Raw genomic sequence first — 72,089 nt, forward strand, 5'->3', positions numbered from 1 at the left:
GGGCCTGTGTTAGAAATTGACGTGGACACAATCAATGAGGAAAAGGTGAAAGTGAAGTGTGGGGTGAGAGATGTGGGGAAGATACCTTCCAAGGTGGAAATCACTTCTCCAGCTTTGCTAATGTTCAGAATTGGGGCAGAGCTGGATAAGGTGACTGAGATGGGCTGGTATAAGGAGGAGAAAAGAAAATCTGAAGCTGTGTCTGAAATGGAAGTTGGGGATGGAGAGGAGGAAAATAGGAAAAGGGCAAACATGAATGGAGCTGACAGAAGAGGGATGGCTTTGGGCAGTTTATCTTTGAAACAAATTGAAGAGATTGATAGAAATAATGAAATGATGAAAAACTCAATAGAGGAAATCATTGGGCACTTGGACAAGAGTATGGCTGCTGAGAGAGGGAAAATGTAAAAAAGAAATGGATATTATGCTCAGGAAAATTCAGAACATAGAGGAAGAAAAAGCTAGACAAAATAATTTGTGGAATAAGGCCGATAAGAGGATAAAAGACTTGGAGAACACACAGAAAAGTCTGGAGAGCATGATTGAAAAACAAAAAGAAGATATATTGAAGTTGGAACAGGAGGCTGCAAACAGAGAGCAATATGAGATGGAGCTGGCTAATCTAGAGGTGGAAGACTTTGAAAAAGAAACTCAAGTTAAGAAAGAGGAAACTGGATCTGGAAAGTATAATGAACCTACTGATTACAATGCAAGTCAATAATCAGTAGGAACTTTGGGAGAAAGATTGGCAGAGTTGCATGGGATGGAGGTGATAGAGAAGAATGATGAAGACAAAGAAATTGAACTGAAGAGAAGTCTGAGGAATAGGGGAAAAGAAGATCAGAAAGTGGAGGAAATGGCAAAGATGAGGGCTGAGGAAAGAGATAATTATGGTAAAGGTCCTGACTTAAACTGTGCAAATTCTTCATTATTACACATTAGTTCTCTGGTTGGAATCGATTTGGGATGCTCCATTGATATGATAGATAAAAACTTAGAGATCATTTGAAAAACGGAGATAGCAAGAAGAGAGATGTATTTTCAAAACCTGATAGAGAGTAAGAAAGAGCAGGAAAAAAGAAGTAACATGGAACAGGAAAAAAACAACACACCAGTGTATATACACACTAGAGATGTAGATTTAGATGATCTATGCTAAGACTTAGAACATTCTGATGCTGACTTAGAAGAGCAACAATTTGTGAAACTGAGAAATATGTTCACAGGAAAAAAGGGAAGAAAAAGAATGGCTCACCAGCATCAAGCTGTGTGAAGCAATCTATTGGGATTGGTGTGCTTAGAAGAAAAAAAGAGAGTAAAGGATTAAAATATAGGAGGGAGAAGGATAGAATTATAAAAAGGACAAATGCGAGGAATTTTTTGGAATGTGAGAGGTTTGGGGCAGGATCATAAAAAAGATATGTTAGAGAACTGATTGTGGATCATCGACTAGACTTCATAGCAATTTCTGAAACTATTAAGCAAAAGTTTTCGAATAGTGAATTACATAATCTTTGTGGGGGAGAAATTTTGAATGGTGCTAGAATGAGCCTAGGGGGTTGTCAGGAGGGATACTGGTGAGGGTTAATCAGGACAGGTTTAATGTAGAACACATTGAGAAGGGGGTCTACTTTGTAAGGATGATGCTATATGACAAAATTATCAAAATGTACTGGAATTCAATTACTATGTATGGAGATGCACAGATTGAGGGGAAAGCATGCTTCCTGGCAGAATTAGCCAGAGTTTATCATGACAATCCATTACCTTGTTTGGTAGGGGGGATTTTAATATTATTAGAAATGAAAAGGAAAAGAACAAACCTATGCATAATGAACTATGGACATTTATGTTCAATGCAATTACTGAGCAGGCTGGGTTAAGAGAGCTTCCCTTAAATGGAAGACAATTTACTTGGGCTAATAATCTGGCTGATCCAACCTATGAGAAATTAGATAGGGTTTTAGTATGCCCAGTGTGGGAAGAGAAATATCCTCTAGCTATTCTTCAAGTTTTTGCTAGGGAAGTATCTGATCATACACCTCTTTATTTGAACACAGGAGATGAACACCAAAAAAATACATATTTAGATATGAGAATGCTTGGGCCTTGAGAGAGGGGTTTAAGGAATTGATACAGAAAACTTAAAATGAAAAATACTATGGAGATATATTAGAAATGTGGCAGCTCGGGATGAGAAATTTGAGGAAGAGGGCAAAAGGATGGAATAGAAATGTAGATGCTTGGTATAGGAAGATAAAAATTGATATTGTCAAAAGATTAGATGAAATAGATAAAAATACTGAAATCAGGGGGATCACTGTAGCTGACAGAAAAGAGCAAAAAGAATTGAGAGAACAATTGAAAAGGGTGATGATGTAGGAAGAGATTAAAATAATACAAAGATATAAGGACAAAGATATCATAGAGGGAGATGGAAATACAAGATATTACCATGCCAAGGTAAATGGGAGGAGAAGAAAAAATAGAATAATATCCCTAGAACAAGAAGAAGGAGTGATAGAGAGAGAGGAGGAACTGATGAAATATATTACTAACTTCTACAAAAAATTGTTTGGACACCCTGAAGAAGCCCAGATCTCAATGAGAGACATGGAAACCAACAAGATTAGTGATGAAGATAAAGAAAGGCTAATGAGCCCCTTCACTTTAGAAGAAATTAAGAAAGTAGTGTTTGGAATGAAGAAAAACAAAAGCCCCGGACCAGATGGGTTCCTTGCTGATTTCTACCAGGAATTTTGGGATCTGGTAAAGTGGGATATCAAAGCTCTGATAGAAGAATTTGCTAGAGGGAAAATTAACATTGCCAGGTTGAATTATGGCATCATCACATTAGTACTGAAAACTACAGATGCCAAACAAATTCAAAAATTTATACCTATTTGCTTGTTGAATGTTAGCTTCAAAATCATTACAAAAGTGCTGATGAATAGGTTAACAATGTGGCTGTCTCCTGTTATTTCCAAAACCCAAACAACATTCATTAAGGGGAGATACATCATGGAAGGGGTGGTGATCCTGCATGAAGCTCTGAACACTTTTCACAGCAAAAAACAGGATGCATTGATTTTTAAGGTAGACTTTGAAAAAGCATATGACAAAATCAAGTGGCCCTTTGTAATTCAGATGTTAAGGGCCAAAGGTTTCCCTGATAAGTGGTGTGACTGGTAATGGAAACTATGAGAGGAGGACATGTTGGGGTGAAAGTGAGTGACGTAATTGGCCCTTACTTTAAAACTTTCAAAGGACTTAGGCAAGGAGATGCTATGTCTCCCTTGCTATTTGATCTTGTTGCTGATGCGTTGGCCATATTAATGAATAATGCTTTAGAAAATGATTTGATTAAATGAGTTCTTGGCAATGGATAAAACAAAGGAGTGAATATGCTTCAATATGCAAATGACACAATCTTCTCGATTAAAGATGAAGTGGAAAGTGTGCAAAATCTGAAATTTGTATTGGGGGCATTTGAACAAATGTCTGGACTCAAAATTAATTTTCACAAAAGTGAATTAATGCTGTTTGGAAAAGCAAAAGAAAAACAAAAATTATATCAAGAGATTTTGACATGCAAAATGGGGACAATTCGTATGAAATATCTAGGACTACCAGTTGCTGATTCCAGACTCAGAAATGTTCATTGGAATTGTGTGACTGAGAAGGTAGAGAAAAGATGTGGATGTTGGGAAGGGAAATTGCTAGGATCTACAGCTGGGAGAATTACTTTAGTTCAGGCTTGTCTGACTAATATACCTCTCTTTATGATGCCATTTTATCCTATCCCTAAAGGGGTGGTTAAAAAAGTAGATTTTTATAGAGCTAGACTAGTATGGCAAGAAGATGAAGATATTAAGAAATATCACCTGGTTAAGTGGGAAACCTGTTGTTTGCCCAAGGATGTAGGTGGTCTAGGGATTCTAAATTTAGATATGATGAATATAGCTTTGCTTGCTAAATGGTTATGGAAAATGGAGAAAGAAGAGGGATTGTGGCAAGATGTAATAAAAAGAAAATATGGGGGAGATAAATGCCTATCCAGGAGTACAAAAAAACCTAGAGATTCTCAGTTTTGGTCTAGTCTGATGAAAATCAAAGAAACCTTTTATAAATTTGTTAAGAAAAAATTGGGAAATGGGGAAAGCAGTAGATTTTGGGAAGATATATGGGTAGATGATAAAAGCCTTAAAGAAGCCTATCCTAGGATTTATGAATTATGTTTTGATCATAATATTACAGTAGCTGAAGCCATCCGAAAAGGATGGAGGGAGTTTAGGTTCAGAAGGACTCTATATGGGGAAACTCTAGATCTTTGGAACAATTTAAAAAGTAGATGTGATGTGATTGAAATGAAGGGTGGTAATGATAAAATCAAATGGTCTCTTAGCGCTGATGATGAATTTACAGTTAAATCAATGTATAGGAAACTGGTGGCTGATGGACTTAGATTCCCACAGAAATTCTTGTGGAGAATCAAAGTTCCAGCCAAGATTAAGGTTTTTCTTTGGCTAAGCATAAAGAAAAGCATTCTTACGAGGGATTCGTTACTGAAGAGGGGATGGAAAGGGGGGAAACTGTGTATTTTGTGGGAAGGATGAATCAGTTGATCATTTGTTTTTCACCTGTTCGGCTGCCTCCCTGATTTGGAGTCTAATCAAATGCACATTTGGTTTGAGGAAAACTCCCTTGTCAATGCAAGAGTGCTTTGGATCTTGGCTAGTTTCTTTCAGGAAAGATGATTAAAAAACTTGTTTTGGTTGGGGTTTCAACTATATGTTGGGTGTTATGGAAAACCAGAAATGGGGTTGTTTTTTTAGAACAAAAAAATCTCTGACCTATGACTATAATTAGAACAATGACACATTGGATGGTGGATTGGTCTATTTTGCAGATAAGGGAGCAGCAAAAAAGGTGTTGGAGCTGGGGGCAAGATTGCTACAACAGGTAGCAAGTGAAGTCTATGCAGCCTCTCAGGGGTGGAGAATAAATGTGGCGCGGCTGGAATGAAAAAGATCTCTTCCTGGAGGACGACTGGACTGCTTGTTCTACTTGTTTCTTTGTTTCCGTTTGCCCTGTCTTTTGCTTAGTTTAAGGCCTTTAGCCTGGATGAATGTAATAACTTGGTATGCTTGGTTGTTAGGGCTGGAGACTTTGCTGGTGGCACGGCAGAGGGGGGGGGGGGTCAGTTGCGCGGTGCTTCCCTGCCTTTCCTTTTGGTCATTTTAGTTTGTGTCCTGTAGTTCTGTGGTTTTCGTTAATGAAAATCGGAAGGGTGAGAGCCGTTCTTTTCTTTAAAAAAAGACAGTTACTTCATCAACAAACTATCGTATGTGCGCCATGATCTAATCAAGACTATTTATGATTGTCGTTGCATGTGCGATGTTGTTCATGATGTTTGGTGCATCTAGTATGTTGGACTTATGGGAGGCACTAGAAGAATAGCCCCCGCGTCGTCCGCGTCTCGGGCGACTCGGGCGGCAGCACGATCCACTTTTCTCGGCCCCTTCCCCACGCGCCCTCCTCTCGCCGCCGCCGAGCGACGCCGCCGGGCTTGCTCGCCCGGCTGCCGGCGGCGGCGGGGCTCCGTCCCTGTGGCCGATTGGACGCGGATGGCGATGTTCCGACGGTGACTCAAGGCAGTGGATGCGGCGGCCTCTATGCAGCAGGCTTCTCCCTGGTAGCGTTGGCATGATGCGGCTTCACCAAGCAGTGGAAGCAACAGCTGCACCAACCAGATGCAGAGGAGTACAAGCAGCAGGACCGGCGGCCACCATGATCCAGGTCCCCAATCTGAAGAGCCACCTTCCAGGGCCGGCGTTGCTCTTGTGGCACATCTTCCGCATGAGGGTGTGAAGGGATGTGGTGGTGGCCTTGCGGTAGATGTTGCGACCGCCACCCTCGCAGCCGGCAGGTGGCTCGTTGATGCGACATTGGCTGGACGCATTCATCGGAGGGCTAGAGGCGATGGACGGCGGCGATTGTGTCCTCCCCTCAGGATGATCTGCTGCCAAAGGCAAAGACGGCGGAGCTAGTGGCGGCACGTGATGGCGTCGTCTCGTGTAGATCGGCCATCAGATGCCACTTGTGAGGATGGTTCGAGACTGTCGAAGTGTCCCAAACTCAGGATTTTGGCGGTTCTCGTGATCCTCCTCTCTCGTCAAAGAATTTGTCACGTGTGCGACGACGAGCTTTCGCTGTTTAGTGCCTTTTTGTGCCGTCCAGGACCGTGCGTGTAAGCTGCCACTGTGCCACTGAGACCGTGGCAAGCGGAGGAGATGACATAAGATGACTTCGATTGAGTGGTGCTACTTCAGCACCTAGTCTCGAGCTCCGGGGTGAAAACCCTAGGTATGACCCTAGTTGGTTGTACCCGACAATGACGGTGTTTTTTGCGCCATTACCTATTGAGGCATTGTTCGGAGGTTGCTCGGACTAAATCTTCAGGGTGAAAACCCATGATCCGGCGGTGGTTGGATCCGGCGATGACGGCGTTTGCACGCCGTTCCCTTCCTGGAGGCATTGCTTTTGAAGAACTTTTCTGATAGTCCTTATGTTGTCAAGGGATTGTTTGTGTTGATGGTCGTCGTTGTATATCGTTGATCGTTGTTTTGATCGCTTTAGGTTTTTTTCTTTTTCTCCCTCCACATGGCATAGCTTTGGTCTTCTATGACTTTGCTTTTTGCCCGTGGAGTTTTTTGTGTGTGTGCGTTGTTGTTGGCTGTGTGCATCCTAATTATGCAGAGGCCGGGTGTGCTCATTATGTGTGTATCCCCTTGATGCTTCATTATGAATCAATAAAAGACACCCTTTATCGAAAAAAGTATGTTGGACAAATGCATTTTAATTGTTGTTCTAATCATGATTTATATTTCGAAATTAATCATTAATAAGTTGCCTAATTTTCCAAAGTTCGGTTGGCAGCTAGATTTGGTACCGACAACTGCGGAGGCACCGGTCGCACTCTGTGGCGTTGGGGCGCTCGGACCGTGTGGAATCGCCACGACAGAGGCCTGGGGGAGGGCGTTCAGGAGCACGAGGACTGCTGTTGGTGGTGTTGGACGTCGGTTGCGGTGCTGCCGGGGAGGAAGAAACAGATCGAGTTGCCGCAGCGCAGCTTACCCATGCGTAGGAGGAAAGAAGCACGGCCGCCGTGGCGTTCGTGTCATGAAGGAAAACCTATACACAGATCAAGGGACGCGTACATACAATACGTTCACACCAGGGACAACTGAAACGAGACTCACTGTACCATTACCATGCCTCCACAACGCACACATGCACGTACGTACGCCTGCCTGCCTAGGGCCGGGCCACGGGTGCTTATTACACAACCAACCAGATTGGAACTTAGTAGGAGCAGCTAGGAATACACAGTGCACACACAAGAACACATGCCAGCAGCAGCATTACCATGTCTTGTTCACAATGATTCGCAGCCCCTTCTCTGGATGCAATCCCGCTCACACTTATTGTTCTCCTCCGATGGCGGGCCGTCACACTCACAGTTCTGGCATGCGCAAACGAATATACAAGTCTGACACGATTCACTGCACTGAAGCCAGCCCTGACGCAGCCTCTGGGCCAGATCGTCCAGCGCCGCCGACGCGGGCATCACAAGCCGCAGCAGGGCCGTGCCGACGTCGTCCTCACCGCCATGGGCTGGGCCGCGGCCATGCACAGCCGTGAGCTGTGTTCCGGCGCAGAGGATCACCAGCATGGAGATGGCGGCCACCTTCACCGTAGATGGAGCGCAGGCCATCGCAAAAGCAGCTACTTTGTGTGGTGAAGAGTAGTGGGTAATAGAGAGATGTGATGCCAAATGTGCTGCCTAGCTCGTCTCTATTTATAGATGGAAAAGTTGGAGTTGTCTCATTATCTTTCTTTTTTCTAGCGTGGAGTTCCAGATTATCTTCACGCCTATGAATTCATAGGCAAAGGGACGGGACAGTCGAGCCGTATCTATCTCGAACTTACGTGCATCACGTGCCGCAACTAGTACCATATGGACCATTGAGACTTTGAGAGACACTGCCCAGTAGACACGTCCAGTCCTCCATTAAATGGGGTGCTGGCCATCCACCTAACGGAAATGATCTGTCTATCAAAAGGACGGTGCGTGCCCACCAGGGTTCAAGTCCTGGTGCTCGCATTTATTCTAAATTTATTTCAGGAATTCCGGTGACATGCTTTCAGTGGAAGGAGACGTTTCCATCGACTACGAGGCGCCTATGGTGATTTCGTAAAATCTCAAGATGATATGCCGGCTCAGTCTCTCGGTGGTGCTCATAGGGATAGGGCGTGCGTGTGTGCGTTTATAGGGATGAGTGTATGCGCGTTTATATGAGCGCTTGCGTCTGTACTGTGTTTAAAAAAAGGACGGTGCGTGCCCAAGGGCCAATAGGGACTCACAAAAAGAAGAAGGAAATTGATTCACCCATCTCATATAAACTTCCATACCTGTGTTCGGCAGCTCTCCATCGCCGCCAACTCCTCAACGCTCACTTCCATAGCTAGCTACAGTAACCCCGAAACAACAAGACCATACGTGAGAAATGAGCCTAATTCGGATGATTATGTTCTTTGTGGTGGAACCAATCCATCTGGGTTCAAGTCCTGGACTTGAACTAGGACGTGTTTGACAGACGTAGCAGCTGGGGCTAGCTTAGCTTAGCCTTGCTCAAGAGAGCCCGGGTGAGGAAATGCAGGCCGAAAACTAATATCTGCACATTCTTTGGTTGCCCGCATCTAGTCCTCTCGTATTAGGGGTGCAATTTTGGCATAGCATTTGGTTGTCTGCATTGGCTCGGCTCACGCAACTATATGATGTTTGGCTGTATACGCGAGATATGATTAAGAGCTAACACGTACACTTAACACACACTGTGCCTCGCAATTGCAGTGGACGGTGACCGTGGCGCCGCGTCCGACACGACGAGCACGGAGTCCCGGGCGAGCATTCTTGCCAGCGCCGCGGTGAACTAGTTGCTAGCGTCGCCGTCGCAGATGAAGTTCGTGCGGAGGAGCACTGAGGCTGAGGAACAGGGAGGAGAAATGCAATGCATGTCGGACCATGGCGACTGTGGTGGACGGTGGTCGTGGCTCCGTGTCCGACACGACGAGCACGGAGTCGTGCGCGAGCGACCCTGTCGGCGGCGTGGCGAACTAGCTGCTAGCCTCGTCGGCGCAGAGAAAGTCCGCACGAAGATAGTGCACAAAGGAGGAGAAATGAAGTGCTCACGCCATGGCAGCGGCAGTGCGGTAGGACGAGAGAGAGGAGGCCAAGATGACCGGCACCGGAAACGATTCCAGTGTAGTAGGATGCGGGCAAGGAGGTCAAGAGGAACGGTGTCGGCGTCAAAAGGGACGAACAGGAGGGCTCTGAGACAGTGATTAGAGGAGAAGAAATACAGTGTGCGCATACTTGCGACGTTAGTGAGGTAGGATCGTCGAAACAGAAAACTTGCAACACGAATGTCGTGTGAAACTGTGTGATTAAGCTGCCGGTCAAAGGAAATTTCAAACGGTCGACCGGAAGCGACAAATTTGACAAAGTTCGTCCAAAATAGCTTCGAACAAGAACACAAAATTGAGCATTTACGGTTGGAAACCACGAACCGGTCGCAAAAATGGAACCGTAACATCGATGTGCATCTTTTTCGTGTAGAATTTACCTCTCATCGAAGCACCGTTGTGTACATTAGAGATGAGAAGGAAGAAAGGAGATTAGGGAGGAGCTTACTGGAGGTAGAAGAAGAAGCACGTGCATAGCTCGCATCTCTCCAGACTCCTCTCATGCAACGGGACCACCCATGTGTGCTCGGTGTGCATCGATCGGACCTGGCTCCGAAGAAACTGCCGACTCGAGCGTAGCTCGCGGGCCTGGCTCGAAGGTGCTTTAAAGTTCATGTGATGCAGCCTGGACAATGTATACATGCCAACCAAACAGCCCAGTTTCTTCCCACACAGGCCTGATTGGGCCTTATGTGGGCAACCAAACGCGCCCCTAGTGTTTGCATTTTTTGGTTTTATTTTAGTTTTTTCGGCAATTTTCGCTCGGTGAAAAAAGACGTTGTCGTCGACTACGGAGATAGCTGTGATGACTTCGTGTATCTCAAGATGATGTGCCGGCTCAGTCTCTTAGAGCGTGTTTGGTTACCTGCATCATTTTTTGCCACTTTGCATACTTGTCCCAGTTGGTCCTGGCTGAGCATATGCAGGCAAAAAACCAACATCTGCATGTTGACTGGTTGACTACATTGCATCAAGGCCCAGCTGGGTGCATGTTGTTTGGTTGCCTGTGTTTGTGCTTCAGGTGTGAGTAGATGCAAAGCACAACTATTTGGTTGTGTGCAAGTTACTTGATCTTCTCACTCCTTTCAAATATGGTGGACTTACCACCCATTTGTTAGCACCTAACACACAAAACTCCCCCAACACACACTGATCATCAGCAGCAAGAACAAAGCAAGAACACAACAAGAACGCAGTAAGAACAAACCCAGAACAGGCAGTAATAAGTACTACTAGGCATACGTTTTAAAACAGCAGGGCATCCCATGCCGCTGCTGGAACCCAGGGTGTTGCTCCCTCGGTAAAATATAGACAAGTTCACAGCAAAATAGACGACTGGGCTTCAGTTCAAACCTACACTACTTCAGCTCAGACTATGAGGAACAATCTATATAGCCTGAGAGATGTCGCCGATGCAGCTGTGCCTAGAGCACTGGACCGTGCGGATGTTGGAGCTACTGGTGTTGAAGATCTGCACCTTCAGCCCCAGGCCGGAGAGCTTGAAGACTACAAGGTCGTCGGGGACGATCTTGTGCCGGCAGTAGAAGTACTCCCGGCCGCACCCCAGCACCATGCGCCCCTTGAACATATGCACCTGGACCCAGAACTCGAACCGCGGAGAGGCTGACGAGGCGAGGAGGGCCGTTGACCAGCCATTGCTTCATCACCGACCTGAATTTGGGCGGGATGATGAGCATGGCGATGTCCTGGTCACTGATCTGCCCGTAGAACCTGATAGGTTCCCGTGTACCCTCCTCGTGGCTGGTCCTTGGCCTCATGCCAGCGCCCAACGGCATCCTCATGTAGTCCACCCTGCCAGGGAGCACCACCTTCTTCAGCCACCGGTTGGTGGGGATGAGGTCCTCCGCCCCCTCTGCGCCGGCGACGACCTGCGCACCACCGCCGGCTCTGTCCCACTCTGTCTTTATTATCTTGTCAGCAAGATGGACATCAGTTAGCAACATATGACACATGATGAAAGCCAACAAATAGGACATCATCTATGCTCACTGAACACATCTTACAATGATCAATACTAACACATGATCAGTGCTACTCTGATCAGTGCTTACGGCTATCAGTGCTTACAGTTATCAGTGCTAACATTGATCAGATCAAGCCACCACTCACATGTCCTACTATGATCATGTATGTCCTACTTGCACCTAGTATTTTTGGCATTCAGGTATGTCCTACTTGCATGCCACACGCACTCATGTACCCTATCAACAAGAGCACTAAGAACTAACAACAGCAGCAAGAACAGTAGCATAAACACTAGTAACAACACTAAGAACTAACAATGTGGCAGTAAGAACTAGCAATGTGGTAGTACAAAGTAACAATTGCCACTACAAACTAACAATGTGGCAGTACAAAGTAACAATGTGGCACTAAAATGATACAAACTAACAATGTGCCACTACAAACTAACAATGTGCATGCGTACTTCAGTTCATCCCCAAACTAGTGGATTACGATCAAATCCGGTCGAATCCAGTCGAATCATATTGAATCGGGTCGAATGTACTGTCCACAATTTAATCCAACACACTTAGTACTACCCTAAGAACACTAAGTACGAAGCAAAGGGAGATTTGAGATCTTACGGTGGGGGTTGCCGGTGTAGTGTACGCCGGCCGTGGTGAAAAACCCGGCGGGAGGAGGGGTGCTGGCGCCGCCGATGAAGAGGACCTAGCCATTTCGAGGGCCGCGGCTGTGGACATCGTCCTGCACCCTCAAAGATGACGTCGGCATCCTGGAGCTCCCCTCCCCTTGCACTGGACGCAAAGGAGAAAACCCTCGTATGGGGGTAAAAATACCCCCATAAGAGGGTCCTACAAAAGACGGCGCCGGCGGGTATTGGATCCCCGCCAGGTTTGAGCCGAATGAGTAGACCACCGGCTCCGGTGGCGGAGCCGGAGTGACAGGCGCCGGCACTGCATTGGCCCGGGGCAGCGGCATGGTGCAGAAAGGGGAGGGAGCTCGCAGTGCCACCGCCAAACCTACTCTGGCTGCAGAGAGGCCGGCAATCCACCTCTCTTGGATGAGATTGCTGCCGGCGATGACCGGAGTGGGTGAGGCATGGCGAGATGGTGGTGTTGCCATCGGAGAAATCGAACACGCGGTGAGGTGAGAGAGAGGGAGTGGTGTGAACTAGTGAGAGAGCACTACTAGGAAAAACGTTATACACAGAACTTTAGCAGTAGCGCTTGTTAAAAACGCCCGCTACGGCTAGACAGCAGTAGCGAGTGCAAAATAAGCGCGCTGCAGATGCATATATATCAGTAGCGCTTCTCGGCGGAAACTCGCTACTACTAAAATTCCAACCACTAAGCCGATGGGCTACACATAGTAGTAGCGATCTTTGGAAAACAGCGCTACCGCTAATATTCTTATAGCAGCGTGTTTATGTGTAAAGCGCTACTGCTAACGAAAATAAAATAAAATGCAAAACAAATAGAAAAGTAAATGAAAATGAAAGAAATAGAAAAAGGAGAGAGGAAAAATATAAAATGTAAAAAAAATAAACGAAAAAGGGAAAAAAGGATGAAGGTATAGCAGTAGCGCGTTTGCTAAAACGCGCTATAGCTAACTTAGCTATAGCACATTTTCCCTAACGCGCTACCGTTATCTTTGACTTAACGCAAAAACGGGTTCCCCCGGGCCACCACTTCTCCCCCAAACGCCCTGCCACTTCGCCGCCGTCTCCCCCACTTCGCCGTCGCCCCCACTTCGCGGCCGTCTCCTGCCGGCGTCGACGCCGCGCTCATCCTCACCAGCACCTGGAGCTGCACCTGCTCCGGCACCGGATGTGCTCGGCGGTGCTTCGTCTTTGGCTGAGCTCGACGCCCTCACGGTATCTGTCACACCGGCCCCCTTCAATAAATGTATAATCTCCCGTTTTCATTGCCTTTCGGATGTCTCACGTCGCAGACTTTTCTTTGCAGGCCGATGAAACCCCGTGCATCATATTGTACACCATCGGCGACCAGAAGGTGGACGTGGGGAAGGCGACGATAATGGAGCCGAAGGAACCATTGTTCCACAGCCGGCCGATCCCCCGAACGTCTTCAAGGTTTCCGTGGCCAGTGTCAAACAGGGCCACGAGAATTTGCCTCCTCTGGTACTAGTGGGGGATGACGACGAGACCCCGTGGCGGCTTGGTGATTGTTGCAATGGGTGGGTCCTGTTGTGGCCAAAGAGTCTGCTTCGTCTGGAGGCGGCCGGGAGCACACCCACGAGCACGCAGCCTCAGCAAGGTATGAACATCAACACCCCGCCTACCCAATTAGCGTCGGGTGTCGGGTTGGGTGATAGCGGACGGGGGAAGGAAGAGGCTCCATTAGTCGCTGATGACGTCGCCATGGATGAGGATGAGGATGACGATGGCACTCAACAGTATGTCTATACTGGCACCTACTCAGGGTTTGAGCGTCATGAGTCGGTGCCTGAATTGCCGCCTCCGGAGGCTCAACGTATTATAGACGACCTTCCGGCAAAGAAGCTAGGAAGAGACCGAGGAAAGGCAAGAAAGCTGATTCTATGATCCAGCCGCCTCAGCAGCCTCGGGTTCAAGACCGTATAGATATCCCCGATGCGGATAAATGGCATATCCCCGGTCAACCAATCCTACCTGCAACAGCGCTAGGGGCCAGATTCGGCGATCTAAGGAGACTTCATGACGATGTGCTGCGGATAGAGAAAGGCCTCATCGCCTCGAAAGATCCAGGATACCCACTCTACGTGGTTAACGTTCCGCGGAAAATTTCGTACGTCGACTTCTTCCCCGCGGATAAGTTCTTCCTTTGATTCGATTACATATTCGACATGTTTCACGTGAAGAAGATGGATTTTACGTTTGTCCGCCTTTATGCCTTGCACATGAACTACATCATCGGGGTTAAGCAGATACCTCATATCTGTGTCGCTGACCCGTACTTCATGCACGAGGGCTTCTTGGGAGTCTGCGCAAAGCACCGTGAATACGCGAGGGAATACATCGTCAATTTCATGCTCGCCAATAAGGACAAGGAGGCGATTCTCGTGCCTTATCATCACCTGTAAGTCATCCGCGCGGTTATCCTTCCTTCGATTTCAATCATTCATTTGCACGGTGGAGACTAATTAATTTGAGGTGTACTTATTTTGCGCAGCGGCGGGCGCGCTGTCCTCATCATCCTCTACCCCCCGATACTCCCACGCTCTTTACTTGGACTCGTCGAAGAACATTAACAAAAGGGATTGCACCCACATCAAGGATGTTCTCGACAGTGCTATGTTTTACTACAACGCACGGGGTGGAGAGGTCAAGGACAAAAAGAGAAGGGGTGGCAGGCCCGACTTCTGCTGCATCCAGCAACCGAGTGATTCTCTTAATGATGGATTCTATGTCCTACATCACATGCTGGAGTACAGACGGGATCACCAGAACCTTCGCATGTCACCTACATCCGGCGATGCCCATATTCTGCAATGGGCAAAGAACGTAGGAGATATCGAGGATCATCGACTTCGAGCTGAGTCCTATCACATCCAGCGCGAACTTGCCCAAATCATCATGAAGGAGGTCGTCGGAAAAACAGGGATGTTCTACGAAGAAGGAGAAATGTCACGGGAAGACGTCCGAACATGGGTAGCCTCTCAGCGTCTCGACCAGAAGCCTTTCACTAGGCTCGGGGACTATCTCCCTGACTTGGATGGATGGCACGACATGTTGGAGTGATTGTCGATATATGACAATGTGTCCGTTTAGTCCATACTTTCTGTATGACGAAACTTTGAGTTATGCACGACGAAACTTTATTTGTGATGTAATTAAACTGTCCTCCTCGACTAGCGACGATCCCTCTAGTTAGGGCATTTTGGGTACGATCAACTTTGTTATTTATGCTTATGATATGTTGCTTCTATTTTTGCCAAGTCTGTCTCTTTCTGTTGCTCAACTATATATGTTGCATATCATCGACTCATGTGACGATGCAGGTGCATAGATCATCGATGGGGAAGAAGTGCTACGCCAGGAGTATATATACGACGAGTGGCCGGAGTGTCAGGCCCAGGTGTACCGGTTTCCGGTTTCCGAGCGGCAGGCAGTAGTTAGTTTAGGTTCACGCTAATGCGAGAAAGGGATACGAACTCATGTACTGCATAGTTCCGCTCTCACTCAAAGTGATAGCTCTTCTCGCGTATATCATTGTTTAGATATGGATGACGATATAGTTGCAAGTAATCGAGACTTGTATCACTATTTTCGAGATGATGATGAGAGACCACTTTGGGTTGGATGCTGATTATGATGATGACATGATTTGATGAGACTAGTTGTATGTATATGCTATGATTACATTTGTATGTGTATGATATGCTAAAGATTATTGTATAAAGCCTATTCAAATACAAAACAAATATGCAGAAAATAAAAACTAATAAAACTAGCAGTAGCGAGTGGAACAAAGTTAGCAGTAGCGCTGCCTTACCAGTAGCGCTTCCTTCCAAAAAGTGCTGCAGATAACCAAAGTGCGCTACTGCTATCCATGTATAGCAGTAGCGAGGGACGACAGGTGCTACTGCTACACGTTAGCTGTAGCGCCTTATCAGTAGCGCATCGTCCCGCGCTACTGATAGGCAAGATAACCCGCGCTACTGCTAGGGTTTTCCCTAGTAATGGAGGTGACGGGAGGGGCGTGGGGAGTTATGAGCCGTCGCGTCGTCTCCCGCGCTTCCCGGGGTGTGCAGGCGATGGCCACGCGTCGCTCGAGCAAGCCCGGCTCGCAAAAATGACCGTATCAGCCGTTCCTCCAGAGTCGGGCCCATGCCTATGAGATTCGTGGAGGCCACGAATCGCATGCGAGCCAAGCAACCAAATGGGTCAAATTCTGCCGGCACGGGCCTGGCCCGACCTAATCCAGCCTATCAAACGCCTCCTTAGAGGTGCACCTAAGATAGGTTATACGTGTGTGCATGCATTCATACAGATGGGCATATGTGTGTATGTATGAGTGTTTTTTCTGCATATGTACCGTGTGTTAAAAAAGAACAAGTGGGTCTTCTTATAGATGTGATCCTTGTTTACGCGCAGAAAACCCAAGAAACAACCATGTTAAATTCAAGTTACATGTGATGACATACACATATATTGTGGCACACCAAAATGGAGAGCATTTTTAATGGGTATAAGGGCATCTTGCGGCCCGTAAATTTCCTCTTGCATCCGTTCGCGGATAAGGGAGGCCAGTTCGCAGACACGGATGCGAGAGACCACCATCCAACGTTGTTCGCATATATTTTAAGAACTTTATGAACCAACGAGACGAAATTCGTATAAACACGGCGGATTTCATATAAATCGGACGCCATTCATGCAAATACGACGGATTTTCATTACATTCGAAACATTTAGAACAAAAAACTACTGCGGCCGCCGGCAACCAAGCCCTTGTTGTACCCTTCCTGGGACCGCCTCGTCCATCCGCTGCCTCCATGAGGACCGACAATAAGGCTGATGAAGTGAAGTTGTGGTCTCTGCGAGGAAGAGTATAACACAGGAGGCGGACTGGCCCACATGGGACACAAGACCCTGCCGCCCGACATGCTCTACTCATCCTCAGAGGAGTCCGCACCTTGTCTATCACCGATGGACGTGAGGTCCACGATGGAAATGCTGGCGCCCACGCTGTCGTCGTCCCACTGGGCCGCCTGATAGTTCGTCGGCGGTGCTTAGGAGGCTGGCGTTGTTCCCCTCCACAATCGCCTGGAGCTGCGCCTCCGCGACGGCCGCTTCCTAGCGAGCGGCGGCTTGAGAGCGGGCGTCCTTGTAGCTCGCACCCTGCACCATGATGAAGTTGGGCTTTTCGCGGCCACAGCCGCCACGGCCTCCTCGCTCGCGCGCTCGTTGTAGATCTGGCCCTCTGCCAGCCGGTGTTGTTCTAGGAGGAACATGTTGTACCGATGTTCCTCCTACGCCTGCTAGAACACCGACATAGGCGCCCCCGTAGGCTGCACCTCCGTCATGGTGGCGTGGTAGTGTGCATGCACCTGCTCCATGGTGAAGCCGAAGTGTACAGGCGCGGGCTCCGGTGCGGTGTTGTTGGAGCCCGTCTCCGTCGTGGGGTCATCCTCGTCGTCGGAGACCTCGGGCGAGCAGGCCGGCAAGTTGACCTCGATCCGCCTGGCACGGCGACTCTGCCAGGTGGCCGCCCTTTCATCTCCGTGGAAAGGCTCTCCCATAAAGCTTCACCACATGCGGTCATGTCGGATGCAGTGCAAGGGGGGAGGATGTGGAGCATCTTGTGTTGTGGTGTGGAGTTAGCCAGGTGTGGCCGCCTTTAAATAGGGGATTCCAGTGAGGCCAGGCTTCTGGATTCGTCCATGCGCGGCACCTTAATGGATTTCTCGGGTGGCGAGCCTGCTTATTAGTGGCATACAGACGAACGGGGGATTGAATGGGTGTGGTAGATATATGTTTCGTCCCATCAAGTAATGCGTCTCCAGCATTGAACAGACGTGGACACCGGGGATGCGCCGCGGTCGGTGCCCTTGCCTGGCATGCCACTTCAATGGGGGAGGCAGTAAGAAGTCGCGTCCGCTCTGGAGCCGGCTCCAATGTGGAGCAGGCAGCTGGCGCCGGGTGGGAACTCGCGCGGGCAAGGGAGGAGGTGGTTTGGGTGGGCTAGGGTGGTCAGAAGCAGGCATGGGTGTTGTCCGGACGCCCGCAAAGCCGCCCACGTTTGTCTCTGATTTGCGAGAGAAAGTGCTTTTGGACCGCCCTGCAGACCAATACAGGACCGCGTTGGATGGCACAATACGTCCGGACCACGTGGTCCAGACGTATGCAGATGGTTTAAGAGTCGGCGTTGGAGATGCTCTAACGATTCTTTATTGAAGCAACTTCAACGGAAACATTACAATGTCATGTGGTTGAAGGAACCATACATGTCTTCCTACACCTAGAGACAAAGCAAATTTAGCTGTACAATCAGCCTCAAAGTTTTGAGACCTTCTCTCATACATAAAATCACAGTCCAAAAATTCTAGTTTACTAGCACAAATCTCCTGGATGATAGCTGCATGCCTCTCACCTTGGTTTGCCTCAATATCTTTTATCACCATGGAGCAATCCACAGAGATAATGACCCACGAGATGTTCAAATCATTGGCCAATGCCAAATCCTCACGGCATGCTAGCGCTTTCAAGGTTGGCACGTCGGTAATGCCCATGAAATTGAACGTCGATGAACCCATATAATTATCCAGATGATCACGACAAATAACAGTCGCATCACCTCTATCACCATGTCTCTTATTACACCATCAACATTGATCTTCGTATAACCATTTGGTGGCCTAATCCATGGCTGCCGAGCTGGCACTTCTCTGGGCGGGCCAGATCAACAAATACCTTTGAAATTTTGTTCTCAGGCCCAAATTTAGCACTACTCTTCACCTTTTTTTTGGGGGGGGGGGGGGGGGGGGGGGGGGCTTTTCATGAAAGGCAGATTCTCCATCGACACAAAGAAACTGCCTATAATGTTGTGCATGTTAGCAAGGCTCACATTGTTCTGCCTCAAATTCTTCACCAAATCCCTACTGAACACGTTGATATGCTTGTGCAATGGTTAGCGTATCGTCTGCCCATACGCGGGTGACAGTGAATGGTTCTGCTGCTCACGGTGTTCTGCAGTGTACCAACCATTGTCTTTAGACTGCAGCAGCCTTATCAGAGTAGGGTACTAACACCGGCAAGACCTAGTATTATCCACAATAGGTTTCCACTGCAACCACAATTTAACAACAAATGAGACGATGAACATGTTTGTGAAACAACCAGCTCATAAAGAAAGAACTGAAACCAGATTCACATACCGCACCGACACACCATTTTCTGCAATGCATTTTGTCCTCCCGACATTCAGACGGCTTTTACCATATCGAATGCCAAATCCTTTCTTCCATAAATACAGATTGTAAAAATCGTATGCTTCACCCAATGTATCGAAGATTGTTCCGAGCTTCGGCACAATGGCGTTGTATCCAATATCTTAAGCAAATCCACGTATTGCCCTCTCCATGGCAGTAGTTCGATTAAGACATTGGGGTCCTACCAGGGGCGACAACACAAATCCTCACTCTGCTTGCACAAAACAGATTTTATATCCTCAGTGCAGCTGATACTATATACAGTAATATCATATACAGTATTGATTATTTAAGCACATAAAACCATATGGCCAAAGCTGCTAACAAGTTCCATCGAAGGATTAATCAACATTGCCAGTACTATCCGTACAAGACCCATAAGCCATACCTATCCGAACCAATTCAAAAATGACTGGCCATTATGTTGTCTGTAATATCCTGTGTGTACAAAATAAGTCTCCCAATTATTCAGCTGGTGTCCTATGAATTACTGGGGAGCCTCCCCTTCTGGGTTTGCTGTTGAACGAAACCAAAAAAAAATCAGAACTAGCACGACGAAACCATACCTTTGTCCAGCCAGGAGCCTTCGGGTCGATCTGCTCAATAGACTGCTCAGAAGCTTGTGGCGCCGCTTCACTTCAACCATCTGCCACCCTCACCACCGCACAGATTTGACCCACGCCGTTGTCTGCTGCCATAGGCAGCAACTCCTTGTTTGGATACTGCGAAGGCATTTCGGCTGCAGGCGGGACAGCTGGATCTGCTCAAAGAAATCGAGGCCGAATCCCCAGGATTAGATCTTGTGGTTATGATCCCACAAATTAGGTACCTCTTAATCGGCTGCATCAGGATATAGAATGCACGATTAACCATAACTGCATAACAGGTCAGGGCACAAACCTATTATTATCATTTGCATCGTACTGTCTACTGAACCTAATATTTTTAATTCGATCCAAAGACTTCTCTCAATACTTACTGCATAGCATATTGCACATAACTAGTTTTTGTTTCCTGCATTGCCTAAATCCTGCTTTCAACACGAACTTTGACTATGAAAATGAACGCAAATTATGCTTCATTTCAAATGGAATTTTTCCCTACCTTTGTATCCAGCCTGTTTTTTTTGGGTCCAATTGCTCTATGGACTGCTCCGAACACTGAGCCTTCTCTGTACTTCCACCCTCTGCAGCTCCTCTTCACGCTAGATCTGGCCGTCCGCACTTGAAGCCGCCGGTACCGGACTCTCCACATCTGCCGGGGCGGTGACTTGGACACGCACATGATCCATCGTGTTATTGTTATCGTTCACCTCCTCCAGTAGTGCTCTATTCAATCCAAACAAGATTTCAGGCAACAGAATCGGAGTCAGCGCCAAAAAACAGACCCAAACCATGGGAGAGAAGATTTCACAGAGCAGATCCTAACCTGTTTATTGGCTGCATCATGGCCGCCGGAGCACCTTGGAGCTCATTGGACCGCGCAATCGCCGTCGCCGCAGTAGATCACCCAACCTTCTCGCCGCTGTGGAAGAATGGCAACTCCAACTTCACTGGCTTACCACCCAGCGGCCAGTCTATCTCATTTACTGCGTGTACTGCCGGAGCTACCGGAAACCCCCGATTCTGATCCACGGATCAGGACGCCGGCGACGTCTCGAGCCAGGGCTCGGCCTTCCTCTGTCGACGTCGTGCAAACTTCCATCCTCCCATGGCCCAGCTGTCTGGTCGTACAGCGGCGTATTCCAATTTCCCCCCGTTCCAAGTGGACCCGCATACCGAATCTTACAGCTATTCTGGACGGGTGTGATTCCGAGCTCCGTGAGCGCGCGATCACATACTCCGCGTCCGGGCATACCCCTCAACTCACAAATACTTGTTTTTGCATGAGGGGCGTCATTCGCCCCCCAACCCCAACCCAAGCTCTTTTATTCACAAATGGGCCATGTTTATCCAGATATATGTTAGTTAGGAGAACATGAGCTCTCTCAGAGTTTAGCGACTCTCGGCCGTCGGATCGTTTACTTGATGCGTTTTGGACCGTCGGATCGAGCTCCCGGATCACCTGCGCCGTCGGATCGACCCGGAGCTACTGCTACAATGAACAGTTACTCCCGTTCGTGCCACCGCGCGTAATTCCAGCGCCCCCACAAGGGCATTTTCGTCATTTCGCCTGCAGGTGTATAAAATGCGACGGCTCGCGTGGAGATGACCTAGCCGCTCCCCACCCCGCACTCGCGCCCCCTCCCTCGTCCTCCCGCGTCCCAGCCCCCGCTCGCCTCGCCCTCTCCCCTCCCTCTCCCTCCCTCAGACCTCGCCGTCCCGCCCACATCGCCGCTGCCCCGCTCACACCCCCGCCGCCCACTTCCCCGGCGTCTTCGCCGTCATCCACCACCACCGCCACCGCGCCCCCACCCTCTCCGCCTCCTCCCATTCCCTAACCCTAGCTGCTCCCCAATCGGCTTCCTCTCCTCCCTGCCGCGTCCACCCAAACCCTAACCCTAACTGCTCCACGCCGTCTCCATCGCCCAGCCTGCCGGATCCCCGCCGTCCCTCGTCCTCTCCCGTCGCTGCTGCTACCCCTTGCGCCGCCCCCAGCCTCCTCACCCGGACACGGCGACCATGAGCGCCAGCGAGAGCAGGAAGGCTGGCGACTGGGCGCTGCCGTACAAGGGCCTGGCGGCCACCTCTACGAGTGGGACGACTTGCGCGCGTGCCATCGCCGGGAGGAGCTTCGGCTGCCAAGAACACGGCGGCAATAGGAGGTGACAGGAAGATGGCATGTGGAGCATGGTGTTAGAATTAATGGGCTAGGCCCATAGCAATTTCTGAAATCTCAAAGCCCATGTGTAAAATGGCAAGTGGTGGTGCTAAGTTTAGTCCCACCTTGGAAGTTGAAGAAGAGTTGGACCTCTTTATATAGTGGGTTCTCTCCACCACTCTAAGTGGTGTGTGAGAAGAGAAAGGGAAAACCACACGCGCGCGCTCGCTCGCCTCGCCTCGCCTGGCCTGGCCGGGCCGGGCCGGGCCGGGCCGGGCCGGGCCGGGCCGTGGCGAGGCGGCGCGTACATGCGACATGCGCGTGAATGGTCCGCCGAAATCCGGTCTGTCTCCTTGCAGGAGCGCAGCTTCCTTTTGCCGTTTTATTTTTATGTCTTGGCAGACAAGTTTTTGATTTCTTGTCCGGTAAGTATACGAATTAGAAACCAAGTCGGTTTGGGATTGTGGTCGCGACACAATACCGCCTCTGGTCCTAATATATATACAGCTACCGGCTGCGGCCAGAGACACACCGAAAAACACCTAGGGTTTTGCCTCATCTCACAACTTGCGCCGCCATCGTAGTCTACTCCATCCCAAACGCCGGCGTGCATCGGCGCGTGGGAGAGCAGGTCTCCGGAACCGTTCGTCTTTGCGATCCTGCACCGGGAGAAGACGAATTAGGTTTTTGGGAAGCCCTGTGCGCGACTGCTCAAATTCGTCATCACGGGTCGTCTTCCGTCCAAGTCGGGCGGTGCTACTCATCGTCGTATTCATCGCCGTCAGCAGCAGATCGTCGCCAACATCGTCATCAACACTGTCGCACCCATAATAGCTAACGATCAGTACGTCCAACATCCTCTGTTCATGTCTGTTTCTACAGCTATTGTTACGTGTTTGCTGCTGTTATGCATGTCTTGCTGTTCTTCTAGTTTGCTAGATTATTGCATGCTAGTATCTCTTCTAGTCATGAATTATTTACTGGAATTAATCATGAACTTGCCTAATATTCCAACAATCCAAAAACCTAATTATAGGCAATTTCCTGAGTTAACTATGGCTGGATTTGCTGATGCACTGAGGCCGGATAAGTTTACCGGTGTGCACTTTAAGAGGTGGCAGGTGAAGACCACGCTCTGGCTTACTGCTCTGAAAGTTTTCCATGCTAGTGTTGGTGCTCCAGAGGGAATGACCGACGAAGATCGGAGAAAATTCCAGGAAGCCAATACTATGTTTGTGGGATGCATTCTGAGTGTTCTTGCTGACCGTCTGTGTGATGTGTACATGCACATAAATGACGGAAAAATTCTGTGGGATGCACTGAATGCAAAATTCGGTGCAACAGATGCAGGCAGTGAACTGTACATCATGGAGAGTTTTCATGACTACAAGATGGTGAATAACCGTTCTGTGGTTGAACAAGCTCATGAGATACAGTGCATTGTGAAGGAACTTGAACTCCTTAAAGGTGTTCTACCCGACAAATTCGTGGCTGGGTGCATGATTGCAAAGTTGCCTCCATGGAGGAATTTCGCCACAACTCTGAAGCATAAGAGACAGGAGATATCAGTTGAAAATCTGATTGCATCTCTTGATGTTGAAGAAAAAGCTCGGGCTAAAGATACCACTGAAAAAGGAGGTGAGGTTCAGCCTACTGCTAACATGGTGCAGAGGTACCCACAGAACAAGAACAAAGGGAAGAACAAACCTGTTTTCAACAAGCCTACCAAGACTACTACCTTCAAGAAGAAGAAGTTCAACAAGGCTGAGCTAGAGTGCTACGCATGTGGGAAGCCTGGACACTTTTCCAAGGAATGCCCTAAACGTGCAGACCGCAGAGGGAAAACAAGCTCCAAGACTGTCAACATGGTGACCGCTAGCAATACTGATGGGTATGGTAATTTACCTATTGTGCTTTCAGTATTTCAATCATCTTCGTGGTGGATTGATTCGGGTGCTAACGTTCATGTGTGTGCTGACATCTCCCTGTTTACTTCTTATCAGATCGCAAGGGATTCTTCCGTCCTAATGGGGAATGGGTCACATGCTTCTGTTCGTGGCATTGGCACGGTGGATCTGAAGTTTACTTCGGGAAAGATCGTGCAACTAAGGAACGTGCAGCATGTCCCTACTATGAACAAGAATCTAGTTAGCGGCTCCCTTCTATGTCGAGATGGATTTAAGGTAGTTTTAGAGTCCAATAAAGTAATCGTGTCAAGATTTGGACAATTTATAGGAAAAGGCTATGAGTGCGCAGGCTTGTTCCGCTTTTCTCTTTCAGATTTTTGCAATAAGTCAATAAACCAAATTTGTGCTAGTGTTAATGATGATGCAAGTATTTGGCACTCTCGTTTATGTCATATTAATTTTGGTTTAATGTCTCGGCTATCCAGCATGAGTTTAATTCCGAACTTCACAGTTGCCAAAGGTTCTAAGTGCCATAGTTGTGTGCAATCTAAGCAACCTCGAAAGCCTCATAAGGCTGCCGAGGAGAGAAACTTGGCACCTCTAGAACTCATACATTCTGATCTTTGTGAGATGAATGGTGTGTTGACAAAAGGTGGAAAGAGATATTTCATGACTTTGATTGATGATGCGACTAGATTTTGCTATGTTTATTTGTTGCAAACTAAAGATGAAGCATTAGACTACTTTAAAATCTATAAAGCTGAAGTTGAAAATCAACTAGAGAGAAAGATCAAGCGTCTTAGGTCCGATCGTGGTGGAGAGTATTTTCCAAAAGTTTTTGATGAATTTTGTGAGGAACATGGTATTATTCATGAGAGGACGCCTCCCTATTCACCTCAATCAAATGGAGTGGCCGAGAGGAAAAACCGCACATTGACTGACTTGGTGAATGCCATGTTAGACACCGCTGGTTTATCTAAGGCATGGTGGGGGAGGCTCTATTGACTTCATGTCATGTCCTGAATAGAGTTCCCAACAATAATAAAGAGAAAACCCCTTATGAGGAGTGGGTTGGGAGAAAACCATCACTTTCTTATTTGCGCACTTGGGGATGTTTGGCAAAGGTCAATATTCCTATTCCTAGGAAACGCAAACTTGGACCAAAAACAGTGGATTGTGTCTTTCTAGGGTATGCTCAACGGAGCATTGCTTATAGGTTTTTAGTGGTAAAATCTGAAGTACCTGATATGCATGTTGATACTATAATGGAATCTCGTGATGCAACATTTTTTGAGAACATATTTCCTATGAAAGATATGCATAGCATCGCTAGATTTTCTTCTGAGATAATTCCTGAATCTAGTACAACTGATGAATATTTCGAACAATCACATGAGGAAGTCCTTGAGAAGGATAACAATGAAGTTCCTAGAAGGAACAAGAGACAAAGGATTGCAAAATCCTTTGGTGATGATTTCATTGTATACCTTGTGGACGACACACCCAAGACGATTGCAGAAGCATATGCATCTCCGGATGTAGATGATTGGAAAGAAGCTGTTCATAATGAGATGGACTCAATTCTTTCTAATGGAACTTGGGAACTAACTGATAGACCATATGGTTGTAAACCTGTGGGCTGTAAGTGGGTGTTCAAAAAGAAGCTGAAGCCTGATGGTACTATTCATAAGTACAAGGCGCGGCTAGTGGCCAAGGGCTACACTCAGAAAGAAGGCGAAAATTACTTTGACACCTATTCACCCGTTGCTAGAATGACCACCATTCGAGTGTTACTTTCCTTGGCTGCCTCTTATGGTCTTATCATTCATCAAATGGATGTAAAGACAGCTTTTCTCAATGGAGAGTTGGAAGAGGAGATCTATATGGATCAGCCTGACGGGTTCGTGGTAAAGGGTGAAGAGAGAAAGGTGTGCAAGTTGTTAAAATATTTGTATGGTCTGAAACAGGCACCTAAGCAATGGCATGAGAAGTTTGAAAGAACTCTGACTTCTGCAGGATTTGTCATTAACGAGGCTGATAGATGTGTTTACTATCGCCATGGTGGGGGCAATAGTGTCATATTATGTTTGTATGTGGACGACATACTGATCTTTGGTACAAACATTAATGCAATTAATGAGGTCAAGTCTTTTCTATCAAAAAGTTTTGACATGAAAGATCTGGGAGAAGCCGATGTAATTCTAAACATCAAACTTATTAAGGGTGAGAGTGGGATTACATTAACGCAATCTCACTATGTTGAGAAGGTCTTGAACCGATTCGGTTTTATGGATAGCAAGCCTTCTCCAACACCTTATGATCCCAGCGTCACACTCAGAAAGAACAAGAAAGAAACGAGAGATCAATTAAGATACTCTCAAATTGTCGGTTCACTCATGTACTTAGCTAGCGCTACAAGACCAGATATCTCTTTTGCTGTGAGCAAACTGAGTAGGTTCATGTCCAACCCGGGTGATGATCATTGGCATGCACTAGAAAGGGTCTTGCGCTATCTGAGAGGTACTATGAGTTACGGAATTACTTATTCAGGGCATCCTGCTGTGCTAGAAGGATATAGTGATTCAAATTGGATCTCCGATGTTGATGTACTTTACGCAACAAGTGGGTATGTATTTACTCATGGTGGTGGCGCGGTGTCATGGAGGTCTTGCAAGGAAACCATATTGACGAGGTCAACTATGGAAGCAGAATTAACTGCTTTGGACACAGCTACTGTTGAGGCAGAATGGCTGCGTGAGCTCTTGATGGACTTGCCGGTTGTTGAAAAACCTGTACCGGCTATTCTTATGAATTGTGATAACCAAACGGTTATCGCTAAAGTGAACAATTCTAAAGATAATGCAAAGTCATCAAGACACGTGAAAAGACGTTTGAAGTCTGTCAGGAAGTTGAGAAACTCCGGAGTAATAACTGTTACGTATATACAAACAGACAAAAACCTGGCAGATCCCTTTACAAAGGGACTATCACGAAATGTGATAGATATTGCATCGAGGGAGATGGGTATGAGACCCATAGATGTTACACCATAGTAGTAACCCAACCTTTGTGATCGGAGATCCCGTGAATTAGGATCTGGGAAGAACAAGCTATTGGTTAACTGAGGAGAGTAATAACTTATGATCGTCTCCAAGTGAAGATGCAAAACTCTCAGAGCTGTAAGGCTCAGATCTGTAAGGCAGGTTGGCAACATGCCTTAATGTGGTTCTATTGGCTATAATTAGCAAAGATGTTGTCCTACAGAGCAGTCTTGAAAGAACACACCTATATGAGTTCTGACTGTAAACGTCGCAGTCTATGAGATTTGGGTGATCTCTAGTAAGCTCACGAAGAGACCAGGGAGTATGACGTATAAGCTCCAAACCGCGGGGTAGCCTACTGGCGGTCAGGTACTGGTTAAGACTTTGAGTGAAACCTGTTCACACAAAACTAGCAATTCAAGGCATAGTCCATTGTCAAGTTGTGAATGGATGTAGCTTAAAGTTCTAGGCAGAAGTTCAACTTAACAGTCTCTGCTGAAACACCGATATATTAAACAAGTGGTGAGAGAAGGCAAATCTCTAAATGGGTATTTGAGATCTGGTGGGGGGTTGTTAGAATTAATGGGCTAGGCCCATAGCAATTTCTGAAATCTCAAAGCCCATGTGTAAAATGGCAAGTGGTGGTGCTAAGTTTAGTCCCACCTTGGAAGTTGAAGAAGAGTTGGACCTCTTTATATAGTGGGTTCTCTCCACCACTGTGACGCCCCCGATTTGACCGTACACTAATCATGCACGCAAATGTGTACGATCAAGATCAGGGACTCACGGGAAGATATCACAACACAACTCTAAAACATAAATAAGTCATACAAGCATTATAATACAAGCCAGGGGCCTCGAGGGCTCGAATACAAGTGCTCGATCATAGACGAGTCAGCGGAAGCAACAATATCTGAGTACAGACATAAGTTAAACAGATTTGCCTTAAGAAGGCTAGCACAAAAGTAGCAACGATCGAAAAGGCAAGGCCTCCTGCCTGGGACCTCCTAACTACTCCTCGAAGCCGAACTCCATGTAGCATCATCCTCGGGATCTCTAGCTCCTGGACTCCAGCATCTGGTTGCGACAATCCGGTATAGAAAGGGGAAAAGAGGGAGAAAAGCAACCGTGAGTACTCATCCAAAGTACTCGCAAGCAAGGAGCTACACTACATATGCATGGGTATATGTGTAAAGGGCCATATCAGTGGACTGAACTGCAGAATGCCAGAATAAAAGGGGGATAGCTAGTCCTGTCGAAGACTACGCTTCTGGCCATCTCCATCTGGCAGCATGTAGAAGAGAGTAGATTGAAGTCCTCCAAGTAGCATCGCATAGCATAATCCTACCCGGCGATCCCCTCCTCGTCGCCCTGTTAGAGAGCGATCACCGGGTTGTATCTGGCACTTGGAAGGGTGTATTTTATTCAGTATCCAGTTCTAGTTGTCATAAGGTCAAGGTACAACTCCGGGTCGTCCTTTTACCGAGGGACACGGCTATTCGAATAGATAAACTTCCCTGCAGGGGTGCACCACATAACCCAACACGCTCGATCCCATTTGGCTGGACACACTTTTCTGGGTCATGCCCGGCCTCGTAAGATCAACGCGTCGCAGCCCCACCTAAGCACAACAGAGCGGTCAGCGCGCCGGTCTAATCCTAAGCGCGCAGGGGGCTGGGCCCATCGCCCTATGCACACCTGCACGTTGCGAACGCGGCCGCGAGCAGACCTAGCAACCCACACGATCACGGCGGTTACGTCAAAGCGGTCCAACACGGCGCGCGCCACTCAGTCGCTGACGTCACGAAGGCTTCGGCTGATACCACGACACCAGGATACCCATAACTACTCCCGCGTAGATGGTTAGTGCGTATAGACCAAATGGCCAGACTCGGATCAAATACCAAGATCTCGTTAAGCGTGTTAAGTATCCGCGAACGCCGACCAGGGCCAGGCCCACCTCTCTCCCGGGTGGTCTCAACCTGCCCTGTCGCTCCACCACAAAGCAACAGTCGGGGGCCGTCAGGAACCCAGGCCCACCTCTACCGGGGTGGAGCCACCTGTCCTTTCAGCCCCCTCATCAGAATCACTTGCGGGTACTCCTCGAGCCGACCCGACTTTAGTCACCACATGTGTCATGTATATAGTATATAAGTATATACCCGTGATCACCTCCCGAAGTGATCACGGCCCAGTAGTATAGCATGGCAGACGGACAAGAGTGTAGGGCCACTGATGGAACACTAGCATCCTATACTAAGCAGTAGGATAGCAGGTAAGGGTAACAATTGTAGTAATAAAGACAGGCTATGCATCAGGATAGGATTAACGGAAAGCAGTAACATGCTACACTACTCTAATGCAAGCAGTATAGAGAAGAATAGGCGATATCTGGTGATCAAGGGGGGGGCTTGCCTGGTTGCTCTGGCAAGTAGGAGGGGTCGTCAACTCCGTAGTCGAACTGGGCAGCAGCAGTGTCGGTCTCGTGGTCTACCGGAGAGAAGAGGGGGAAGAAACAGTAAATTCACGGCAATAATGCAAACATAAGCATGACGATGCGTGACATGACAATGAACAGTGCGAGGTGTGTCCTAACGCGACAGTAGGTGGTACCGGCGAAGGGGGGAACATCCGGGAAAGTATTCCCGATGTTTCGCGTTTTCGGATAGACGGACCGGAGGGGGAAAGTTGCGAGTTCGATAGGTTAGGGAGGTGTGGTGGACGAACGGACTGCGTACACGGATTCGTCTCGTCGTTCTGAGCAACTTTCATGTTGAAAATATTTTAATCCGAGTTACGGATTAAAAGATATGATTTTCTAAAGATTTTATTAATTTCTGGAATTTAACTAATTATTTAAATTAATTCGAAAATGGATTTATGACATCAGCATGATGTCATGCTGACATCAGCAGTCAACAGGGGTTGACTGGGTCAAACTATCGTGTGGGTCCAGTGGGACCCACGTGTCATACTCTGTTAGGTTAATTAGGGTTTAATTAAACTAATTATGTTTAATTAAACTAACAGGTTAATTAGATTAATTCATTAGGATTAATTAACTTTAATTAATTAATATTAACATGATTAAATAAGTTAATTAATTATCTTAATTAATTAATTCTTTATTTATTTATTCTTATTTATATATTTATTAATGTTTATTAATTAATTTATTATTTTATTATTATTATCTTTTATTTTTATTTTATTTTATTTTTTTAATCATTTTCATCATTTTTTAATGTTCCAGGGGCTGGGCCCCACATGTCATGGGGCCAGGGGGGAAGTGGGTTCGGCGTTAGCGGGCGCCCGGGTGTGGTGCGCGTGCCCGAGGCCGTAGCCTGCCCCGGCGACGGGGGGGGGGCGAGCAGAGGCGCGGGCGAGCGTGGGGAGCGGCAGCAGCGGCGGCCGGCGTGGAGCTCCGGCGGGAGGCAGAGGCGAGCGAGGTGGGCACCAATGGGGGAAGCGGGCGAGCAGGGGGCGGACTCGCCCGAACGGGCACAAGGCGATGGCGACGGTGCGGCCGGCAGCGGCGACCAGCACCGCGGCACGGCGGCCGGAGGCGAGCGCCGGAAGGGGGGAAGAGGCATCGCGGGGAGAGGGACGGGGGCCGAGGCGAGCGCGGAGTGGGGAGGGAGCCGCAACCGCACGACAGCAGGGCCGCGCGGCCGTGGGCGCGTGTGGAGGCGCGCCGGGCGAGGCGAGGATGCGGTGAGCGCAGTCAGCGCTCGTACGAGGCGATGGTCCGAGGCGTGCGCCGGCGCGGTGAGCACGTTCGGGGCCCGATCGGCGAGTGTGCACGGCGACGGAGGGGAAGAGGAGGGAAGGCGGAGGCCGATGGCCTCACCGGCGTTGCAGGGGCACAAGGCGGCAAGGCTTGGTGAGGCGAGTCGGGGAGGAAGACGAGGAAGGCGACGATGAGGTGGAGGCGGTCCAGCAAGGTCCTCCGGCGGCGGAGTCGTTCCGGGCGACGAGGGCGGAGTCGGGGATGGGCGGCTGCGTCGGGATCGGGCGCGACCCTGATCTAGATCGGGACGAGGGGAAGAGAGACGTGGGGGGGGGAGGAGTGTGGGGGTAGTGGGTGCGGGGGTTAGGGTTCGGTGGTGAGGGGGGCAGCCTAAGTAGGCCAAGGGAGTGGGTGGGCCGGCCCATTCGGGCGGCTGAGGCCAGCTGGGCCACTTGGCCCAGCGCGGGGGTCTTTTCCTTTTTTTGATTGTCTTCTGTTTTTTTTGTTTGTGTTTTCTTTTATTTATTTTCCTTTACTGTTTTATTTTATTTCTTTAATAGTTATAGTTTTATAATAAGTTAAAGCCCACACCTAAATCGGAGTTGTAAAAAGTTTTTAGTGACTAAATAAACTAGTTTAATATTTGTTTAAATTTAATAACACTTATATAATTGTTTTTGCTACTGTTTTATTCATCTCATAGTATTTAAACATTTTATAAAGGTGTGGTTTCTCCACCATAATTACCGGGCCGTGGCGTGGCGTGGCGTGGCGGCGCGTACATGCGACATGCGCGTGAATGGTCCGACGAAATCCGGTCCGTCTCCTTGCAGGAGCGCAACTTCCTTTTGCCGTTTTATTTTTATGTCTTGGCAGACAAGTTTTTGATTTCTTGTCCGGTAAGTATACGAATTAGAAACCGAGTCGGTTTGGGATTGTGGTCGCGACACAATACCGCCTCTGGTCCTAATATATATACAGCTACCGGCTGCGGCCAGAGACACACCGAAAAACACATAGGGTTTTGCCTCATCTCACAACTTGCGCCGCCATCGTAGTCTACTCCATCCCAAACGCCGGCGTGCATCGGCGCGTGGGAGAGCAGGTCTCCGGAACCGTTCGTCTTTGCGATCCTGCACCGGGAGAGGACGAATTAGGTTTTTGGGAAGCGCTGTGCGCGACTGCTCAAATTCGTCATCACGGGTCGTCTTCCGTCCAAGTCGGGCGGTGCTACTCATCGTCGTATTCATCGCCGTCAGCAGCAGATCGTCGCCAACATCGTCATCAACACTGTCGCACCCATAATAGCTAACGATCAGTACGTCCAACATCCTCTGTTCATGTCTGTTTCTACAGCTATTGTTACGTGTTTGCTACTGTTATGCATGTCTTGCTGTTCTTCTAGTTTGCTAGATTATTGCATGCTAGTATCTCTTCTAGTCATGAATTATTTACTGAAATTAATCATGAACTTGCCTAATATTTCAACAATGGCTCTCCGAGATGGCTGCTGCGGCACCGTCGCCGTCGTTCTTTCCATGGACGACCAGGTGAGGTTCCTCCGCCCTTTTTTTCTCTCCCAGTTCTCTTATGTTCCCCCACTTTAATGTCTCTAATCGATCCATGTTTTTTCCCTTTCTCCACATCTGAGTTTGATTTCTACAACTGATTCAGATACTCAGGAGTGGCCCGTGCAAACAATGTACAGGAAGCAAGCCAAGCAGGTGACACTGGATCAAGAACCTGCAATTTTTATGGTGTGTTTTGCTTGATCTTATTTTTCCTTTTCTTTTATGTATGTATGATGCTTAGGAAAATGCATTGTATGATATATATTGGAGAGAAAAAGGCATAAAAGCAGCACTACGGGTTCACCTAATAGTACAAGGTTAGATTTTCTATGAAGTTGTTGATTAATGGTAGTTTGGGAACGCTTAAGTACCAATGGTAACTAATTTGCAGTTGCATACATGAAGGTTGGTACATGAGTTTTTGCATCATGTTACTTTTGGTGAAATATCACAACAGCTCAAGATAATTTTGAATTGGATGTGTCCCTTTTATCTATGGTTGCCCATTATAGAAACTGAATTTCATACAGTGCTCTGATGAAGCCCCACGAATGCTTATCAACAGAAGGTCCAGAGCATTTTCCACATTTCATGATTGTATTTGAAATATTTCCATGATGCCCCTCTATCGAATAGGCCCTTTCAGTTCTTAAAAAGGTTGCTTTTCAATTGAAAACCAGTGCGGCAGATTTTGTTCATGTCGACATGGTGGCGTTGTAGATGGGGATACATGCACAACTCCAGTTCCAACATACCTTGCTAGCTAGGACCTTGACGAGGATTAGATGGGCTCTCGGTTGTTACTTACCTATTTTGTTGTATGTGTGTATCAAGGGTAGGGCAGGGGAACCACGAATATAAATATAAATAATTCCAAGAAAAGAAAACAATAATTAATGTTGAGGCATTCATTCATTCAGCAAAATGCCTCCCTCTTTTCAGGCTGCTTGCTTATCATTGTTATATAGCATCTGGAATCTTTTTTGAGTAAATTGTAGTCTGTTATACACAACCATGTCTCTGTATATAAATGTATCTTCCTTTTTGTTTCCTTCCTACTTATACATAATATAATATGCAGGGCAGGGCAGACAACATGTGTCGTCAACCGTCGACAATTCAGCTGTCTCCAAATGAGCAGCTTGCTGCTGAAGAAACCTTCAAGTTGCACTGCAAGCCAGTTGAGCTCTGCATTGTTATCCAAAAACGAGTCATTGATAATGGATGTTATTTGTTTCTGTGAACACATTTGATGTAGACCCAAAACCTACTACTAAATGGTTCCAATAAATAATGCATATGGCCGTAGAACTCTTGATCAACATTCTGTGAGCAGACTAAGAAGTGACCTAATACTGGTATGCAAATCACAGTCATGCCAATTTCAGTATTGTCTAAATTGATCACGGTGAAACTACATCTGCTGTTCTAGATTCAAGTTGAGTCTTGACCTCTATAAATATGTACTTGCTTTTCCTCTCCATAGGTTTCTAGCATTCTGAATGTATCCTATTGGCACATAATTACATCAATTTTCCTTGCAAATCAACTTAGAAATCCATTGCCCCCTGTACAAAATCAACTTTCAATGGATCATGCCCATGCATAACTTCAGTTTTGGCTGGATTTTGGAACTGACAAACATTAGTTGTATATGTGTATTCAGGTAAAGAAAAGACATGGTATTCAAACTATTCTGGTTTCTCTATTAAATCGAAGATGACAACGACATCGACGAAGGTCTGTATGCTCCTGTTGTCAAGTCTGCTTGATTTTTTCTTCTAATTTTAGCTAGCTCTGCCTGGTGAAAGCATTCTTCCATGCCAAGTAGCCAGTCAGCTTGCCAACATGATACAGAGTAGCGTTTAGTGACTTTTCCTCTCATGTAAACATGCATTTGTTTCAGGCACTAAGAAAAAACACACGTGTTCTAAAATGCTTTCCATTGCAGGTTGTTCTTGAAGGATTAGTTTTGTATATCTTCTATTATTTAATAAACATTAAATGCTCGGTTCATTTCAACCTGAACTGTATTGTTGGAGACATGCTCTATAGTAAGTCGCTGATTTCCAAGTATTCAGGCAAAAAAAGGCGTGTTTAGTCAGATTTAGCTTTTGAACTTCCCTCGAGATATGTCCCAACCATCATATTTTAAATAGCTTCTGTTTTCTAAATACGAGACACTGGACATGACAGTATGTAACAATGTGTCGATGTTACTTTTCATTTACATTCACATGCTGTTGTAGTGTTCCAGGCTTGCAAATGATAAAACATTTCAAGTAAGTGTGCAGTACCACTCACTCGTTCCTAATAAATATGCAAGCTTTTTTATCCTCTGTTTTTCTTTACCCAGTGAAACTCTTTGAACAGGGCACTCTTGGTTAAGTCTGATTCTTTTAGTTCATAAATATGTACAGGGATGAGGCGGCAATAGTTGCATTCTCTGTATATGAACATGAAGACCTAGAAGGTCGTCTCCTGGAAAGGGATGCTTCATTTACAAGAGCGGCTCTCCCCAACAACACTGTTGTGATGTACTGAAGCCTCCCGTTCCACATGTTGGGTACTTACACCTCAACGTCACTTCTATGAGTTGTGGCCTAGGTTAGGTCGATCCCTAATCTCTGTTCCAATTTATTCTGGTGTCATTATTCTCAGGATCCTTTTAAATAGTGACTTATGCGCTGCTTTTGTATTTTTTGGGGCTGGAGATAGGTTGATTTAGATTGCTAACTAGATTCAGGAATTAAGTATCAATTCATTTGTGTATTTCTTAGAGAATTAACCTGGCCAGCATAAATGGATTGGCACCATATTTGGATTGATTATTATAGTTACATTAAGTTTATTCCCTGTAAGGCTATAATTTTCTACCTATTTTTCCTAACCTGTAATGTCTTTACCTCAGGCATGTTAGAGTGCAGAGTATATGGTGTATATGTCCTTGCTTATCCGTTCCAGTTCTGCAGTTCCTTGACACAATGTGATATTGTGCATTGTTAAGTATACTTAATTTGATTTTATAGAATAGGGCTGCTACTTTATATTTTGGTAAAGAAGAGGATGATGTTTTGGTCCATGATATTATAATTGATGTGGTTCTTGCATGAACCAGTATGTGATTATTTCCAGTTCTGCAACAGAGTGAGTAACTAGAAACTTTAGCGTGTTCCAGTTTTAATGCTTACGTATCTTTTGATTGTGGAAATAAACACTTGATAACCTTTGACCGCAACATCAAATGATATGCTATCAATTTTTCATTGAGCTTTGGAAGTTGGATCTGCCACTAATACATATATGTGAGCTAATATCTAATGCAAGTGCGAATATATCTTTTGTTGGGTGATGTGGTCTCCTTTATTTCACTTATATAACTGAGCTTCGGAGAAGGCCGTTTTATGCCATTTGATTTCCCTTCTCATGACTTAAAGGAGGAGGTGATATTAGATTATTGTTATGGTAGGTGTAATCTTTTGTCTTCGATGGTATTATGTATTATGAGTATGGAGTTATCTTATTCCAAGTACAGAAGGAATTGAATCTGCCTTGCATGACCAATGTTTTTATCTACGAATGACCTTATTCCATTTTCTACACCTCGACATACAGATCAGCATGTGTATGTGCCACAGCTTGTGGGAGGGACAAAATGGGAGGTCGCCTTGAAATTGTGGAAGTGCAAGGGAGGCCGGAAGAGTGCATTGCTACACTGCTGCCATGTTTCTCCTTATTGCTGCCGACTCACCTTCGTGTAGCGCTATTTCCATAGGTATAAGAGTTTCAGTAGTTTCAGCTCCTGCAAGTCGTCATTTTGTACTGAATCTTGCCCTATGTAAATGTACAGCCTGAAACATGTTACCAATGAATGGATAAGTATATATTCAATGCTTGTGGTTATAGTTGATATCGATTGTCTTCTTGATTTTGCTTTGCTGATGCTTTTGATATATGGGTACTTCAAATATGTATATTAGGTATTATCGGGAGCACAATTGTATATGTTCTATACAAGTATTACCGGGCTGGATACTGACTCTTTTATGCCATGTAGATTTTGCTATTTCAAACAAGGAATAACAGTCCTTATATTCTTCGGATTGATTACAGCCAAATTGTTTCTGAACAAGCGTAGATACAAATACTAATGCAGTTTTACTCATCCCAGGGAACCAGCAACAACCACATTATGAAAGGGTCAAGGAGTACTGATCCGATATGCATCAATGACAATGAAGGTAAAACTCTAATATAGCCTCCTGTGACATATAAGATTACTTGGTGATAAGAAGTGCATGTCCTATCTTATAAATAATGGTGGGTTGTGCTAGAAACATGAATTCTACATTGCATTAGTCTTTGACTTTTAAAACCTTTGCATTCTAGCCGGCAAAGCGACGAGTTCACCTGGCCCTCAGCAGCGGCAGCGACGAGCTCGCCTAGCGCTCCTACTGCGTCGCTGGTGCGACCTCCTTGCTAGATCCCGGCCATGGTGAGATCCCTTCCCATCCCCCTCACCCCTCTTGCCCCTTCTCGCCTCTTTGCTTTCCGCGGTTTCATTCCCTTTGGCCTAGGGTTTCTGATCTGATATGTTGTTATTGCGCGCATGACGATGGTGATTTTTGGTGATGTTGCAGGAGTGTAGCAGCCTCGGCGCAGCGACTGAGTTGCTCCTAAATGCGCGGAGCAGTGCCGCTTAGCCGGCGAAGTGGCCGGTAGCAGGAAGTCCGCTGTTGTAAATAGTTGTACAAAATGGTCATGTGTTCCTATCTCTCTGTCATAAAAAATGGTCATGTGTTCTATCTCTCATCGTATGAAAGCACCGAGCTTGATTCTGTCTTATAATGTGATTGTCATCTTCAGTTCCATTATGTTATGCTTCTAACACAAATAGTTGCCTGCACATGCTATACCTGGTTTCCTGCATACAATCTGTACACGCTTTGTCAAAACGTTATGACCGGCACCCTCGCGCCGAGGCGCGAATCCGATCTAGTTGGCATGACTCATCAACCTGGATGAAGCTTCGAGGTGTGAACTTGATGGCCTTCTATACTTCTTGGATGATGTGAAAACCCGGCCAGTTGACTTGGTGAAGAAATTATTAACATAGTCTTTGACCAATGTTTTCTCTAACATGAGCACAACAAGGCTCTAACTATTGTGATGAGTGATATTTTTACACTCATTCACCCTTTGTTTAAACCGAGATATTTCATTAAAACCGAGATATTCGCTCCGATATTGCTACTAATGACTAATGAATGCAAAGAACTCCATAAATCCTCTCTTTGATGTGTTTCCACAGAAAATGGGCTAAAAAGGGAAGAAATCACGCGTGAACATGCAAAGGAATGGGAAAGGAGATAGAAGAAATCGTCAGGAGGCGCACCAGAGGAAACTATGCAAAAGATGGTGTTTCGGTCATATGGCGTGAATTCCGAGGCTCCTCGTCCACCTAAACAACCTTCATAAAGGGACCATGCTAGAATGTCAATAGAATGTCCGGGTGAAGCCAGAATAGAGCCATCTTCATCCCCTCTCATCAACCCTAGTCATCGCCATTTCCATCTCCATAGCCATCACCACCATAGTCCATATCCCTCTAGTTCATAATTGTATCGTGCATCGCATAAGGCATCCATTGTAAGACATATTATTAATCAATCAATCTTCTAGATGTTTTCTTCAATGTGTTCTTCATGCGATCTAATCTTCATGTGTGAGTAGTTCAGTAAGATATGGGTTGGGGCATAGGCCTTGCAACCCTCTATCTTTGTTGTGGGGATCAATAGAAGGGCTTTGAATTAACGTTCCATATGTGTGAAATAAAATTGTTCCGCAGATTTCTCTTGTCTTGTCTGTGATCTTCATCCCTGCAGGTACCCAGGATCATGGAGATCGAGCCACGGAGAGGCTAAGGCAGGGAGAACATGAAGTGTTATTCTTAACACCAGTGACAAAAGGGTTTAATACGGTAATACAGATCCAATCCTTAGGGATTCTTGAGGTGTAGTCATTAAATGCACAAAGCTCTTGTCTGGTTATAATAATCTTAATTATCGAGGCAACACCGCGAGACGGATAGGGCCTTCGGTTGGACAAATGATTCTTGATGCAGGACGCGTGTCGGTCAAGATATTATTTGGACACATCCCCCACTTCGATTCGAAACAAGCACATCTCGATGGGTGACTTCCAACACACAAATTATGATCATATTTGGTCCCAACACAAATACATGGTTGTAAACATTGAGACCTCATACCCGTACCTCTTTTTATTATAAGTGTTTCATCACAATTAGCTTGATTGATCCAGTCAAAAGCTGGAATTATTTCTTTGACAGAAGCTTGCTAGAGACCATCGCTTCAAGGGAACCTTCCTCTCGTGGGTTGGATAACCCAAGGTCACCTCTTTTGGGAAATAGGTGTGGGGTACTTTTTGTTCCGTTACCGGATCACACAAAAAGGAAGTATCATGTTGATAGAGAGAATAGGCCGAGTTTTGAATTTTTCCGTTGATATCACCTGGATCACATGTAGTAGTGGCAATCTTTTGTAAAAGTTGTGGGTCAGTTTACCCCGCAGCTTTCTTTTTTGGGGGGAAACTTCCGATCTATTCATCAACTGTGAAGGTAGTACGAATAACACCAGAATTAAAAAATTACATCCATCTCCTTAGACCACCTAGCGATGATTACAAGCACTAGAGCGAGCTGAAGGCACTCTATCATCATCGCCCCTCCATCACCGGAGGCAGGCAAGCCTTGTTGTAGTAGACGATCGGGAAGTCGCCGTGGTAAGACCCTAGAGAACCATCACACCAGAACAGCAACCGGCACTAGTGAAGAGAGACGTAGATCGGAAGGATCCAACCTGTAGACACACGAAAGTAGACAAACAAAGACCAGATCCAAGTGGATCTATCGAAGACAAATGCCAACCGAATCCCACGAGATTTGTCGAAGGCAAACCTCCACACGCTCACCGACGATGCTAGAAGCACCACCGGGACGGGGGCTAGGTGGGGAGAACCTTATTCCATCTTCAGGAAGTCACTGTCGCCTTGCCTTCCTGACTAGGACACAAGCCCTACTTAAACTCAAAGGCACACCTAAAAACGGAGCCCTCCCGCCGGTAAGGACCCCACAATTTTACACAAACTGCCTTTAATTATACTTATATATATATATATATATATATAAACAATATCAGTAGATTGACTCCGGTAAAAAGAAGCTTGTTTGACCTTACCTTGTCGGCTGAACACAATGGAAAGCATACCAGGGCATCTCGAACATCGTTCCCAAAATAAGACTCACCATTCGCCCGCAGATGTGTCTAGACGCATCCGCGAACATAAATACAAGAGCCAACCATACAACCATATACATCAAATGTCCGCGCCAAACAACAACAACCTTCCGTCAAATAGCTAGTAGTGGTCACTAGTGCATTCCGCTAACACATGCGCGACTCAAACTCCATGATCATGTTGTTGGAACCAACAATGCACAATGTTGCGACGGGTGTGCACCCATGCTGGAACCGGCACATGGTGATGCTGGAATCGGCGTGTGGCATTGCTGGAACTGGCATGCGCCCGTGCTAGAACGATGTGTCTTGGATGATGCAATCACTCGTGGTGAGCCAGCGATGGCACATGGTGATGCTAGAACCATCGCGCAGTGGTGCTAGAATGGCGTGCCATCGATGCTTCAACTGCCCGAGCCGTGCAGCGCGTACCTGTGGCTAGAGCTACAAACGCTTATGGCCAGAGCCGCGGCGCTAGCAACGGCAACCACAATGTTGTGACCACGGACGGCGTAGGTGCAACCACTACGGTCAGAGCTCGGGTAGCCATGGCGATCAACGATGCTACAGCCGCAGTGGGAGACAGAGCTGCAACCGCCTGCGGACAGAGAACAATGTCAGAGAATGTTACGGCTGGTCATGCCCAATGCTATGACCAGCGCTAGCCAATGCTATGACCAGATGTCGTCGTGAGCTGCTCCTGGGAGGAGAGACAACTTTGCTTCGACTCCGGTGACGGGAGTTGTGACCGGCAACGCGGGGACCTTGTGACAAGGTATCGTCGTCGTTGAGGTTGCTGCAACCTGCGAGCGCTGAATGTTGCACGAGGCATGCAGCACGCGAGATGAGGATTGGGAGCAGGGCGGTTGGGGAGATGGAGATGGAAGCAAGGGAGGGGTGTGAGTCGCGGAGCAGGGGAAGGAAGAATCAGCCTGATTCGTCATATCAGACGGTGGGGGAGGCCACCGATCCAGGTCCGTGGCCGGTCCGCCGGTGCCTAGCGGCTAGCGCCACCTAAAACTTAAACCCCTAATATGTTAATTTTGCTTGCGAGAAAAAATGGTCATATTACAGCCATTGGTATGGCCCGGCTATATAATAAATAAGAAAAGGCCGAGCCAGGTGAAGAGGCTTATCATAACTTCTCCCAACGATTAACTGACTCTCTTATCTAATTATCTCCAGAGCCCAGAGCTCCATCGATCACCTCACCGCTCACCGGCTATATTTGTCCAAGCTCAACTCACGTGTATGTGTGAGTGAGAGACGGTTGAAGACCTGGTGACACAGCCACAGGCATACTCGACACACGGGTGGTGTGAGGTTAACACTGGTTTCACTTTCCCCGTCTCCACTTGTTCCTCCGAGGATCTTGGCCGAGCTCTCCCAGCTTATTGCCATGCATGCACTGGCGATCGACGATTGAACGCATGCCGTCCGGCCCCGAACCAGATGGAGGCCACCACCGCGCGGGTGCATGCGTGCGCGTCTCCGGTCGGACGCCAGCCACAGCCGCGCGCGGCGCCACCGTGAGTGCGTGGCGAGATGAGGTTGCCGGGAATGGCGCGGGGCGGCCACGGCGGGGCAGACGATGATGTGCAGCCCTACCGGCCACTGAAGGCGACGTCGGAGGGGGTGTGGCAGGGCGACAACCCGCTGCACTTCTCGCTGCCGCTCCTCATCCTGCAGATCTGCCTCGTCCTCGCCGTCACCCGCGGCCTCGCCTTCGCCCTCCGCCCGCTCCGCCAGCCGCGCGTCATCGCCGAGATCATCGTAAGTTCATTCCTCGTCGTCCCTCGCTCACCGTCGTTGAGTTATAAGTCGCAATGTCATCTCGTCTGCTTTCGTTTCGCAGCTCATCTTTGTTTTTTGCACGATCTAATTAGTCCATGAATATTCCATAATTTGGTTAAGTCAATCATTTTTTGAGGGGCAAAGCATGATGTTAGCTAGCTTGAATTAATGATCATTTGCAGTTCCATGGGAATTCATCCATCAAATCTTGTTAGTCACAGGATCATTAGGTACTACTACTAAATTAAGTAATTAATGGTCTTCTGTGTAGCACTTTGAACAGTACCAGTTGTGAATGAGAACTCTGCAGAAGTGTGTTCCTTTTTCCCTTGGTTGCTAGTTTTTGTGCACAGGTGGACATTCAGAAACAAACTTCACTTGTCTGCTTTGCAAGTCTATAAACAGAGTGTGCCCATCTATCCGATCACTGTTAAATTCATTGTGGTACACTAGTGCTGTACTATGAGTACGGTTATTTCAGCAGCGATATGAGTTCAGAGGCCGGGGGCATTCCTCCTTTTCAAAAAATAAAAGCAGCGATGTTAGTTTTGATTCGTTTGATAGCAAAATATTTTTTAAGTATTTTGAGAATACTACAGTTTTTGAGGTTACCACAATTTTATTTACAATGAGCTGTTTGGTTGCCCTTAAAAACTGTGATTTTAATATTATAGTATTGGTCAAACTGTAGTTTTTTCTCTGCATAAAAAAAAAACCTCCGACCTCTTTTTAAAAAACAGGGAAGCTGCGTCGTTGACCTTCCCCGCTCTGCTCAACAACTCGCTCTGGCCTCAGATTGTGTGGTATGATGCATACGGGTAACCATAGGGAGCGAGCTGCTGTTGCATTTGAGATCAGTGAAGGCGCCGCTACGAAGGGTTTTAAGTATCTCAGATTGCTCGGAGGTTATCTGCCTAATTACTCCGCTGCCGTCGCTGTCGCTAATCATAATTAGGCTAATCGATCCATATATTCTATTCTAGTACTATATCACGGTGCTCCTTCCATCCACTATTTTTCAGCTAGCTTCTCCTTGCAAAAGGCTAGGCAGCAAAATATACAGCGTTGTGCATTAACTACCAAACAGGTTCTATGTAATGTGAATACATCAAAATATTGTGTTTTTGTAAAACCATGGTATCGCATACCTATAGGCCAAATTACTGTAGTTTTTAATACTTTGATTTATATAATACTTTGCTATCAAACACAGCCTAAGCTGATCTTTTTTGGGGGATATTCAAAGTGATCAAGTTTTTTCTCAGAGGGAATATACCCGGGTTTATAGCTAGAAAGAACTCCCCTTCCCATAATTAGACATGTTCTACTTTTGTCTTTGCCTAATTTTGGAATGCGAGTAATATATACTACCAGTAATTGAGTTTGAAGTAGTGCTTCACATACTCACATAATTAGTACTGCAAGCAGGGAAGCCAAATGCAATACTACCTAATTACTACTAAGAAGTAAAATTAGTTTAAAAATAAGGATTTTGAGAAATTATGTGAGTAGAATTTTATACTTGCAGCTATTTTCTAAATTTGAGAAAGAAAATTTAACCTACAAACGGAAAATATATTTATTTTGGTCAGACAACTATCCATTGAGGTTTGATCCCATCCCCTGCCAAAATTTATAAAAATAAGCTAAATGCAAACTAAAACTTATATTCATAGCAACGCAGAAAATGCATACGAAAACCAGCAGTATTCCAGAAAATTTTACTACAAGAACTCCATGTCATTTCGGACAAGAAATGTTCACTCCCGCCTCCCCTACACGATTTAGTTATAATAATATCCATTTTTCTCATTGAACTGTTTTTGGAAGGACACATTTTTAGCTTGAGTTTCCAAAATCTCTGTTTTTTAACGTAGATTGTTGGGTGAAGTGTATTCTTGCGAATTTGGCTTAAAATATGTGTATTTGAGTCATATGAGGGGAAAAAAGTAACCTATTTTCTTGGGTATTAGTAGTGAATTGTCAAAGTTTTAAACCAAAATTGTACGTCAATACTCTGGCCCAAGATACTACATGAACTACTTTTATCCTGAGTTTCTTTAGAAACATTCCCTCCGTTACAAATTATAATATGTTCTATCTTTTTTTCAGACGTATATAGACGCATTTTAGTGTATTTGTTCAGCTATTCCAGGCCCGTATGTAGTCTATATTGAAATATCTAAAACATCTTATAATGGTGAACGCTGATCTATCGCCTTGCTCGTATTGATGCTTGTCACCGCGTCACTAGGTTGTTCATAGCTCTTGCTTAGCTTAATGGATCACCCAACTGTATTCTGGGATGTGTGCATTCCACAATCCCTTAAGGAAGAGGTTCACTACAACCTTGCTTGTTAATGGGTTTCTGACTTCACACCATAGTGCTAGACTAGGGATAAGCTGGATACTGACTTCTTTCCAACAACTCCATCAGCCCTGCTTAGCCATACATCAGCTCTACCATTACTATACGCATTCTACCTACGCTTTTATGGAAAGAAAGAAGAAAGGAAAGGGGAAGTGCATGGATGAACCTGGGTACATATGAATCCATTTTGAAAAACACATTTCTAAATGCTAAAAAATCTGAAAAAGATTGCACGGATACGTCTTCATGTTCTATGTGCGCGCATAAAGTTTCATGGAAAAATAACATTTTTTGGACGGTGCAAAAAAGACAAAAAAAATACATCGTGGAACGCTATTTCAAAGCACTGAAATTTATATTTTTTACGGAGACAAAACAAAACGACATTTTGTAACAAAACTTTGTGCCGCGCACACACATTTGCGAACATGTATGCATGAAATTTTCTTTTAATTTTTTTGAGATTTTAAAACATGCTTAAAATGCATTTTTTTCAAAAAAAAAAATGGGTGCAGATGCCCATGCGTTCAGGACGTGCCCACTCGAAAGGAGAGGGAGTATTTCATTCTCAAGATATGACAGTAGGAGCCAAAAATAGTTTTTTAAGACTTTTGCTTGAAGTTAACTTGAGTAGTATTGTTTTCAAAAGAAGCACGCCAAAGTTTGATTTTCTGCGTTTGTAGTTGGAATGGTGTTGGTAAAATTAATCGGGAATTAGTCCTTGTCACCTATGGGATCAAAGTAGATTTCCATGCTCAATCACTATCAAATCAGTCAAATCACTTGATCGGAATTTCTACATCATGATCATCTATCTCCGATTATAGCAGCTCTTATAGCAATGCAAGCTCATGTTAATGTTACTGCTACTGGTGGCGAAATGCAGGGCGGCGTCCTCCTCGGGCCGTCGGCGCTCGGCCGGAGCAAGGTCTTCCTCCACAACGTCTTCCCCAGGGAGAGCCTCATGGTGCTCGACACGCTGGCAGCCATCGGCCTGCTCTTCTTCCTCTTCCTCGTCGGCCTGGAGCTGGACCCGGCGTCGCTCCGCCGCACCGGCCGCCGCGCCCTGGCCATCGCCGTGGCCGGCATGTCCCTCCCCTTCGCGCTCGGCGTCGGCTCCTCCCTCGTCCTCCGGGCCGCCATCGCGCCCGATGCCCCATGTGTCCCGTTCATCGTCTTCATGGGCGTCGCGCTCTCCATCACGGCCTTCCCCGTGCTCGCCCGGATCCTCGCCGAGCTCAAGCTGCTCACCACCGAGATCGGCCGCATGGCCATGTCGGCGGCGGCCGTGAACGACATCACGGCGTGGATACTGCTCGCGCTCGCCATCTCGCTCTCGGGCAACAGCTCGCCATTCGTGTCGATCTACGTGCTCCTCTCCGGCGCCGCCTTCGTTGGCCTCGCCACCCTGCTCGTCAGGCCGCTGCTCCTGTACATGGCGCGCCGGTCCCCCGAAGGTGAGCCGGTCAAGGAGTCGTTTGTCTGCGGCGCCATGGCCATCATCCTTGCTGCCGGACTCGCCACCGACACCATCGGTATCCACGCGCTGTTCGGCGCGTTCGTCATCGGCGTGCTGGTCCCCAAGGAAGGCGCCTTCTCCAGCGCGCTCACCGAGAAGATCGAAGACATCGTGTCGTCGCTGTTCCTGCCGCTCTACTTCGTCTCCAGCGGGCTCAAGACGAATGTGGCCACCATCACGGGCGCCAAGTCGTGGGGGCTCCTCGTGCTCGTCATCATGACGGCGTGCGTCGGCAAGATCGGCGGCACAGTGCTCACATCGCTGCTGATGCGGGTGCCGGTGCGCGAGGCGGTGGCGCTGGGGCTGATGATGAACACCAAGGGGCTCGTGGAGCTCATCGTGCTTAACATCGGACGCGACCGCAAGGTCCTCAACGAGGAGGCATTCGCCATCCTCGTGCTCATGGCGCTCGTCACCACCTTCCTGACGACGCCGGCCGTCACCGCCGTGTACAAGCCGGCCCGGCGGCAGTCGTCCTACACGCACCGCACCATGGAGCGCGATGACGCCGATGCCGACAGCGAGCTGCGGGTGCTCGCGTGCTTCCACGCCAGCCGGGGCATCCCGACGCTGATCAACCTGGTGGAGGCGTCGCGTGGCACGCGGCGGAGCAACCTCACCATGTACGCCATGCACCTGGTGGAGCTCTCGGAGCGGTCGTCGGCGATCTCCATGGTGCAGCGCGCGCGCCGCAACGGCTTGCCGTTCTCGGGCCGGCTCGGGCGGAAGGACGTGGGCGGGGAGGAGGTGCAGGTGGCGTTCGAGGCGTTCCACAGGCTGAGCGCCGTAACGGTGAAGCCGATGACGGCCATCTCCGACCTGGCCACCATCCACGAGGACATCGTCAACTCGGCGGTGCAAAAACGCGCCGCCGTCATCGTGCTCCCGTTCCACAAGATACTCTGCCACGACGGGACGATGGAGGCGTGCGTGGACCGGGCGTACCACCACGTGAACGTGCGGGTGCTCCGGAAGGCGCCGTGCACGGTGGCGATCCTCGTGGACCGGGCGCTCGGCGGCATGGCGCAGGTGTCGGCGCCCGACGTCTCCTACACCGTGCTCCTACTCTTCTTCGGCGGGCCCGACGATCGAGAGGCATTGGCCTACGCCGCCCGCATGGCCGAGCATCCCGGTATCGTTCTCACCGTGGTACGCTTCAGCGCGGCTGCTGCCGCGGCGGCGGAGCTCGCCGACGTGGACGAGGAAGCCATACAGAAGCACGTCGTCCCCGGCGAGTCGGTGAGCTACGAGGAGGTAGAGGCGCGGGAGAGGCTGGAGGTGGCGGCGGCCATCAAGGCGTTTGGGAGGGGGAAGAATCTGGTGGTGACCGGGCGGTCGGCGCAAGCGATACCCCTGATGGAGAAGACCGACTGCCCGGAGCTTGGACCCGTGGGGAGCTACCTGGCGACAACAGAGTTCTCGGCGACGGCGTCCGTGCTCGTGGTGCAGCGGTACGACCGGAGGAATGACCCGACCTCGGCGCCGGCGGACGAGGAGGTAGAGGACACAGTGGTGCGCGCTCCGATGCCATCTCCGGCCTACACGCCCGCCAGGACGTCGCCTGGTGAGCAGAATAAACCAGCCGGAGGGGGAGTCGGTACGTGACGGCCGGTGCGCGCATGCAGTTCCGACGTGCGTGTCGGCCGCGTAGCTAGGCTAGGCTAGGCTAGGCTCCCATTTTAGTTCTCTAACTGTGGTTACTGTGCCTATTGACACGTGTATGTACATGTAGAAAACCAAACAAATATAACAACGGCATGAGCAGCTAGTAGTATCTCAACACAATTTCTTACGTGTTTGCTAACAAGTAGTCCCTCCGTTCAATGAGTGTGGTGCTTCACATACGCGCGCATACACTCACCCATATGAACATATACACGCATACCCTACCCCTATGAGCACCTCTGAAAGACTGAGCTGACATACCATCTTGAAATTTACGAAGTCATTATAGACGTCTCGTCGTCGACGGGAACGTCTCCTTCCACTGAATGCATATCGCCGGAAATCCTGAAATAAATCCAGGAATAAATACGAGCACCAGGACTTAAACCCTGGTGGGCTGGGGATACCATAGTCCCTCTAACCATCCAACCACAGGTTGATTATCGCCAACCAACAATAGTTTATGGGTAAACTACCCGTGATCTTCATGATCATTCGAGTATATTTTTTAGGTGTTGGATGCATTCTAGTTACAATAGTTGTTGTATGTTTCCGGGAACCTTGAGATTTACCTAAGTGGGCCATGTTTTCTTGTCCATCTATGTCTGACAGTCTGAAGGTGTGTTTGGTCGAGAACCAAATGAAATAGAATCCGTTGTTTCATTCCACACGAATGTGTTAGTTGCATTTCTCAATTAATTAGAGACGAAAAAATGAATGGAATTTTATGTTGCTTCTTTCATTAGAGAGTTAGAATGGTATTGATTCAACTCACTTTTTCATAGGAATGGTGAGATTACCTCCCATGTGTATATGGTGTACAATTTTGAACAAACATAACTCTGGCTCTGCATTTTTCGCAACATATATTTGAACTTTCAGCAGTATTTTATTTGTATTTGCATCTCAATCAATTAGCAACATGCAATCATAAGCATAACAAGCCTATTCGCATCACATGCAACACTTATCAACAACATTTTGGTAATGCAATAAGTTCGTACAACACATAAGTAATATGTGGACTCCTCTTTCTTAGAGCTCGAAAGCTTTCCATGAACACCACCACCTGGTCGCCTCCTTCTTTCACCGCCACCTCTTTATTTTTATCACATGTTTTTTATGTTAAGGATTTAAATGTCATAGCATATACTTGTGCTATGTAAAACTCTTTCAGGATGTTTGCGCTTTTAACAGTAAAAAGAGCATCAATAACTGTTTCTTTACTTGCTTTATTAAGAAAGACCAAGTAAAACATATAGTCATATACAAGGACGAATGCACTCAAACAGGTCCTAGGATTATATTGATCATAAGATATGTAACTAATTAGAAGAAGAAGAAAAATCAAATTTCAAAGATTTTAAATTGTGGAGAAAAAACATACTTGTAGAGTACAAATAGGAGGATACACATAATTTGATATTTTGTGGTATATAACTATTATAACTAAAAATATTTCTTATTTACTTGTTTCGCTTTTTATGCTTTGAAAACTAGTAAATATAATATTTCACGTTGACCATTTTGTAAAATATCACTCGCTATGATCATGGTTTTTTTAGACGAACTCACTAAGCTTTATTCATATCAAAGCATTTACAGGTAAAAAATAAAGTTCCCCGGGTTGGCCTAACCAAACATGGCGACCAACCCCGAGTGCTACCCACGGTCCATTGGATTGGATGCCCACTAGGAAACATGCTGAATTTATTTTAAAAAACACTATTTATAAAAAGCAGACGAGCGGCACTGACTGGTATTATGTGGGTGGGCTGGCAAGGGCACGATCCGACACGAAACTGGCTCAGAGACGATAAAGGGGCAAAATGCTGAAACTTTTCTAGGACCTCCATCGATATGGCAACGTCGATCTACTGGCTTAGGATCTTATTAGGCATGTAGGAGATGAGGATATTAGGAAGCAACAGTGGAAAATATGAGAGGTGTTGGCTGCGGTGACGTCGGTTAGAGACTATGCAAGTGAAACCTAGCCGCATATCGCGCATGTGGTGGTAGGCAGAGGTCATTTATTTGCCAATGGAAGGCAAATTCTGAAATGGGCAAACTGAGAACCGAGAGCAAAGGAGGGAATTTGAGGACAAATGACAAATTGACACTTCATACACTCCAGAAATGTCTCTTTAGTAGTTTAGTTACATGTAGACTTTATAGTATTAAACTCCAGGCATCACTACAAGTTGGTTAGATCCATATTCTCTAAATGCAATCTTCAAAGATATATAGTATCATGAAAAACATGCATGCATGAACACATTATAACACATCGGTGCTCATAAATGCATTGGTGGAATAATGCTAAAAGATTATTTTCTTATGTATATATAGTAGTGCAAACCACTCTAGCGAAAAATAATAATTCTTAGACACCACAAACTAAATAATTATACAAAAGATTGTTGCAACAAAACACAAGTTCAGTTTAGCACTACAAAGTGTATTGGTAGTGAGAAATATGAAAATTATATGAGAAATGTTCACCTTAATATTAATAATATTTTTGAGTTGCTGATATTGCTAGACATAAAAATTTAGTTGCCTATATAATGCATCAAATAATGAATCAATAATAACAACATACATTAACAACTAATGTTGATCTCAGTTTCTCTCACACGCGCTAATCAGTACCCACATGACAAGAGATTCGTTAGTACATCATACTCATGTGAACTGGTCTCTAGGTCTCTGCCTACCTAAGCACCCACCCACTCCCACTTCAAGGACTTGGGTTGGGTTGTTTAGGCGCGGCACAAGACCCGACGAAATGATAAAGGACATAGCACGACACGACATGGCGGCTAGCGTGCCAGGACAGTACGACTCAAAGTTTCGAGTGCTCTTAGCTAGAGCGTGTAGGCATGGGGCACCCCATATGTCTCGCTTATAGCGAGAGGTAGGGGAATCGTCGTTGAACGTGAGAGCGACATGGGCTGGTCCAGGCACGCGGGAGGCTACAACCTCGTTTTTTCCACCTTTTTTACTTTATTTTTTGTTTTTGTTATACTTCCAATTTTTTTAAATAAATATATTACAAAAAACACTTTACATAAACATTGAAAAAATGTTGACCAAGCATTTGAAAAATGTTAAATATGTATAGGGAAAATGTTTCTCATGTGTATGAAAAATGTATAGACAAAATATACAATGTGTGTGTGAAAAAAATTGATCATGTATTTAAAAAATATTAATCCAAACATTCGAAAAAAATGTTAAACAAGTATTCGAAAAATGTTAATTAAGCATTTGAAAAATGTTAAATGTGTATAGAAAATTATTGACCATGTATTAAAAAATATTAAACTTGTATTTGAAAAATGTCAAATATGTATAGGAAAAATGTTGACAATGTATTAAAAAAATTTCAATTTGCATTTGAAAAATGTTAAACTTGTATAGAAAAAATGTTGGTCATGCATTCAATCTTAGACTTCTACTTGAAAGATGTTAATCAAGAATTTGAAAAAATGATAAATGTGTATAGAAAAAATGTTAACCACATATTAAAAAAGTTATGTTAATCAAGACTTTGAAAAATGTTAAACATGTATTAAAAAATGTACACACTCTGTTTGTAAATATAAGTCTTTCGAGAGATTCCAATGCGGACTACATGCGGAGCAAAATGAGTGAATCTACACTCTAAAACATATCTATATACATCCTTATGTAGTCCTTACTGAAATCTCTAAAAAAACTTATATTTAGGAACGGACGGAGTATTAGATATATACCAAACATATGCATAGAAAACCAGTGAAACCAAACTTTAAAAAATAGTGAAACCATAGAGGAAAACAAGAAAAAACGGTGAAAACGAGAAAGAGACAAACAAAACCGAAGTAAGACAAAGAAAAAAGAAAGAAAATTAAAAAAGTGAGAACCGAGAAAAGAAATAAATGAAACCGAATAAAAATAAAAAAAATAGAAAAACTAGTGAAAGCAAAGAAAGAAATGAAGAGAACCCGGTGCAAAAACGAAAATGAAAGAACACGAGAAACCAATAGAATACCGACTCTTTTCCCCTCAATTAGGTCGCGCCCTAGTATTCACCATGAGCCCGACGCTTACTCAATGGCTAGCAATGCTGCCCACAACCAGAGACCCATGTTCAAACTGTGGGATCTCTCATTTTTCATCTCTATTTCGTTTAAAGAAGGTGTACTGGATGCTTAAGGCGAGATCTCCTTCCGTCTCGCTACAGGCGACATATATAGTCGCCGTGGTTGGCGTGCGCCAAACATGCTCCGCACCATGCGTCTTTGTGTCGGCCCAGTACGGGGCGTAGTGCAGGGCGCCTGTTTTTTCCGTCTTTTTATTTTGTTTATTTTTCTCCTTTCAACAGAATTAAAAAATGTTCACCAAAATTAAAATTTTCAACAATTCAGAAAATGTTCACCAAAATGAAAATTTTCGAAAATTTTAAAAATGGTTGATAATTTGAAAAATGTTCAAAGATTTTTATAAATTGCTCATGGATGTTAGAAACTGTTCCTGAATTTTTAAACAAATTTTCAAAATGCTTTTATGAATTCGAATAATGTTCATGAATTTGAAAAAGGTAAAGAATTAAAGATGTTCATGAAGTTTAAAATGTTCAGTAACTCCAAAAATCATAGGTTAAGAAATATTCAGAATCTTAGAAAATGTTTTGTAAACTTTAAAATACACAAATTTCAAAAAAATATTTGTGAATTAAAAATTGTTTGGGAAATCCAAAAATGTCCTAAATATCAAAAACAAATCATGGATTAAAAATGGTGAATAAATGGGAAAAATGGAAACAAAATCCAGAAAAGACTTGTTCAGAAAGGTTCCAAAACCTTCCCAAAATCGGTGGAAACTGTACGCAGAAAGCAATATGGCCCAACCCTTGTAATAGCGCTAGGTGCTCGGAAGGATATGTGTTTGCTTGGTATTTCATGCGTCTAATCACTGAGATGTATCCAGTGCACCGAACGAATATGTGCATCAGGTCCACCAGGCTATTTTGGTCCATTGGATGGTTATCTGACGGATGCGGTCTGACTGGTAAATGGATTTTTGGCACATGAGCAGAAAATCCTTTACGCATTAAACCTGCCCTCCACCATTTTTTCTCTCCATCATTAAATGCATATTTTAATATATATTTTTCTTCAAACATAGGAATGACCATATATGTTGAACCATATATCCAAATTTAGACCTAGTTTGACCATCATCTTTGTTTTGATGAGTTGTTTAAAACAAGACTAATGTTGAACATACTTTCTATTTTTTTCATATTAAAACTTGACCACAACATTTGTAAGGTCCAATTCATTTTAAAAAATGTATTCAATATGGACATTTCAGGATGTGGTTCCTTGCATGTCCAAGTCTTGCTTATTTCGAGAAATATGACTGCATTTTTTTCGGGGGGGGGGGGGGGGGGGGGGGGGGGGGGGGGGGATTTCGTATTGAGCGGGCTTTAGTGAAGAAACGACACAATTAGCATTTCATTCTTTTTCAAGATTCAACCCGATTCAACCTTGCACCTCATGAATCAACCATCCGCTAGCTCAACAAAATTTCATTACATATTTTTTTCCACGACTAGCAGCTTTGATTCCCTTCTCAAATTTTGTAGGTTCAGTCATTGATGAAAAATTTCTCTTACATAATTGTGGGAAATACATTGCCCTATCTTGTTGTTAGTAGAGTACTAGCGTCACTATCACTAGATCAATGAAGCCGCGCGTTGCCGCGCTCATCGACTTTAACAATAGAATGATAGGAATTTACAGCGTGAAAATATAAAATTTCCATGAAGTGCGCTCATTCTTTTCAAGGTAGGAATGTAGAGGCGTTAGACAAAATGTTTCCTTTTTCAGGGGCAGGGCTACAAAGGACACATCTATTAAAATATCACCTTCTTTTCATAAACCAGGGTCCCAAACAAAGTTGGTTACCCAATTTTGAATATATCCTTTGAAAACCTTGCATCTAAGTTTATGTCGCCATGATACGGGCCGTTTCATCATATAGGCAACTTGGCACGATCAATTAACTTTGATTAATAATATTTGGGGTGGTTTTAGGACAGGAAAAAATAATCCAAACAAATATTTTTAATAGAGGCGTTGATGACCCACCAGTATAGGGGTTCAATCGTAGTCCTTTTGATAAGTAAGAGTGTCGAACCCAACGAGGAGCAGAAGGAAATGACAAGTGGTTTTCAGCAAGGTATTCTTTGCAAGCACTGAAATTATAAGTGACGAGTAGTTTGATAGCAAGATAATTTGTAATGAGCAAGTAACGGTAACGGTAAATAATATGCAGCATGGTAGCCCAATCCTTTTGTGGCAAAGGGCAGGCCAAAACGGTCTCTTATAATAAGCAAAGCGTTCTTGAGGGTACACGGGAATTTCATCTAGTCACTTTCATCATGTTGGTTTGATTCGTGTTCGCAACTTTGATAATTTGATATGTGGGTGGACCGGTGCTTAGGTGTTGTTCTTACTTGAACAAACCTCCTACTTATGATTAACCCCCTCACAAGCATCCGCAACTACGACAAAAGTATTAAGATAAAATCTAACCATAGCATTAAAATTTTGGATCCAAATCAGTCCCTTACAAAGTAGCGCATATATTAGGGTTTAAGCTTTTGTCACTCTAACAACCCATCATCTAATAACTACTCCACAATGCATTCCCTTAGGCCTAATAAGGTGAAGTGTCATGTAGTCCACGTTCACATGACACCACTAAGGGAATCAGAACATACATATCATCAAAATAATCATGCTCAAGATTTCTCCCATGACCTCAAGAACAAAAGTAACTACTCACAAATGATAATCATGATCAAGATCAGAGGAGTATTAAATAGCATAATGGATCTGAACATATAATCTTCCACCAAATAAACCATATAGTAATCAACTACAAGATGCAATCAACACTACTAGTCACCCACAAGTACCAATCTGAGGTTCCGGTACAAAGATTGAACACAAGAGATGAACAAGGGTTTGAGATAAGATGGTGTTGTTGAAGATGTTGATGGATATTGCCCTCCCCAAGATGGGAGAGTTGTTTGTGATGATGATGACGATGATTTCCCCCTATGGGAGGGAAGTTCCCCTGGCGGAATTGCTCCGCCAGAGGGCAAAAGTGCTCCTGCCCAGGTTCCGCCTCGAGACGGCAGCGCTTCGTCCCGAAAGTCCTCTCCCAATTTATTTCTAGGTCAAAATGACTTATATACCAGAAGATGGGCACCGGAGGTGGGCCGAGGAGGGTGTCGGTGTCAAAACCGGCAGATCTCGGGTAGGGGGTCCCGAACTGTGAGTCTAAGGATCGAAGGTAAAATGAGGCAGGGGACACGATGTTTACCCAGGTCCGGGCCCTCTTAATGGAGGTAATACCCTACTTTCTGCTTGATTAACTTTGATGAGTATAGGGGTTACAAGAGTTGATCTACCTCGAGATCGTAATGGCTAAACACTAGATGTCTAGCCTGTATGATTATGATTGCCTCTATGGACTAAACCCTCCAGTTTATATAGACACCAGAGGGGGCTAGGGTTGTACAGAGTCAGTTTACAGAGAAAGGAATCTTCATATCCGAACGCTAAGCTTGCCTTCCACGCCAAGGGGAGTCCCATCCGGTCACGGGGGAAAGTCTTCTATCTTGTATCTTCGCGGCCCATTAGTCCAGCCCATGATGCACAACCTGGACTCCTGAGGACCCCCTAATCCAGGACTCCCTCAGTAGCCCCTGGACCAGGCTTCAATGACGATGTGTCCGGCACGCAGATTGTCTTCGGCATTGCAAGGCGGGTTCCTCCTCCGAATACTTCAAAGTAGTTGATCCACGAGAACTATATCCGGCTCTGTTTAACAGTTACAACCCACTACCACAAGGGCATAATACTTAATGAAAAAACATAATATGTCTTTACTGACAGTTTCGCTGGTGAGACGTCACGTCTGGCCTCTTTATTATTTCGAATCATTTTTCAATCCCCCGATTCGCGTTTCGAGACGCAGCCTTCGGTGACACGTCTTGTCAAAACAGAGATCGTGTCCCCTTATCACGGGATTCTCATCAATACGGGTTTGGGTAATCCAACCATGCCGTTCGCACGACTCCTTGGGAATAGGCGAGTTTTAAGGCTCGTGGGGGGACGCCCTATATTCACTGCCCTTATAAGGAGATAAGAATTCACCTTTTCACCCCACGCCTTCTTCTTCCTCAGCCCATCCGCCCTCGAGCTCCAGCACCCAAGCTTCGATCCCTTCCGTCCCCAGAAAACACTCTAGCCATGTCCGGATCTAGAACGCAGGGCAAGTGGATGACCTCCTCCGTCACGGAGGAGAACATCAAGGAGCTCTGGGAGGCGGGATATTTAGCCAAGGAAATTGACCACCGGCTTCCGGCCAAGAAACATATCGTCCCTACCCCGAAGCCCCATGAGAGGGTAATATTTATTCCTCATTTCCTTCGCGGGTTAGGGTTTCCCCTCCATCCTTTCGTCCGCGGCCTCATGTTTTACTACGGGCTAGATTTCCATGATCTAGCCCCAAATTCCTTTCTCAATATTTCGGCGTTCATCGTCGTGTGTGAGGCATTCCTCTGCATCCCTCCCCACTTCGGCCTATGGCTCAAGGTCTTCAATGTGAAGCCAAAAGTGGTGGATGGTCAACACGCGGAGTGCGGCGGCGCCATGGTGAGCAAACTCCCCAACGTCACCTGGCCCAAAGGCACCTTCGTGGAGACCATGAAGGGGTGGCAGCAGGAGTGGTTCTATGTCACGAAACCCCGTGACTCCACATGGGCCGCTGCTCCCGAGTTCAAGTCCGGGCCTCCACTGCGGCTGACATCCTGGCTCAACAAGGGCCTGGACTGGGCGTCATCCGACGAGGTGACGATGCTGCAGAAGCGCATTAAGAGTATGGTAGACAAGGATACCAGCCTCGCCAGCGTGATCCAGGTAATGCTCTTACGCCGGATTCCCCCCTCTCAAGGCCGGACTCAACACATGTGGGAGTTCGACCCAGCCGTTCCCCGGACCCTGCAGTGGTTCGTCGGCACGAAGCACGAATACATGTGGAAGCTGTTGTTCAAGACCCAAAAGTCGTGGCCGAAAACGACCGATGACCTCGGCCTCGACTGTACTCACGCGGCATCTCCCGTAAGTTTTCATGATAATTTTATTATTTTTAAATCCAAGGGGCGTACTAAGATTTCCATTCTTCCCACAGGGCTGGACGAAGAAGGCGGAGCGGATTCATTGTCCGGCTCCGCTGCCCGAAGACCCAGCCATCCCTCTGCTAACGAGGATGCTGTTTCCGGCGCCATATCAGGCACCGGAAAAGAAGGCCAAGAAGAAGGGCAAGGAGGCCAAAAGTGGCCTCCGCCGTAAAGGTGCTTCGGACGTAGTGTCCGAAGACACCGAGACTCACTCCTCCCCCGACAAAGACGAGGGGGAGGAGGAAGAGAGTAATTCTCCCCTTAAATGGGGGAAGAAGAAAAGGGGGGCTTCCGCGGATCTGGAGGCAGAGGCGTCCAAGAAAGGGAGAATCTCCCTCACGGATGACTCCGAATCAGACGCCGATGAATGGCACCCCATGCCGAAGCCCCTGGCCGGACAGTAAGTACCCCAAAGGCACTTGTACTTATATATCTATCCGGTTTTCCGCCTTTGTGATTTTAATATACTGAATCATGTGCTGCAGTTCGGCTCGCGTCCTCCTCCAGCAATCCTCATCTTCGAGGAATTCGCTGGATCCGAATGTGATGGATAGCGAGTCGCCTCCGTCGGCCTCCTCCCCCAAAGCTACGGACAATGCCAAAGTATTGTCCCGAAGGACCCTTCCGGGTCAGGGAGAGGTGCGGGAAGCCGCCGAGGCGGTGCCAGAGGGCGATACCTCTGCTTCCGGAAACATGGGGGTACCGACCCCCATGGAGACTGGCGACGGGGGCCATGCCCAATTCGGCCCCCAACCGGACATTGTTCCGGAGACCCGTACGGCTCCGGAATTAGGTGAGCAGCCTTCTTCGAAAGAAGAGGGTGTGCCAATCCCACCGGCGACCTCTGTCAATCCAGAGGCGCCGGATACTTTGGTGGAGGTGCTTCAGAATGCCACCATTGTGGGAGAACATAGTACCCTTATGGGTACGGTGGTTGAAAGGGTTCGGTCCGCAAAATCTGGATTGAACGAGGCTTACACTAGCCTTCTAAGAGGCTTTGAGGTATGTAATATAATGCCTTTTAGCTAAGAAAGATGTTTGTGTATAGATAGTAGCCCCTGAGACTCTGTTCGGTGTTCACAAAGAAAGGCCGAACAGAGGATCTAATGACTCGTACAGGAGATTAACATACCTATCTATTTGAATCAAACAGGCTGCGATGCAGGCTTCAGCTTCCCATGCCGCCGAAGCGTCTGAGCTGAGGCGGAAGTTAGCGGAAAAGCAAGGTATGTTATACCGAAAATGCGTCTGGAATAATATCCGCAGTAATTTGTCATCTGAATGAGTGTTATAACTTTGCTCATAGCTGACGTGTCTGAGGTCGAGACCCTCAAGGGCACGCTGGCCGAGGCCAAGAAGGAGGGGAAGGAGGAACGAGCCGCCCGCCTAAAACATGATTCAAGGGTGGAGGAAGTCCAGCTAGAGTTCAAGGATACCATAAGCAAATGTGAGTCCTTAGAGCGGAAAATTTCGGATCAAAAAGCCGAACTTGCTAAGGCCCTTCAAAGTGCACAGGAGGCCCGGACTGAAGCCCAGAACGCCTGACGGGAGATCCAAGAGGCGAAGCAGATTGCGGCTGGTAAGGCCTTTAATATGCAAAGCAAATTTATGAGAAGGAAATACATCTTACTGACCCAAGTTTGGAGTTCTCCAGGAGCGTTTGCGGATCTGCCCCGGAGTGTTGCTGACGCTGCGGAGTTCTTCCGAGCTGAAGAGGGTAGCACAACGGAGAAGCTGTTCTGGTTGCAATACCTTGCGCCAGAGCATCCAGTGTCCCTCAACGATCAGCTGAAACAGCTGACCGAACTGCATAGGATGGCCAGATTGGCCATGAAGGATTTTATAATCCGTCTGTGGCCTGCCGAACCCATACCCAGTAGTTACTTCGGACTCGTGAAGCAGCTGGTCAATGCCTGCACCCGACTTGATGTCGTAAAGCGACCGGTCTGCATCGAAGGTGCACGGATGGCCTTCGCCCATGTCAAGGTGCAGTGGGCGAAGATGAACGCTGTCAAGCTCGCGACCGAGGGACCGCCCGCAGGTAAAGAGCACCGCACACCTGAGCGGTATTTCGATGATGTCCTGGAAGGATCCCGCATTGTAGAGGGCCAGTGTTTGAAGGACATCATTTTTGAATAAATGTATCTATGATGTCCAATCATGTATTATGAAACAAGGCTTATGTATGATATGCTGCTTGTTTTATTTTAAAATATCTCCTCATGTGCGGCCGTTTACGACATCTGAGAGTTGGCCAGTCGTCGGCTTCATCCCCCACGTAGGTAGTACGGGGGTGTTCGGGATAACACTTAAACACACTTGACCCAACGTCTTGGTCCATGAAGGAGGTGTTAGCGCGGTGAACCAGGCAATTGGACTATGTGTTTTTATCACTCTCACTTAGCCATAGGAGTTTTACAATAGGAGTGTGGGCGTAGCCCCTAGTATTGTTCGATTATCCGAACTTGGGTGGTGTGGATGCCCGGCCGGGTGAAGGCTAGCCTGTCGCGTAATGCGGGAAAAATCGCAAGAGATTTATACTTAGTCACCGAATAGCTGACCAGCTCTCGCCGCATCATGATAGTCAGTTTTCGGCTTTCTCTACTGAGGTGTTTGTCCGGATGAACCGGAAACACAACCGCAGTAGTTCTCCCTTTACTACCTTAGCCGAACAAACGGAACGTAAGGTAGTAACCACAGGAGGCGGGCAACCCAACTATTGACCAAAGACATGATTCGGAGCCGATGCATATAATGCTATATTCGGGATGCCGAATTGTACTATAAAAGTGTTCGGACTTTATTTAGTATTTAAGAGATGTACGTGGTGTTGGGGAACACAGTAATTTCAAAAAAATTCCTATGCACACGCAAGATCATGGTGATGCATAGCAACGAGAGAGGAGAGTGTAGTCCACGTACCCTCGTAGACCGTAAGCGGAAGCGTTATGACAACGCGGTTGATGTAGTCGTACGTCTTCACGATCCGACCGATCCTAGTACCGAAAGTACGGCACCTCCGCGATCTGCACACGTTCGGCTCGGTGACGTCTCACGAACTCTCGATCCAGCTGAGTGTCGAGGGAGAGCTTCGTCAGCACGACGGCGTGATGACGGTGATGATGAAGCTACCGGCGCAGGGCTTCGCGTAAGCACTGCAACGATATGACCGAGGTGGATTATGGTGGAGGGGGGCACCGCACATGGCTAAGAGATCAATGATCAACTTGTGTGTTCTAGGGTGCCCCCTGCCCCCGTATATAAAAGAGCAAGGGGGGAGGCTGGCCGGCCCTAGGGCGCGCCAAGGAGGGGAGGAGTCCTCCTCCTAGTAGGAGTAGGACTCCCCCTTTCCTAGTCCAACAAGGAGGGGGAAGGGGGAAGGAAGGAGAGGGAGAGAGGGAGGGAAAGAGGGGGCGCCGCCCCCCTCCTTGTCCAATTCGGACTCCTCAAGGGGGGCGCGGCCAGCCCTAAGGCCACAAGGCCCATGTTGGCCCATTAGTTCCCTCGGGGGTTCCGATAACCCCCGGCACTCTGATAATTATCCGGTGACCCCCGGAACTCATCCGGTGTCCGAATATAGTCATCCAATATATCAATCTTTATGTCTCGACCATTTCGAGACTCCTCGTCATGTCCGTGATCACATCCGGGACTCCGAACTATCTTCGGAACATCAAAACACATAAACTCATAATACCGATTGTCACCGAACGTTAAGTGTGCGGACCCTACGGGTTCGAGAACTATGTAGACATGACCGAGACTCATCTCCGGTCAATAACCAATAGCAGAACCTGGATGTTCATATTGGCTCCCACATATTCTACGAAGATCTTTATCGGTCAAACCGCAGAACAGCATACGTTGTTCCCTTTGTCATCGGTATGTTACTTGCCCGAGATTCGATCGTCGGTATCTCAATACCTAGTTCAATCTCGTTACCGGCAAGTCTCTTTACTCGTTCCGTAATGGATCATCCCGCAACTAACTCATTAGTCACATTGCTTGCAAGGCTTATAGTGATGTGCATTACCGAGAGGGCCCAGAGATACCTCTACGACAATCGGAGTGACAAATCCTAATCTCGATCTATGCCAACTCAACAAGTACCATCGGAGACACCTGTAGAGCACCTTTATAATCACCCAGTTACGTTGTGACGTTTTGTAGCACACAAACTGTTCCTCCAGTATTCGGGAGTTGCATAATCTCATAGTCATAGGAACATGTATAAGTCATGAAGAAAGCAATATCAACATACTAAACGATAAAGTGCTAAGCTAACGGAATGGGTCAAGTCAATCACATCATTCTCTAATGATGTGATCCCGTTAATCAAATGACAACTCATGTCTATGGCCAGGAAACTTAACCATCTTTGATTCAACGAGCTAGTCAAGTAGAGGCATACTAGTGACACTCTGTTTGTCTATGTATTCACACATGTACTAAGTTTCCGGTTAATACAATTCTAGCATGAATAATAAACATTTATGATGATATAAGGAAATATAAACAACAACTTTATTATTGCCTCTAGGGCATATTTCCTTCACGTGGCTCAATAGATCGCCTGGCGATTTAAGTCGTACCGAGGTGTACATGTCAATCGGACAGAAACAGGGAAATACAGATTAAGAGGTAGGCCAGTACTGCATAGGTTTGGCCAGAAACTGTTTCCATTATAGTCTGATTGGTACGTCAATATGTATTGGTACAAATAATGCGGTAAGCAACAAGGCTATTTTACATGTCGAGCACAAGGGAAAGCTATGTGTGCGTCCTGAAAATGGGTGAGGTGATCTTTAAAGACTCTTTTTATGTACTCTGCCACGCGTCTACGCTACTTTTCTCCTTGGTGTATTGTCCTTCGAGAGGATCATGGACCGATGTTTTCATGATAGGTCTCGAAAAGCGGCCTTGGTGCAGTCGTAAAGGTGATGTTGGTTGTAAGGAACCTGGAAAAAAGAAGAAGAGAAAAAGGAAATATGAGTGTCCAGATAGGGTCTAGCCGTATTGTGTACTTTATCTTTATTATGCCTCCATCTGTTCGCATGGTATCTTTAGTGCGTAATTATGTACGCGTGGTACATATGCCACAATTTGGTAGGAGTTGAGATGGAGGCCGAATTGCTAATCGAGCTCCTAACGAGCTGGACTGTTGTACTGTGGGGTAGTCTGGACTCGTTTGACAGTGTTCGGGGACTTGACCGCCGATGTAATAGTCGGTTTGATGAGGCCGCCCTGTACTTCCACTGCCAGGGCTGCGGTGTGCTCCTTAGTACGGAGGGAGCGTTCCATGCTTCCATTGACTGTTATAACACCGCGTGGTCTGTGCATCTTGAGTTTGAGATAGGCGTAGTGTGGGACCGCGTTGAAGCGAGCGAACGCAGTTCGTCTGAGCAGTGCGTGGTAGCCACTGCGGAAGGGGACGATGTCGAAGATCAAGTCTTCGCTTCGGAAGTTGTCCGGCGAACCGAAGACGACCTCCAATGTGATTGAGCCCGTGCAGCGGGCCTCTACAGTCTACACCATGTATTACTCCTTTAAAGGTAGTTTTTGTGGGCTTGATTCTTGACGGATCAATACCCATCTTATGGACTGTACCCTGATAGAGCAAGTTAAGGCTGCTGCCACCATCCATGAGGACTCGCGTGAGGTGGAATCCGTCAATGATTGGGTCGAGGACCAGTGGCCGAACCTCTGTGACGGATACTGGTCGGATGGTCCTTGCGATCAAAGGTGATCGGACAGGCTGACCATGGGTTGAATTTTGGGGCGACTGGCTCTATCGCATAGACGCCCCTTAGCGCGCGCTTGCGCTCCCTCTTGGGGATATGAGTAACGTATATCATATTCACCGTTTTGACTTCGGGGGGAAATTTCTTCTGCCCCCTGTGTTCGGAGGACGAGGCTCCTCGCCGTCGTCCTTGCTGGGCGACCCTTTATCCTTATGTTCGGCATTTAACTTGCCGGCCTGTTTGAAGACCCAACAACTTCTGTTGGTGTGGTTGCCAGGCTTGTCAGGAGTGCCGTGGATCTGGCAAGGTCGATCAAGTATTCGGTCCAAGCTAGATGGACCATCTTTGTTTCGTTTGAATGGCTTCTTCCGTTGACCAGATTTGGAGCCACTGAATCCGGCGTTGACCGCCGTATCTTCTGTATTATCATTGTTGCTTCGACGCTTATGTTTGTTGCGTCGGGGCCTTCCGTTGCCGTTCCTAGCTTCGGAAGTGCCAGGGTCGCTGGTACTGTTGCTGCTACGGGCTAGCCAGCTATCTTCGCCCGCGCAAAAGCGGGTCATTAGTGCTGTAAGGGCTGCCATGGACTTCGACTTTTCTTGGCCGAGGTGTCGGGCGAGCCATTCGTCATGGATGCTATGTTTAAAGGCCGCTAGGGCTTCGGCATCCGGACAGTCAACAATTTGGTTCTTTTTAATTAGGAACCTGGTCCAGAATTTCCTGGCCGACTCTCCGGGCTGCTGGACTATATGACTGAGGTCATCGGCATCCGGAGGCCAGATATAAGTGCCTTGGAAGTTGTCTCTAAAGGCATCTTCCAAGTCTTCCCAACTTCCAATAGAGTTTTCTGGGAGGCTATTTAACCAGTGTCGAGCTGGTCCCTTAAGTTTTAGGGGAAGGTATTTGATGACGTGTAGATCGTCCCCGCGAGCCATGTGAATGTGGAGAAGAAAATCTTCAATCCATACTGCGGGATCTGTTGTGCCGTCATATGATTCAATGTTGATGGGTTTAAACCCTTCTGGGAACTGGTGCTCCATTACCTCATCGGTGAAGCATAGGGGGTGTGCGGTGCCTCTGTATCGGGCCATGTCACGACGTAGTTCGGATGAAGTACGTATGCGGTTTTCGGCTCGGGCGTGATTATGCTTGTCACGCCAGGCTTGATAGCCGTCTTCTCGCACCGGGGCACGCCCCTGCGATCCGTAGATTGATCTGGTTTGACCAGCTCTATTCTCCAGGTCCTATCGTAGGTCATAGGTGTATCCTGCCGCCGTTACCTCTCTGCCTCTACGGTGAGGTGGTGCGGGCTGGTGTTCGGCTTGAGTTGCCGCTCTGTCCGGCCACATGGTGGTCGGTCGGGTTCGTCAGCGGCGTTACGCGTTGGCGGTGTAGGCTCTATGGCCTCATCGTCGAATTGGGGTAGCAGCTTAGGCTTCGGGTAACTCTTTGTTGGGCGTTTGAGGCCGTATTCTTTGGCTGCCAGGACATTAGTCCATCTGTCGTTGAGCAGATCTTAGTCAGCTTGAAGCTGCTGCTGCTTCTTCTTTAGGCTTCTTGCAGTGGCTATTAGCCGGCGCTTAAAGCGCTCTTGTTCGAGGGGTTCCTCTGGCACGATAAAATCTTCGTCGCCGAGTCTCACGTAGTCCTCGGAGAGTGGTAGATAGTTGCTATCCTCCGAGTCTTTGTTCCCTGCTTGCTCGTCAGGGTCAACTTGCCCGTCCTCCCGGTCATCCTATTCGGATGTTGGTTCGATGGGGTCTTCTTGGTCTTCGGCGTTCTCTGGAGTATCATTGTCTCCGGTGCCGGTATTGCTGTCTTTTCCGTGACGAAATTTAGAGCGGCGCCGCTGACGTCGACACTTTGGTGGTATCTCAGGAGGTTCGTCCTCGACTGGATCCTTCTCATCGTCATCACCTTCTTTAGGCATGTCCACCATGTATACGCCGTATGAGGAAGTGGCCGTCCAGCGTCCGGTGAACGGCGGGTTCTGGCTTTGCTCGTCTCCGGCATCGTCGTCCATGTCGCCGATGTCTTTGGAAGCATAGTCAAGCATGTCGGTTAAGTCCTCGATAGTGGCTATGAAGTGGGTGGTGGGTGGGAAGTAAAATCCCTTGTTTTCAGCCCCTAGTCCAGGCTAGGTGTAATTCGGAAGCGGTTCCTCGGTGATGGCGAGGGATCGCATTAAGTCCAAGTCCTCGTTTAAGAGCGAGGTTTGGACAGAGACAGAAGATTCCTGGCCGAGCTCGCATGACGCGGACTTCGAGGATCCGGAGCTAGTGTCTGGAGAAGAGTCCGGCTTTGTGATGACTGCCGGAGACGCTATTCTCTCCGGTTCTCTAGTGTTGAGCTTTATGGCCGCAGGGAGTCCGGCGGGCTCTAGACTCTCGTCTTCGGACCTGCTGGTGGGCTCCGGGTCTAGGGCCGGAGCGGTGGTTTGGGCCGCAAACCCTTGGAAGATCAAGTCTCCTTGGATATCAGCGACATTGTTCAGATTTCCAAAAACTGATCTGATGACTAGGGGCGTAGCTGTCGGTCTGCTCTAGGTGGCCAACCGAGTTGGCCCGCAGTACGAAGCCGCTGAATACAAAGATTTGGCCGGGGAGAAAAGTCTCCCTTACGGCCGCATCATCGTAGATGATTGATGGAGCCATCGAGCCTTTTGACGACAACACAGTGGAACTCTCAATGGAAGCACCAATGTCGGTGTCAAAACCGGAAGGTCTCGGGTAGGGGGTCCCGAACTGTGCATCTAAGGATCGAAGGTAACAGGAGGCAGAGGACACGATGTTTACCCAGGTTCGGGCCCTCTTAATGGAGGTAATACCCTACTTCCTACTTGATTGACTTTGACGAGTATAGGGGTTACAAGAGTTGATCTACCTCAAGATCGTAATGGCTAAACCCTAGATGTCTAGCCTGTATGATTATGATTGCCTCTACGGACTAAACCCTCCAGTTTATATAGACACCGGAGGGGGCTAGGGTTGTACAGAGTCGGTTTACAGAGAAAGGAATTTTCATATCCGAATGCTAAGCTTGCCTTCCACGCCAAGGGGAGTCCCATCCGGTCTTGGGGGAAAGTCTTCTATCTTGTATCTTCACGGCCCATTAGTCTGGCCCATGATGCATCGCCCGGACGCCCGAGGACCCCCTAATCCAGGACTCCCTCAGAGGGCACAACCCACCAGGGCGCGACCAGGTGGGTTGTGCCCACCTGGTGGGCCCCTCTGGTAGTTATTTGCTCCAATAATTCTTAAATATTCCATAAAAAAGTCCATGAAGTTTCAGCTCATTTGGAGATGTGCAGAATAGGTAACTCTGGCGTGGCTTTTTCAGGTCTAGAATTCCAGCTGTCGGTATTCTCCCTCCTTGTGTAAACCTTGCATATTATGAGAGAAAAGGCATTAGAATTACTCCGTAAAGCATTATTATCATCCAATATATCAATCTTTATGTCTCGACCATTTCGAGACTCCTCGTCATGTCCGTGATCACATCCGGGACTCCGAACTATCTTCGGTACATCAAAACACATAAACTCATAATACCGATCGTCACCGAACGTTAAGTGTGCGGACCCTACGGGTTCGAGAACTATGTAGACATGACCGAGACTCATCTCTGGTCAATAACCAATAGCGGAACCTGGATGTTCATATTGGCTCCCACATATTCTACGAAGATCTTTATCAGTCAAACCGCATAACAACATACGTTGTTCCCTTTGTCATCGGTATGTTACTTTCCCGAGATTCGATCTTCGGTATCTCAATACCTAGTTCAATCTCGTTACCGGCAAGTCTCTTTACTCGTTCCGTAATGGATCATCCCGCAACGAACTCATTAGTCACATTGCTTGCAAGGCTTATAGTGATGTGCATTACCGAGAGGGCCCAGAGATACCTCTACGACAATCGGAGTGACAAATCCTAATCTCGATCTATGCCAACTCAACAAGTACCATCGGAGACACCTGTAGAGCACCTTTATAATCACCCAGTTACGTTGTGACATTTTGTAGCACACAAAGTGTTCCTCAAGTATTCGGGAGTTGCATAATCTCATAGTCATAGGAACATGTATAAGTCATGAAGAAAGCAATATCAACATACTAAACGATCAAGTGCTAAGCTAACGGAATGGGTCAAGTCAATCACATCATTCTCTAATGATGTGATCCCGTTAATCAAATGACAACTCATGTCTATGGCTAGGAAACTTAACCATCTTTGATTCAACGAGCTACTCAAGTAGAGGCATACTAGTGACACTCTGTTTGTCTATGTATTCACACATGTACTAAGTTTCCGGTTAATACAATTCTAGCATGAATAATAAACATTTATGATGATATAAGGAAATATAAACAACAACTTTATTATTGCCTCTAGAGCATATTTCCTTCACGTGGCTCAATAGATCCCCTGGCGATTTAAGTCGTACCGAGGTGTACATGTCAATCGGACAGAAACAGGGAAATACAGATTAAGAGGTAGGCCAGTACTGCATAGGTTGGGCCAGAAACTATTTCCATTATAGTCTGATTGGTACGTCAAAATGTATTGGTACAAATAATGCGGTAAGCAACAAGGCTATTTTACATGTCGAGCACAAGGGAAAGCTATGTGTGCGTCCTAAAAACGGGTGAGGTGATCTTTAAAGACCCTTTTTATGTACTCTGCCACGCGTCTACGCTACTTTTCTCCTTGGTGTATTGTCCTTCGAGAGGATCATCGACCGATGTTTTCATGATAGGTCTCGAAAAGCGGCCTTGGTGCAGTCGTAAAGGTGATGTTGGTTGTAAGGAACCTGGAAAAAAGAAGAAGAGAAAAAGGAAATATGAGTGTCCAGATAGGGTCTAGCCGTATTGTGGACTTTATCTTTATTATGCCTCCATCTGTTCGCATGGTATCTTTAGTGCGTAATTATGTACGCGTGGTACATATGCCACAATTTGGTAGGACTTGAGATGGAGGCCGAATTGCTAATCGACCTCCTGACGAGCTGGACTGTTGTACTGTGGGGTAGTCTGGACTCATTTGACAGTGTTCGGGGACTTGACCGCCGATGTAATAGTCGGTTTGATGAGGCCGCCCTGTACTTCCACTGCCAGGGCTGCGGTGTGCTCCTTAGTACGGAGGGAGCGTTCCATGCTTCCATTGACTGTTATAACACCGCGTGGTCCGTGCATCTTGAGTTTGAGATAGGCGTAGTGTGGGACCGCGTTGAAGCGAGCGAACGCAGTTCGTCTGAGCAGTGCGTGGTAGCCACTGCGGAAGGGGACGATGTCGAAGATCAAGTCTTCGCTTCGGAAGTTGTCCGGCGAACCGAAGACGACCTCCAATGTGATTGAGCCCGTGCAGCGGGCCTCTACAGTCTACACCAGGTATTACTCCTTTAAAGGTAGTTTTTGTGGGCTTGATTCTTGACGGATCAATACCCATCTTATGGACTGTGTCCTGATAGAGCAAGTTAAGGCTGCTGCCACCATCCATGAGGACTCTCGTGAGGTGGAATCCGTCAATGATTGGGTCAAGGACCAGTGGCCGAACCTCTGTGACGGATACTGGTCGGATGGTCCTTGCGATCAAAGGAGATCGGACAGGCTGACCATGGGTTGAATTTTGGGGCGACTGGCTCTATCGCATAGACGCCCCTTAGCGCGCGCTTGCGCTCCCTCTTGGGGATATGAGTAACGTATATCATATTCACCGTTTTGACTTCGGGGGGAAATTTCTTCTGCCCCCTGTGTTCGGAGGACGAGGCTCCTCGCCGTCGTCCTTGCTGGGCGACCCTTTATCCTTATGTTCGGCATTTAACTTGTCGGCCTGTTTGAAGACCCAACAACTTCTGTTGGTGTGGTTGCCAGGCTTGTCAGGAGTGCCGTGGATCTGGCAAGGTCGATCAAGTATTCGGTCCAAGCTAGATGGACCGTCTTTGTTTTGTTTGAATGGCTTCTTCCGTTGACCAGATTTGGAGCCACTGAATCCGGCGTTGACCGCCGTATCTTCTGTATTATCATTGTTGCTTCGACGCTTATGTTTGTTGCGTCGGGGCCTTCCGTTGCCGTTCCTAGCTTCGGAAGTGCCAGGGTCGCTGGTACTGTTGCTGCTACGGGCTAGCCAGCTATCTTCGCCCGTGCAAAAGCGGGTCATTAGTGTTGTAAGGGCTGCCATGGACTTCGACTTTTCTTGGCCGAGGTGTCGGGCGAGCCATTCGTCATGGATGGTGTGTTTAAAGGCCGCTAGGGCTTCGGCATCCGGACAGTCAACAATTTGGTTCTTTTTAATTAGGAACCTGGTCCAGAATTTCCTGGCCGACTCTCCGGGCTGCTGGACTATATGACTGAGGTCATCGGCATCCGGAGGCCAGATATAAGTGCCTTGGAAGTTGTCTCTAAAGGCATCTTCCAAGTCTTCCCAACTTCCAATCGAGTTTTCTGGGAGGCTATTTAACCAGTGTCGAGCTGGTCCCTTAAGTTTTAGGGGAAGGTATTTGATGACGTGTAGATCGTCCCTGCGAGCCATGTGAATGTGGAGAAGAAAATCTTCAATCCATACTACGGGATCTGTTGTGCCGTCATATGATTCAATGTTGACGGGTTTAAACCCTTCTGGGAACTGGTGCTCCATTACCTCATCGGTGAAGCATAGGGGGTGTGCGGTGCCTCTGTATCGGGCCATGTCACGACGTAGTTCGGATGAAGTCCGTATGCGGTTTTCGGCTCGGGCGTGATTATGCTTGTCACGCCAGGCTTGATAGCCGTCTTCTCGCACCGGGGCACGCCCCTGCGATCCGTAGATTGATCTGGTTTGACCAGCTCTATTCTCCAGGTCCTATCGTACATCATAGGTGTATCCTGCCACCGTTACCTCTCTGCCTCTACGGTGAGGTGGTGCGGGCTGGTGTTCGGCTTGAGTTGCCGCTCTGTCCGGCCACATGGTGGTCGGTCGGGTTCGTCAGCGGCGTTACGCGTTGGCGGTGTAGGCTCTATGGCCTCATCGTCGAATTGGGGTAGCAGCTTACACTTCGGGTAACTCTTTGTTGGGCGTTTGAGGCCGTATTCTTTGGCTGCCAGGACATTAGTCCATCTGTCGTTGAGCAGATCTTAGTCAGCTTGAAGCTGCTGCTTCTTCTTCTTTAGGCTTCTTGGAGTGGCTATTAGCTAGCGCTTAAAGCGCTCTTGTTCGAGGGGTTCCTCTGGCACGATAAAATCTTCGTCGCCGAGTCTCACGTAGTCCTCGGAGAGTGGTAGATAGTTGCTATCCTCCGAGTCTTTGTTCCCTGCTTTCTCGTCAGGGTCAACTTGCCCGTCCTCCCGGTCATACTATTCGGATGTTGGTTCGATGGGGTCTTCTTGGTCTTCGGCGTTCTCTGGAGTATCATTGTCTCCGGTGCCGGTATTGCTGTCTTTTCCGTGACGAAATTTAGAGCGGCGCCGCTGACGTCGACACTTTGGTGGTATCTCAGGAGGTTCGTCCTCGACTGGATCCTTCTCATCGTCATCACCTTCTTTAGGCATGTCCACCATGTATACGCCGTATGAGGAAGTGGCCGTCCAGCGTCCGGTGAACGGCGGGTTCTGGCTTTGCTCGTCTCCGGCATCGTCGTCCATGTCGCTGATGTCTTTGGAAGCGTAGTCAAGCATGTCGGTTAAGTCCTCGATAGTGGCTATGAAGTGGGTGGTGGGTGGGAAGTAAAATCCCTTGTTTTCAGCCCCTAGTCCAGGCTGGGTGTAATTCGGAAGCGGTTCCTCTGTGAAGCCGAGGGATCGCATTAAGTCCAAGGCCTCGTTTAAGAGCGAGGTTTGGACAGAGACAGAAGATTCCTGGCCGAGCTCGCATGACGCGGACTTCGAGGATCCAGAGCTAGTGTCTGGAGAAGAGTCCGGCTTTGTGATGACTGCCGGAGACGCTATTCTCTCCGGTTCTCTAGTGTTGAGCTTTATGGCCGCAGGGAGTCCGGCAGGCTCTAGACTCTCGTCTTCGGACCTGCTGGTGGGCTCCGGGTCTAGGGCCGGAGCGGTGGTTGGGGCCGCAAACCCTTGGAAGATCAAGTCTCCTTGGATATCAGTGACATAGTTCAGATTTCCAAAAACTGATCTGATGACTAGGGGCGTAGCTATCGGTCTGCTCTAGGTGGACAACCGAGTTGGCCCGCAGTACGAAGCCGCCGAATACAAAGATTTGGCCGGGGAGAAAAGTCTCCCTTACGGCCGCATCATCGTAGATGATTGATGGAGCCATCGAGCCTTTTGACGACAACATAGTGGAACTCTCAATGGAAGCACCAATGTCGGTGTCAAAACCGGAAGGTCTCGGGTAGGGGGTCCCGAACTGTGCATCTAAGGATCGAAGGTAACAGGAGGCAGAGGACACGATGTTTACCCAGGTTCGGGCCCTCTTAATGGAGGTAATACCCTACTTCCTACTTGATTGACTTTGACGAGTATAGGGGTTACAAGAGTTGATCTACCTCAAGATCGTAATGGCTAAACCCTAGATGTCTAGCCTGTATGATTATGATTGCCTCTACGGACTAAACCCTCCAGTTTATATAGACACCGGAGGGGGCTAGGGTTGTACAGAGTCGGTTTACAGAGAAAGGAATTTTCATATCCGAACGCTAAGCTTGCCTTCCACGCCAAGGGGAGTCTCATCCGGTCACGGGGGAAAGTCTTCTATCTTGTATCTTCACGGCCCATTAGTCTGGCCCATGATGCACAGCCCGCACGCCCGAGGACCCCCTAATCCAGGACTCCCTCAGAGGGCACAACCCACCAGGGCGCGCCCAGGTGGGTTGTGCCCACCTGGTGGGCCCCTCTGGTAGTTATTTGCTCCAATAATTCTTAAATATTCCATAAAAAAGTCCATGAAGTTTCAGCTCATTTGGAGATGTGCAGAATAGGTAACTCTGGCGTGGCTTTTTCAGGTCCAGAATTCCAGCTGTCGGTATTCTCCCTCCTTGTGTAAACCTTGCATATTATGAGAGAAAAGGCATTAGAATTACTCCGTAAAGCATTATTATGCATAAAAACATTATAAATAACAGTAGGAAAACATGATGCAAAATGGACGTATCAACTCCCCCAAGCTTAGACCTCGCTTGTCCTCAAGCGAAAACCAAAATCGAAAAACATGTCCAGATGCTTAGAGAGAGAGAGGTGTCGATAAAAACAAAATATGGACATAGAAGCATCATGTATAATATTATAATAGCAACAAACTTTATTATAGAACTTTTATCACATAACTTTTATTATAAACTTCTCATGAACAAGTAACAATTCATCACAACATCGAAGTATAAAGCATAAATTCTATTGAAAACCGACAAACTATGTTCTCAGTCAACTCTGCGACTACAATCCTTCATTTTTTCAGGTAGGGTCACGTATTGGAGCCTTTTTGGCAAGTCCACATACTCAACCATCATATAGTCTTTCATGATTGCTAACACTCACCGCATACACATGTGCAAAAAGTTTCAACCAGACACATAGAAAGATATGGGCTTATAGTTTCGCCTCCCAACTTATTCACCTCAAGGGTGATGTCAACAATAATAACTCATGCTCACCGATATTCAACTAGATATATGTGCCTAGATCTTTCCTCACGACATGATGCTTGCAAAAGAGAAAATAAAAAGGAATAGGGAATAATACTTTGACTCTTGCATAAAAGTAAATACATAAAAGTAAAAGATAGGCCCTTCGCAGAGGGAAGCAGAGGTTTCCATGCTCTTTTTGGTTGTATGCTCAATCTCTTAGTGCAAAAGAACGTCACGTTATATTGCCCCTTGTGATAGCAACCTTTATTATGAAGTCTGTCGCCTTTATTATTTTGCCATCATAAGTTCATACAACACTCAATTTTCTCTTACACTAAATGATCTAACACATTTAGAAGCAATTTTTATTGCCTTTTTGCACCGATGACAACTTACTTGAAGGATCTTACTCAATCCATAGGTAGGTATAGTGGACTCCCAAAACAAGATTTGGGTTTAAGGGTTTTGGATGCACAAGTAGTATCTCTACTTAGTGTGGAATTTTTGGCTAGCAAAGATATTGAGCAAGCACCACATGTTAAAGGATTTATGAAAATATACTTGTATGCGAATATGAACAAACATAAATCTGTACGTTGTCTTCCTTGTCCAACGTCAACAATTTTGGCATATAATATTTTGATG

The 72,089-nt window shown here is 46.9% G+C and overlaps 1 protein-coding gene and 1 long non-coding RNA gene across 2 annotated transcripts; both read left to right on the forward strand.

The window, feature by feature from the left end:
• Positions 1–33,593: 33,593 nt before the first annotated feature.
• LOC123126041 (uncharacterized) lies at positions 33,594–35,959 on the forward strand. Its single transcript, XR_006461540.1, has 3 exons — positions 33,594–33,976; positions 34,657–34,843; positions 35,852–35,959. It is a non-coding gene; the product is annotated as an uncharacterized lncRNA (long non-coding RNA).
• Positions 35,960–40,890: 4,931 nt separating this feature from the next.
• On the forward strand, positions 40,891–46,973 carry LOC123126042 (cation/H(+) antiporter 19-like). The gene is made up of 2 exons (XM_044546457.1): positions 40,891–41,328; positions 44,607–46,973. Exons 1-2 carry the CDS (start codon positions 41,101–41,103, stop codon positions 46,842–46,844), a joined length of 2,466 nt encoding a protein of 821 aa, XP_044402392.1. The 5' UTR covers positions 40,891–41,100; the 3' UTR covers positions 46,845–46,973.
• The last annotated feature ends 25,116 nt before the right edge of the window (positions 46,974–72,089 follow it).

This window comes from Triticum aestivum, chromosome 5D (genome assembly GCF_018294505.1).
Source record: "Triticum aestivum cultivar Chinese Spring chromosome 5D, IWGSC CS RefSeq v2.1, whole genome shotgun sequence".
Lineage (NCBI taxonomy): Eukaryota > Viridiplantae > Streptophyta > Magnoliopsida > Poales > Poaceae > Triticum > Triticum aestivum.

Bases quoted from the DNA above. Each gene is read 5' to 3' on its own strand.
- LOC123126042 (XM_044546457.1), top strand. From the start codon at position 41,101: ATGAGGTTGCCGGGAATGGCGCGGGGCGGCCACGGCGGGGCAGACGAT. The intron at 41,329-44,606 runs GTAAGTTCATTC...GGCGAAATGCAG, and splicing joins GCGTCATCGCCGAGATCATC to GGCGGCGTCCTCCTCGGGCC.